The sequence below is a fragment of the Periplaneta americana genome, chromosome 13 (assembly GCF_040183065.1).
Source record: "Periplaneta americana isolate PAMFEO1 chromosome 13, P.americana_PAMFEO1_priV1, whole genome shotgun sequence".
Taxonomy (NCBI): Eukaryota; Metazoa; Arthropoda; class Insecta; order Blattodea; family Blattidae; genus Periplaneta; species Periplaneta americana.
Genome location: NC_091129.1, coordinates 160,211,827 through 160,283,915, shown reverse-complemented (window position 1 = coordinate 160,283,915; position 72,089 = coordinate 160,211,827). Strand labels below are relative to the sequence as shown.

Genomic DNA, 72,089 nt, shown 5'->3' with positions numbered 1-72,089 from the left:
TGAAATTGTGTCGCAACATCTTGGCTACCACAAAATCTGTGCACGATGGGTTCCACGGCAACTGAGTGACCAACACAAAACTCAGAGAATGGCCTCAGCATTGACATTCTTGATGCGATATCACACAGATGGAGACGCCTTTCTTGATCAAATTGTGACTGGTGATGAGACCTGGGTGTCTCACAACACCCCAGAGACCAAGCGCCAATCACGTCAGTGGCATCATCCCTCATCACCCAAGAAACCGAGAAAATTCAAACAGACTCTCTCAACACAAAACGTCATGGCTACTGTCTTTTGGGATCGCAAAGGTGTTCTTTTGCTGGATTTCATGCCAAAAGGCAGTACGATCAATGCAAATCGTTATTGTGAGACTTTACGAAAACTACGGCGAGCCATCCAAAACAAGAGGCGAGGAATGCTTTCGAGAGGAGTTGTGCTTCTTCACAACAATGCCCACCCGCACACTGCTGCTTCAACTCGAGAATTCCTGGATCAATTCGGTTGGGAAATCTTTGATCATCGCCCTATAGTCAGACCTTGCTCCTAGCGATTTTCACCTTTTCACTAAGCTGAAAGACTTTCTGGTGGTACGCGTTTTGGAAGTGATGAAGAGTTGAAGAAGACAGTGAACACCTGGCTTAATGAACTGGCGGCAGAGGAGTATAACACGGGAATTCTAAAGCTAGTGAACAGATACGACAAATGTTTAAATGTAGGTGGTGATTATATAGAGAAGTAAAGGAAGCTTCAGTTATGTAACAGACTTTGTTTTTTCAAATAAATAAATATTTTTTTTAATTATTATAACAAAACGATCGTTATTTCCTAGATCCCCCTCGTAGAATCAATAATTTCGTGGACTGCAGCGATGTGATGCTACAAGTAGTGTCGTATGCCTATATCTTGTGACATCATTGAATAATCAATGTTTTGAAAATGTTGCTTACACAAAATGTATTAAAGCTGAGGTAGCAAATTCAATCATGTCCGCATTTGAGTAATATGAAAATATAAAATTTTATCAGAAGCTAGACAAAACAACAATCAATCTTGTACATACTTCACTTATCTATGAGCATCTTGTTATCCCCTCATCCCTAAGCTTGTTCATCTGAAAAACCACGCTACAATGTAAGTCCTTCATTCGATTCTGAAAAGTTTTTATCATTACTTTTTAAAGTAATTATATCATACTGGCAGAAGTGTATTGTAGCTGGGGGTGTTCACTATAGTTGTAGTCCACGATATTATTGATTCTGTCATGTATTTTAATACTATTTTACCGGTAGGCTTGTCATGGGTAGATATTTGAGGCATTGACATGGGAAAGGTCGTAACTGCCAAAAATTCGAATTTTTAGGTTTTTCATTGAGAAAGTAGTAAATGGCCATGCCAATGGCACAGAGAAGGTAGTATGTCCGTATGTAATGAAACGAAGTTGGAAACGTAATCACTAGATGTTGTAAGTTGTATGTGCACAGCTGTTGGCACGGAGAAGGTAGTGACTCCTTTTACAACATCAGAGTGTGTCTAGACAAATATGGGCTGATAACTGTGCAGGGCAGAATAAGAATCGGGTGATTCTAGTGGTCCTGATTCACATTATTGCCAAGAAACATTTTGATTCAGTGGACTTGAAATTCCTGGTTTCAGAACATTCCTACATGCCATGTGATAGGGAATTTGGCATCATAGAGAAAAGAAAAAAAAAAGATGCAAGACCATGGTTCCAGAAGAAGTAAGGCCTAATAATGTAATAATGATGAAGGATGAGGATTTCTTCGACTTTCCTGCAGAATGTGACAAGTTTTGATACGACTCCTATCAAAATCAGCACCCTCAACTGGATTAGACTCTCAAGAGCTGATTTTCCTCTAATAAAAACAAGATAGTTATTTAATGACATTGAAATGTGGACAGAGCACAGGATTTTTAAGAAAGGACAGTCATTAACGTCAATCACTAACTTGCAGTGCTTGCAACGCCTTGAAAGAAGACCAATCGTCCCTGATGCCAAAAAGAGAGACTTGTTATCTATGTTAGACTTCCTCGATGAAAAGTATCATGCATTTTACCGAAAAATTTGTGCATAATATATAAATAACGTTAATTCTCAGTTTGGCTAAGGAGTGATTTCAATGTTGTATTTTCATAAAATAGGATTTCACAGATAAATCTGTGCCAGACTTTTCAAATTTCATATGTAACACAAACATGAGTGTATGCCTTTCATTTAAAGCAGTTTCTGTAATAATGTAAGTGAGAAAGTGTTCATAAATTTGTTTTTTGCTTCCCCTGAAAAATTTTGTTTTTGGCAGTTACTACCTTTCCCATGTCAGCGCCTCATTTGACTTCATACAGATTTTCAGTTCCTTACTTTAGTCATAAACCTTCGCAATATCCTATTTGTAATCAAGACATACCGGTAGTGGAGTAGATTTTGTATCTATCCATGACTGTGCATGTACTCTGAATAGTTGGTGTGTGGTGTAGATAATCTCCAGGGCTGGCATTAGTAGGAAGATAATTGACATTGTGGACAGTATCACTAATTGTAGAAAAGTAGTACCGGCAGATATATATTTAAATTGTCTCAAGCTAATGACACTTCATTTTGTTTTACACACACTTAATGACAGCCCTGTTTTTGAAGAGATATATATATCGTGTATGTTGAAAGATTGCTTTCTGTCTATGTAATAATGTATTATGAGGCCTTTTTTATTGTTTATAATGTTACTAATTGTAAACAATTTTTTTGATCTCTAGGATGAAAGTTCATCGAAAAGGCAGCGCAAGAGATGTCCTGGAGAGCATCAGACATGTTGACAATACGAACTCTAACAAGCAGTGTATCCTTTTCTTTCAACTGATTTTATGCTACATATTTGAATTATTATTCTATATGTGTATGCAGGACACATACAATCACAAAAGGAGTGCATAACACTTCGTAAAAATATTTGGTGGATGAAGATAGATTTAAAATGATGATAAAAACTCTTCGATGACTCATCAAAATCAATGCCAAGAAAGTTACTGTATTTATTCGAATATATTACGCCATCGAATATAATACTTACTTACAAATGGCTTTTAAGGAATCCGAAGGTTCATTGCCGCCCTCACATAAGCCCGCCATTGGTCCCTATCCTGTGCAAGATTAATAAAATCTTATTCCTTTGCTGTGATCGTGCCAGAGAATCAGTCCTATTCCGAGGCTTATTGTAGGGATTCGTAACAAGCTGTTTTTTACGTTTATGGGTTGTTAGCCCTTCGCCCACCCCTTATCAGCTGTCCACGATTGCTTATTCAATATATTCGCAGCTACCCTCCATATCTGGAGGCCGTCTCCTCTATCCGCAACCTGAGGACGCACGATGCCGTGGTGATAGGGACCCACAATACATGGTCGAATATAATACGCACTCCAATTTTTTATTCTAAAATCCAGAAAAAAAATATACTGGCAAATATAATACACGCCTGTGCTAAAAACCACTCAAGATTAAAATTATATTCTCAATAACAGGTTTTAAAGACAGCCTTACCTCTAACTATATGGGTACATCATATTCACCATCACTGGGACTTCTGTCAACAGGTCTGAGTTGATGTCAGAACATTGATTGGCAATGACTAACGTCATGCTATATTGGTAAATTCTTTTGGTTTATTTAAAGACTCTCAATTGTTGAATGTTGTATATATAAAATGTCAGAAAAAAAGGGGGAAAAAAATTCACTAAGTCATTATCTTAATTAAATATTATATTAGTATTAATAATGACTTGTTAAAAATGGACATGAAATTACAAATGAAAAGTGCGCAAAAACGGGAAAACGCAAACTCGCCATGGCTGTTCCTGTCTGTGATTTCTCAGCAAGTATTTTGTAACATAAATAAAGTATTAATTTAACTTGGTTTGAGTCTGGGTGTTTTCATTCATTCATTCATTCATTTTATTCCATAGATCTTACATGAGCAATGAAGCTTTAAGATGTGGAACAAGTCAAAATTTTACAATATTACAATTACAGTTTTTATAAATTTTTATAGTTTTACAATTTAGTAATTTTCCACAATTTTTACAATTTTGTGCAATTTTTTACATTATTTTGGCGAGATGTAGTGAGATGAGATGAGGTCCGAGAATTCGCCAAAATATTACCCGGCATTTCCTTTTGGTTGGGAAAAACCTCGGAAAAACCCAACCAGGTAATCAAATCAAAGGGGGATAATCAAATCAAAGAGGTTGATGCCAAGGACTCGCCATAGACCATCCGGCTTCAGTCCCACGTCTGTGGAAAACCTCGGAAGAAACCAAAGACCAAAGGGGGATCCAACCCAAGCCCGAACGCAGCTCTGGATCAGCGTGCGAATATAATACGCCATCGAATATAACAGGGACGTATACTGGTTAAAGGGTTTGGGCTACCGCTGACCCTATTATTACACAAAATATATCTAACAATTACTTTAATTTTAATTACTATGGTAAAACTAATAATACAAAATTATTACATTATGTTATATTATAAACTTTTTCTTTTGTAATTTCCTTGGGCTACTGCCGGTAGCCCCGGTAGCCCGCAAAATACGCCCCTGGAATATAACATGCACTCTAGTTTTCAAGACATTTTATCAAAAAAAGGTGCTTATTATAGTCACGTAAATGCGGTACTTGTGTTCATAATACGTCTTGTGACAGTATTCTATGCCAAATTTGAGCTATGAACTTAACTAAAAAAGTAATCAGAGGTGTCCCCATGCTTGGCCATGGTGGCCCACAGGATAGCGGGAGATTAAGACTCCCACCTTAGCAGGAGACATTTTGGGTTTTCATTGCCGCCCTCACATAAGCCCGCCATTGGTCCCTATCCTGAGCAAGATTAATCCAGTCTCTACCATCATATCTCACCTCCCTCAAATCCATTTTAATATCATCTTCCCATCTATGTCTCGGCCTCCCCAAAGATCTTTTTCCCTCTGGCCTCCCAACTAACACTCTATATGCATTTCTGTATTCGCCCATACGTGCTACATGCCCTGCCCATCTCAAACGTCTTGATTTTATGTTCCTAATTATGTCAGGTGAATACAATGCGTGCAGTTCTGCGTTGTGTAACTTTCTCCATTCTCCTGTAACTTCATCCCGCTTAGCCCCAAATATTTTTCTAAGAACCTTATTCTCAAAGACCCTTAATGTTTGTTCCTCTCTCAAAGTGAGAGTCCAAGTTTCACAACCATACAGAACAACCGGTAATATAACTGTTTTATAAATTCTAACTTTCAAATTTTTGGACAGCAGACTGGATGATAAGAGCTTCTCAACCGAATAATAACAGGCATTTCCATATTTATTCTGCGTTTAATTTCCTCCCGAGTGTCATTTATATTTGTTACTGTTGCTCCAAGATATTTGAATTTTTCCACCTCTTCGAAGGATAAATCTCCAATTTTTATAGTTCCATGTCGTACAATATTCCCGTCACGAGACATAATCATATACTTAGTCTTTTCGGGATTTACTTCCAACCCTATTGCTTTACTTGCTTCAACTAGAATTTCCGCGTTTTCCCTAATCTTTTGTGGATTTTCTCCTAACATATTCACGTCATCCACATAGACAAGAAGCTGATGTAACCCGTTCAATTCCAAACCCTGCCTGTTAATCCTGAACTTTCCTAATGGCTTATTCTAGAGCGAAGTTAAAAAGTAAAGGTGAAATGTTGTTATGAAGGTTAATATGAAAGAAAGTACAATTGTTTACGTTTCTGGTTAGAATATTCCTATAGTTTCTCAGAATTCGCTCTAGAACAGGTACCTAAATAAGTGGAATTTAAGGCAAGTACTCTAAGGCACTTGGTCTGTACCAGCAAGTGTACTTATACATTTTTAAGTTGGTATAAGTTGCGCATGTGCAAAGAGCTGCGATGATAGTATACAAGACTCTGGTTCGAGATCTGTCAGGTAAACATTTGTTCAACTCGTAGATTGAAAAATCACTTTTGGAAAGTATGGTTTTCTTGACAAAAACAATCAGATTTCCTAATGCTAGAAAACATTACATCGCGGTATTCACAACCTTGCATCCTTGACCTGAAGATGGGAACAAGACAACATGGAGATGATGCTTCAGCTGAAAAGAGAAACAAGCAAATGGCTAAATGTGCTGCCAGTACCTCTGGATCGCTAGGAGTCAGACTGTGCGGCATGCAGGTAAAAATAGAGTCTGTTATATTCTGTCGTTTATGTCATGTACAGTGAAACCTCTCATTTACGGACATTGAAGGGATGTAACAATCTGTCCGCATCTGGGAGGTGTCCTTTATTGGGAGGGAGGCTCCTCAATCTAACAGTAAATTTGTAATATGCATTATGTATCCGTTCATGCTTTAAATGAAATGTTCACTGTCTTTTCAATAAAAATATCGTTTTCTTCCGGCTTCTTATCAACGTGTTTCTGCTATTACCTGCACAATATTTGCATAAAGTATCAGTTACTATTTATATAATTTAATGACATGTTTCATTAAGATATATTAAATTATATTGAATCTAATTATAGAGTTTGAATTATTATGTCATACTGGTGTAGTCCAGTTCTGATTGAGGTACATCTACAGTAGCATGCAAATGAATCTGAACAACGTAATTATGCAAAAACACTCAAACGGGATAAAAAAAAGGATCTAAGACATACCTCAGTAATCTATGTGGCCTCCCTTGTTCCTAATGACAGCTCTGAGACGATTTGGCATGGATTCCACTAATTTCCCACAAATATTCTTCATTTCTTCATCGCGAAACCATACACTAATGAGGGCAGAAATCATCATCTCCTTTGTAGAACAATCAATTTTTTGCATTCTTCTTTTGCAAATTGACCACAAGTTCTCAATGGGGTTGATGTCGGGTGAGTTGCCTGGCCAGGGGAGTACCTGAATATTCTTCTTGTTGAAGAATTCTGTAGTTTTTCGAGACGTATGGCATGGTGCCAGGTCTTGTTGGAACACACCTCTGCCATCTGGAAATGATTTTTGCAGCTGGGGTACGATTCTGGTTTCCAATAAGTGAATATATTTGTCAGAATTCATCATTCCCTTGATAGATATTAATGCTCATGTGTAAAACAACCCCAAAACATTACTTTAGGGGGGTATTTGGGTGCTTGTTGGAGATGAGCTGCTGTTACTTTTTCGGATCCTTTCCGTACGTAAGAAACACGGTGGCTGTGGACCTCGAAATGAGACTCATCGGAAAAAAGTACATTCTTCCAGTCATTCACTGTCCAGTATTGATGTAATTTTGCCCACATTAAGCGTTTTTTTCACATAACAGGGGTTAGCAGTTGCTTCTTAATAGGCTTACGAGCCCTTCATCCAGCTTTCAAAAGCCTACGCCGCACTGTTGTGACGTGAATATTTGCCCCAGTGGTAGCCATTAACTCACGGGTTAAGTCGACAGCAGTTAGTCCAGGATTTAATTTACTTTTCCTGACAATTAAACGATCATCTGCAGGTGAAGTCTTCCTTTTCCGGCCACAGTTTCCTTTTTTCTGGGGTGTGATGGATCCAGTCTCCCTGTATCGTTTTATGATCGAATTAACAGTAGCCAAACCGATGTGACATTCTGCAGCAATTTGCCTCTGTATCATAGAAGAATGCTCTGCTAATGTTATAATTTTAGACCGTTTTCGTGGAGTTGTATCCCTTTGTGAAGACGACAGAATGTACACAGGATTGCAGTATTAAGTCTTCAACACAACTGAAATGCTTATAAGTACAAAACGACCGGCAAAATGTCACATATTATAAAAAAATGATAACGACAGACCTTCAACAATGGAATTACACGTACTACAGATGTCAATTAAAGCGGTATGAGCAGCTGTGAGGCCAACAATGACAGAAAATGTAAAAATATGTCGTGTTCGGATTAATTTGCATGCTACTGTATTATCAGGCAGTACATCTCACTTGGCGATATGTGTCAGAGGAAGAACAATTGTTTGTATGCATCTGAAGTCTGATTAGTGGAATATGTAACTAATCGGTGACTGTCCCAACTCAAAAATCACCATTTTTTATTTTTCCATAAATTTTAACTGCCAAAGATGTAAACTTTTATGTGGAAAACTGTCACAAATTAAACTCTCTTACTTTCTGCAAAAAATAAAATAATTACACTCTAATAATGAAAGCTTTGCCTTCAATTCACCTAAAATGATCTCCCATTTATTGGGGAAAGACCGTCATAATACAAAAGGGTCTTATAGAAGGGTTTTATTATTATCATAAATAATATTCAGGAAATCAGGCTTAATATAGTACATAGTATCTTCATTTCCCACATAAAGCCGTTTTCTACTATTTACTTTTTGTACTGAGCTATCAGGGTTTATGTAACACCTAATTTTTTTTTTATTATTTATTCATTAAAGATATCAGCTCAAATAATTTGAGTGACCACAAGGGTCCTGAATACAATAAACATGTACAATATAATGTGATTTGAAACATTAAAGAAAAAAGAAAGTTAATTGTTGAAAGCAAATATATAAGTGGATTAATTGAAATAGAGATGATGATGTAATATTTGAAGAGAATCCTTGATAATATTTATAAGAATAGACATTACATAATCAAAAGGAATGTGAAGTTCCTTAAGATAATTCCATGTGAATTTTGTGATTGAACCTCTACTGCCAAACAGCAAACCAATGACAGACCATTGTTCAAGAGGGACGTTGTACTTTTGAGAAAGATGTGGCAGACAAGGTTCATATATAGACTTCTTCTCAATATCAACTTCGGTGGCCTGATTTAGGTTTCTTTCGAACAGATAGTAGGGTCAAGAACAAGAGCCCGTTTAAGGCCGGTTGCGCACTATACTGAGAGATGTGTAATGTGAAATGTGTGCCAAGAAATGCGTGAGCGAGGCGAGACAGCATTGTCCACACACAGCGCCGAGAAATGTGTAATCGAACCAAGACCACAGAATAGGAAATAGTTGCAGGTGTCGCGCGGTAGCCATCTTAATTTAACCTATCATTGTATTTTCATGGTGTAGTCACATAATTATTTTTATAAATAAATGCTTTAAAATTTATTTTCCTACCCACATCATATATTTTAATAATTTGATGTTGCATTCCTTTTACCGGGGAGGTCTTCAATTTAGTATTATTATAGTTATCGTCTCATGTATCATTTATTTGTATGACATCAAAAAATTTCAATGGCCGATCTGACATATTAGAACAATTTTGCTAAGTTTTCTGCATTTAAAACAGCTGAAAAATGTTTTCCCGATATCTGTGTGTAATTGTAATCATTGACAGAGGTCGAATGTGTCTTGAAAAATTCGCTGGGCTAGCGATCAGAGCGAGAAATGTGTTTACCTCGCGCGAGGTGAGCGAGAAACTCGTTGTAGTGTGTGACGTTCCATTTAAAACAATGCTTTCGATCTGACGCGCACATTTCACATTACACATTTCTCGGTATAGTGTGTAACCGGCCTTAAGTGTCCATTAATAGCAATAATGTCTGTCCATCTGAAAGAACCATCTGATGATACACAATGTACGTCCTCATGAATCTCTCAATCAGTGGCGTAGCATGAAATTTTGAGCAGGGGAAGCTAACTCAAGTTGTTTTTCATGCAATATGAGAAAACGTATTACAAAAATACAGTCTTAAAATAAATAGTAGTCAATTTCAAGTCAGCAATCGAAGATTGGTTGGAACCTCGTAAGTAACACCAATAAGTCATGACCTCAAATGATACGTAGTAAAATATGATTTCACGGTTTACACATATCTCTTAACAAATAGACACGTATACGTATAACATCAGCTCACTCCCTGTCATACTTAGAGAAATCACAATATTAGTATCATTACGTAAGTATGCGTCTGTCTTTTGGTTGTGTCCTTCATTGACAGCAAGGGAGTCGGTCATTTGTTTTTTAAATCACACTTTTGTTCGTAAGTCAGTTTTGATAATACAATTGTCCTAAAAAAATTCAAGTAAATTAGTGTCAGGAACTGATATTTCGCTCATTATTTATTATATCAGCCACAATGCACACTAACATCTCAACTGAACACAACTGACGAAAAGGGATAACTCGGAAACTACTTATTTTAAATGTTAAAGCTAGCTTCTTGCGAGCCTTGCGACTAGGGTAGTTTAGTTAGAAAAGGATGGAAAATCTGCGGGGTGGATTACACAGAAGAAACCAGTCTGCTTGGAAGCTGGTGTGTGCAGGCTTCTTGTTTACTGCTGCATCACAAATCATCCTGAGCTGCCGCATCACAATATTTAACGCGTAAATATAAATTCTATTAAAATTAATAAATAATTTTGTCCATAAACTGCAGGTTTATTATGAAATTATTATTAACTGGGGAAGCTAAGCTTTTTAGCTTACATTGACGCTACGCCACTGCTCTCAATTTAAAGTTTTTAAAGATGTCGCCAAAGCATGTCGTACATGATGATGTCTAGCATTGATCAGCAGCTCGCCTTTAGGGCATTGTCCATACTTCTGAAAATTAACACATTTTTAAATATAACAGTTTTCGTCCAAGGCGACGATATGTATGTAGTTAGTTAATTCACACAGCCCCATCTGACATGCAATAGACAACAAATTTATATATGTTCATCCCATGTTGCAGGTTTACCAAGCTGATACTGACCATTATGTGAAGAAAGACAAATATTGGGGACGTGAACTTAATGAGGAAGGTTTCAAGGGTGCACTCTACCGCTTCTTTCATAATGGTTTCCAGTTACGGAACCAGGTTATTCGTAAAGTAATAACACGCTTAGAGGAATTGCGAAGAGCTATTGAGCGCCAAAGTAGCTACAGGTTTTATTCATGGTGAGTAAATCAAATTGTTTCATTTCCTGTTGGAACATTACCTCCTCATTTTCTACAATAATCTCTCACATCAGTCCAACCTCATTGACTTTTTACTTCATTTAAATATCTTCCAGGAACAAGAGATAGAGTCGACCTGGTTGGCGAGTTGGTATAGTGCTGGCCTTCTATGCCCAAGGTTGTGGGTTCGATCCCGGGCCAGGTCGATAGCATTTAAGTGTGCTTAAATGCGACAGGCCGATGTCAGTAGATTTACTGGCATGTAAAAGAACTCCTGCGGGACAAAATTCCGGCACATCCGGCGACGCTGATATAACCTCTGCAGTTGCGAGTGTCGTTAAATAAAACATAACATTTATATCATTTTTATTTTTAACAAGAGATAGAATGCATATGTGCATTTCGTGTATTTCATATTCTATAGATCTTACCTCAGCATAGTAACTTTGAGATGTAGAGAATAAATAAAGGCAAAAGTTATACAAAAATACAGTGTGTGGCTTACACCTAAGTGGTCATAACACATGTGCTTAATGGGGAGATCTGACCATTGTCTCGCATGGTGGTGTATGGCAGTGATTTAGGTCTATAGTCCTGTACAAGTAATGCAATGGTAAGAGGCACTGTTAATAAAAAAATGTTATGTTCAGGGCTGGGCAAAATACTAACATCCAAGTATTTCAAACACAAATACAAAATACTTCAAATAATTGTATTTGAAATACAAGTCAAAATACTTTTAAAAAATCAACCAAAATACATTTGTATTTCAAATACTCGATCAAATATATAGCCCTAAAGAAATAAGAATATTACTGAAAATCTAAAATATTATATTAACACTAAAAGTATTTTTACCTCGAAGTTTTATATAAACACTGTAAATGAACTTCTTCCTTTTCCCAGTCAGCAATGAAATTATGCTTACTTACTTACTTACATCCTGTGCAAGATTAATCCAGTCTCTATCATCACACCCCACCTCCCTCAAATCCATTTTAATATTATCCTCCCATCTACATCTCGGCCTCCCTAAAGGTCTTTTTCCCTCCGGTCTCCCAACTAACACACTATATGCATTTCTGGATTCGCCCATATGTGCTACATGCCCTGCCCATCTCAAACGTCTGGATTTAATGTTCCTAATTATGTCAGGTGAAGAATACAATGCGTGCAGTTCTGTGTTGTGTAACTTTCTCCATTCTCCTGTAACTTCAACCCGCTTAGCCCCAAATATTTTCCTAAGCACCTTATTCTCAAACACCCTTAACCTATGTTCCTCTCTCAGAGTGAGAGTCCAAGTTTCACAACCATACAGAAGAACCGGTAATATAACTGTTTTATAAATTCTAACTTTCAGATTTTTGGACAGCAGACTGGATGATAAGAGCTTCTCAACCGAATAATAACACGCATTTCCCATATTTATTCTGTGTTTAATTTCCTCCCGAGTGTCATTTATATTTGTACTGTTGCTCCAAGATATTTGAATTTTTCCACCTCTTCGAAGGATAAATCTCCAATTTTTATATTTCCATTTCGTACAATATTCTGGTCACGAGACATAATCATATACTTTGTCTTTTCGGGATTTACTTCCAAACCGATCGCTTTACTTGCTTCAAGTAAAATTTCCGTGTTTTCCCTAATGAAATTATGCTACATATGAATAATTACTGCTCCCTTTAAAAACAACCAGTTCCTCAAATGTTCATAAGATAAAGATCCCCTTGCTTGTGAATGAATAAATCCTGCAAAACAGAACAGTCTTTCTATAGGCGTAGAGGAACACAAACTTGTATTATATTTATAAAGCTTGTTTCACTGTTGGGTGCACAGGGTTGCCATTGAAGAATTGTATGAGCTCATACTCCACAGCAGACAAGTTCTTTTCTTTTTGCTTTTCAAAGTCTGTTTTACTTGAGTTGAAAACATAAAAATTGTTTTCATCATCTTAATCATCTGAACTGACCAAAGATGTAGCAGACAACTGCTCAGCTGATTTCACAACACATATTCTGTGTCCTCTTCTTATCACTTAGTGAGGAAATGTCAAGTAGCCATCTCATCTTCAATGATGGGTGGAGCAAGCTGTCAAAATAGCTCAATTTTCTTCTGAGGTCAGATCAAACATCACTTTAAATCTTGATGAAAGTGAACTTATTAGGATTGGAGTTACTTGAAATAGATGGTGTAGATTACTATGTAACAGAATATGTAATCTGTTTTTAAGGGAAATTAATGTGGACAAAAGTTGGCTGTAATAGCACGTCTTCTCATTTGCATTAAATCAAGGGCTACGGCAATGGGTTTCAGAACTGCACAGTATTCTTCAAGGTACTGAAACTCAACTTCTTTGAAGGTTGGCAATCCCAGTTTTTCACATATACTGTTTATATCATGTTTGGATTGCAATATTTGAGAGATTGAGTCATAAAGAGAATTCCATCGAGTTGGGCAAGGAAACTTTAATGAATATTTCAAGACATCTGATATAATTTCAGAGTATTTGAGTCTCCTAGACGCATTCCATAATGCTAAACATTTAGTAAGTGTTGGGTGATTGATCCTTGATGCTGTTGGAGATTTCTTCATGGCATTAAGAAAATCAGTTGTGACAAGAAAACTAAGCGTATGGCTAGCACAACTGAAATGGGTAGGCAAATAAGACAAAAGTTCATTCTTCAAATCCAAATCCAAAACTTGAATTACAAGAAGATATGATATGATATGATATGATGTGATATGATATGATATGATATATGATATATGATATATGATATGATATGATATGATATGATATGATATGATATGATATATGATATGATATATGATATGATATATGATATGATATGATATGATATGATATATGACATGATATGATATGATATGATATGATATGATATATGATATGATATGATATGATGATATGATATGATGATATGATATGATATGATATATGATATGATATATGATATGATATGATATTATATGATATGAAATATGATATGATATGATATGAAATGAAATATGATATGATATGATATGATATGATATGATATGAAATATGATATGATATGATATGATATGATATGATATGATATGATATGATATGATATGAAATATGATATGATATAATATGATATGACAGCACTTCTTTACATGTAATGGTGTACCTCACATTTCTGTATCTGGTGCCACCATTAACATATTATTACAATAACACATTATTTGCAGTACACGTCTACACCAATACTCCCAATTACACTATGCACCTTTTTTCTTATTTGGTCAAACTCCCCTTCAGTATTTCTCCTACATTTCATTTGCTATTCTCTATTTATTCATTAATCCTAATGTATCTAATATTCTATACTTCTTTCACACCCCCTTTATCCCCCCCAACTACTATTCACTAAAATCTCCAATTCAAACTATCTCTATAAATTATCATATTGCTCAGCACCCATACATTTAATTATTTGTCCTATTTGTTCTTTGACCTTTTCTCCTATCTTTCTCTTACATTCATTTACTGTTCCAATGTTCAAATGTTAGTACTAATTTTATGCTGTCACTTATTCACTTCTCTTAACCCTTTCTCACCATTTTCTCTCATTCCTATTTGCGCTCACTTTCACTTTCTCACTATTCTGCTTACACTTAATCCATTGTCACTATTCTCACTTCCATGTAAATACTTATATTTTATTCTACACATCTGCTTATACACTTTCTCTCTCCCTTATACTTCTCGATCTTTTCCAGTTTCACTTTATTTGCACTTTTTGATCACATCCACATTTTTTTTAACGTATCAAATATCTCTGCTATATCCTTTATTTCTTCTTCTATTCCTCTTTTATTTTTTCCTCCCACGCTTTCACTTTCACATACTAGATTTCCACTTACACTCGCACCGTTATTCTTTTCACTACTTTCTGCCCTATCATTTCCTGACTCTTGGTTTCTCTTTTTATCACCATTCGCCTTTTTTCTAGCACCCGTGTTTCTTGTTCCGTTATTGTCCTCATTCCTTCCGGAGTGCACTAACCTTACCGCCATCGTTTGTAGACTAGGAATCCGCTTACGCTGCATGCTGTTACTGTTTTCTCCTCCTTTTCGTGTCATCATCTTTACACTTCCTCGTACGTCAGTATCTGGGTTCCTGAACTCATTACTGTTCACTTCTGTTACCATGTGTTGATCTGCGACAATCACTTGTTCCGTCCTTGAAATTACAAGAAGAAGAAAAAAGTATTTTGAGTATTTGAAATACATAATACATCAATTTTATGTATTTAAATACAAAATACTTTCGAAAATCCTTACAAATTACAAAATACAAATGTATTTCAAATATCGCCCCGCCCTGGTTATGTTAATCTTTCCTTTCATCAAAACATATGTTGAAAACTTGGTGATTATACCCACATCTGTTATTGAGTCCACATAATTAATGCTAATGTTTTATTTTCGTGCAGCTCACTTCTTATCGTGTACGAGGGTTACGAATGGGAAGTAGACGACTTTCCCTCATCTCAACGCTGCAGCTCTTCACCATCTGATGTGGATAACTGCTTTTGTCATCAAGACATGAATCAGCTAACAGAGGAGGTTGATGACTTCGGTATTAGTGACGAAGGAACGAGGGAGTCTGAAGAATGCTCCCGTGGGAGCCTGGGCTTCCCGTACTACGATGGTGATACCAGCAACTCATCGGATTATCCACCTCTGTCGTTATCCCAAGAGGAGGTGAGTCAGGCGTCTCATCAGCGTGGCTTTGGTGAAGCAGCTGCCAGAGGGGCGAAGGCAGGGTCAAGATTTTACCCGATTTCAGAAGAGACAGTATTCATGGATCCACCATCATCATCACACGCGTCAGATTCTAATGTAGAGAACTGGGTGTTCTACAACAGCGACTGTTCGTTCCTGCAACTCACTGAGAGTTCTGAAGAAGCGTCCTCCGATTTCTATCTGCCGCCTAGTACGTCAAAGAGGATTCGTCAGCATTCTCAATGTGATGAAGATGGAGAAGAGGACGATGAGGATGACGAGGAAGAAGATTCTGAATTTTCCTCTTCTAACAAACGTGTGAAGAGCACAAAATTTCCGTTAGAATTACGTGGCAAGAACAAGGCTGCTCTGCAAGCTGCAGCTAAACACAGAATGAGACTGAGGGACTTGCCAAGACACCCGGGCTCCACACAAGTTGACATTCGCATGATTGACTTTGCAAACGTAACATTTAGCAATAGAGCTACTGGCAGCAGTGCAGGCAATGTTACAGTTCATCACGGTCCAGATTGTGGATTTCTTACCGGACTTGATAGTCTGAAACGACTTTTAACAGAAATTTTAGCTGAAGGTTAGGTAGAAGTTTTATTTTCCAAAATATTTTCGTCATTGAAAATGCTAAGAACAAATCTAATAAATGCATTTTATCGAAGACTTAACATTATTCTCTATTCTGTTTACTTGGATTTCCTTCTCTTCTCTTCTGATACATCTTTACGTGAACTTTATTTTAGTCGAGATAGTAGATTCGATCATGAAAGCAATTACTGTAATGCTTCTGTCCAGAATGTGGAGCAGCTTTTGTTCGTAGTGGTGGAGTGTCAAGTTCATAAGTCTACAGTTGGAGGCAGCTCGATTTGAAATGATCTGTCAAGATTCATATTGAAATCCGGAAACAAAATGATCTCACAGAATATAAAAATTGAGTAGCATGTGACAGTGTTATGAGAAAATACATTTAAGTGCGAAGTTCGTGCGGACCTTTGAAAGTATGTGCAGTGAACATTATCCTTCTTGAAACACTTCGAATGAGTGAGTATATGCAGGCAGATAGAAATGAGATATACACGTATGTATGTTTTATCCATCTCTACTTCTGTTTCCACTTAAAAGTTATTCAGAATATTTTTTCTGCACAATAACTGTCACACTTCAATCATTATATGAAAGATTTTTGACATATTTGGTGCGAGATGTTCCTGGCATTAGGTTCACATTGTTGGAACATGTCATCGATCAGTTTCATTTCCTAGACAGTATTCAGGAGTGATTTTTATTCATCGACGTGTATTAATTTAACTACCGGTACATCGCTACGGAATATAATTTCGGAATTGCGATTAGTACAGAGTACTAATGCTTGTAGTTACAGAATATCTTATTTAGAGAAATTACTGTTACTTTCTGCACGAGAAAGACGTGAGCATCAGTACGCGTGCATACTGACACAATAATTATGTTGTGTTCAATTAAATAGAATTGCAGAATATTGCATGTTCCATTAATAAAAGACAGAACACGTAATAGTGCTGAATAAACGCGTAAATAGAAGTTTTCTGTCAATTGAAAATGTAGTGGCACAAGTGTAAAATATTTCCATCTTCCTGTGAAGTCCTAATATATTGAAACTATATGTTTAATTGGTTCCTTGTGTTGTCCATCTCTATGAATAGACATCTTGTTAACTAACCTTTGGAAGAAGAAAGTACAATGTGTAGTTGTAACATTTATGGACCATACATTCAAAAAGAAGTATGGAACAAGCGAACTTGAGGCTGTTATGTAGTATACAAAGTTTAGGAAATAATTTTTATCTATTTACATGAAGGCCAGTTGAACAGAGGTACAATCTCATTTGAGGCAAGCATGGGAAGATTAAATTTGTCTATTAGGGATTGGAATGAAAACGTCTCTGAAGTCAGAGTTAACTTGCCAGACCTTAGCCACAGGTTCACAGAAACATTCCAAGCTCTGAAGGTTTTAATGCTGGATGTAAAGTGATAATTAATTGATGAACTAGTTAACTTACTTGTGTTAAATATGAAATATCTGTCCGGCTTACAGCTGTTTCAGTGCTTCACGCACCATCATCAGAGCCTACTAGATCGCGGCGTCATCTCGAACTTCTCTGCCTGTTAGGAGGGTGTGTTTTATTGTTGGAAGGTGTTGAATTGTGGAGTCGAATAGTGTGTGTGTACTGAAATTGATCTGTGTGTTGAGGATTTGATCGGGGTGTGTTTTAGTGTGTTTGTATATTTCATATTGTTCCATTGTGTTGAGTTTTTGGTTCTTGGGTTGTGTGTGTAGGATTTCCATATCCGTATTTATGTTATTGTATGTATGGTTAGTATTGGTTATGTGATCGGCGTATGTAGATGTATTGTGTCCTCTGGTTATAGCTTTAATGTGTTCTTTGTAGCGTGTTTGGAATGATCTGCCTGTCTGTCGTATGTAGAACTTGTCGCAACTATTACATTTGAGTTTGTATACACCTGTGTGTAATAGTTGCGACAAGTTCTACATAGGACAGACAGGCAGATCATTCCAAACACGCTACAAAGAACACATTAAAGCTATAACCAGAGGACACAATACATCTATATACGTCGATCACATAACCAATGCTAACCATACATACAATAACATAGATACGGACATGGAAATCCTACACACACAACCCAAGAAGCAAAAACTCAACACACTGGAACAATATGAAATATACAAACACACTAAAACACACCCCGATCAAATCCTCAACACACAGATCAATTTCAGTACACACACACTATTCGACTCCACAATTCAACACCTCCAACAATAAAACACGCCCTCCTAACAGGCAGAGAAGTTCGAGATGACGCCGCGATCTAGTAGACTCTGATGATGGTGCGTGAAGCACTGAAACAGCTGTAAGCTGGACAGATATTTCATATTTAACACGAGTAAGTCCACTAGATCATCAATTAATTATATTCAAGTGTTAAAAGTGGTGTACGCAAGATTCAAAATGGAGTAAAGTGATAGTCACTTACATACAGCAAACTATTTTGAGATTTTTTAAACATAAAATATTACACTGAAGCTACTGAATTCTAGAGAAAATTAATGTTAAAAATTCAAAATCAGTTGAAATTTTTTTCACAGAGTCCTTATCATGATTTCCCGTTCTTGCACTGAAGGATTATACTTCTGTAATGTTACTTAAAAAAGAAGGAATATTGAAATAAATAAAGATTCAATTTTGACACTGTTAATAACATGATATCACATACATAATGTCTAACTGAAATACAGACTGTGAACTAATATTGTAAGTGATAAACGTGATTCCTGATTTCTTTTATGAATAGATTAATTGATTGGAGTACGAATGTAATTGGGCAAGAAGTTCTCACTGCACATTTTTTGTCTAAATTCTTTTAAAATAGTTCATCTAAATATGCAGTGTTGTGTTTCTGCGCAACTAGACTCGTATTATTGTTGATAAACTTGCAAATAATGTTCGTTTATAACTATAATACTGGGAACTACTTAAAAATAGTAATGCTGGTTTCATTACAACATTCTATGCTCATAAATGTGAACAAAGTTGATCAAATTGATACCTTTCCCAAAGTGTCATTATTGTAAGGAAAGAGCGTATATAGTGAACAGTATCTTTGTTCCAATTTGATGTTTGTAAATCAGTACTCCAGTGGGTTAGTTTAACATTACTGCGCAAAATTCTTTAACTAATATGTCAACTGTATGTTGTTTTAAATTCATTGTTACAGTATGAAGTTTATTTAATCTTCCAACGTCCTCTTTTTGAATGGGTTATGACTGAACTTCAAGAAAAATATGTTTTTATGAAGAGTGAAAATTTAGAAGTTAAAAATTGTATGAAAGTGAGTCAGCCTTGAAAATTGTATTAATTTATTGTACCATTATTAATCATCTGTTGCCAACAGACTTGGAGGAGACATGTCATATTGACGCGTTCTTCCTCGGTTTAATTATTTATTCAGTGTAATGCCAGATATCCAGAAATTATCTTAACTCTGGGTACAATTCAAATAATGGCATTTGGGATATATTGAGGTGTGATGTAGTCAGGTAGCAGATTTATGGCTGGATATCTTTCGATAGCAATATTTGTTTGATAAGTGTTTCTGAAACGTCAGATAGCAGCTATTGATTATATAAACCTTCCTGCTGTTTATGAAAGTGTAAGAACATTGTCAAAGCATGTAGCCATATTTCCAACGTGAATATGACTTTGAAAGTCTATTTTTTGATCTGTTACCTTTCATTATCTTAGGAACTTTTGTGATGTTCCATAAAAATATCCTGTTTTGAAATTCATATTAATTTATTCCATACCTTTAAATCTTTCTAGAAATAGTGAAATAAATTGTATGCAGTTTAGATTTTATACACGTTTCCCTTTCAATTGCGCTATATTACTATTAAAACATACTTATGAGAAAAATACTTCAGCAGTGACATCTTGATTGGTGAAGGCATTCAGATATTTATAGGTTTTAACAACATGTTTAATCATATGCTGAAAAATTTCATCACATTAATTCGATAAACATTCTGGACCATACATGTAATTCTGATAAGATGTTATTAATTAGAAAATTCATTATTAAATTGTAATTTTAAGTGTGTTTCAACACACTACTTGAAGTTTATATAACCTAAAATCTGATACTCTTTTCTTTGTAAATATTACCAAATTTCGGAATGGCATACGTTAAAAATACGTTATGTCTCGTTGGTTGAGAAGGAAACTTTAGTGTAAAGACCAAAATTATGAAAATTTTTGTTAGATTATTATAAAATTGTAATAAAAGAGTTCGATTTTGTAAATATTGACATTGTAAATCAATTAGTCCCGATGAGATAATAGCTGTACTCTTTTTATCCAGTAATTATTTGTAAAGAGAAACTGAAAGATGTGTTAATATGTCATACATATATGTACAGTGTGTACTGTTATTGCAAGTTATCTTGAACCTTACATCCCCTAAGTCTGTCTTTGGAACTGCTCGGTACGGCATGCACTCATCAACGTAACAACACGGCAAGGATGCCCCTCCCTCGGGTAACGTGACTCTCTTCAGAAAACGTTGGTTCTTTTATCTTACAGGTCTCTACTGTAAAAGAACTTGGTTCAATACAGACATAATCTTCTCTCGATATTCCGTTTTTGAGAGGAGAACATAGTTTCGTAGCAAGCTTTAATTAACCTGTAATGAGTAAGTATTTAAATATAATAGTGTGTACACTCCTCTCTCATCCGGGCTGGGGACCGGCAATGGCGGAGTTACTATAGCTATTTCTATATATTATATAGGCCTGCATGACTTACACCTTCAGCTGATATGTACATATTCTTATAACAATATTTTACAGGCTTATTATTTGAATTTACATTAATTTACAATTATACATAACCCATATCCCTATCATTGCTGCCATCATCGCTTGGTCCAAAATTAATTATTTCGTCAATGGCATCATCCATTCGGAATTATCTTCTTAATCGTAGGTACTACTTTCTGAACACGATAGAATTCTTCGATTGTATCCCGAAGAACATGTTGATCGAAGTCGTCCACTTCAACTTTACACAAGTCTAATTCTGGAATGAAATAATATGTTTAGTAGAACTATAAGAAAATAATAACTTGCAACAGTAATTCATTATGTCGCTCTCAATACACACACTATTGTACATAACTATTATAGCAATAATTTCTAAACATTACATACCTATTCTTTCCCGGAGTAGTGTGAGGTTCATTCGGTTGTAATTCAATATTATTTTTAATTCTCTTCACGGAACTAATACTTTTGCCAGAGTATTTAGCCGCTCTCTCATATTCCTTAGCAAGAGGTTCCAGCAAATATTTGTTTAATTTTTCCTCCTCGCAACGCTTAATTTTATTATATTTGCGATAATTTCTCTTTCTCGGCTATGGATAACAGCGTTACTTTTTCTCCGCGGTGGTGTGATTTCACCATAATTACTACCCTGTGGTTGCTGCTCCATGGTAACACTACTGGTACGCAGTGAAGGAAATAGTTCTATGTTTCTTGACAAGAGATTATGCTGCGGAGCATGCGCAAACAACTCAGTTGGCCCCACCCGCGTTACGCGCTTCCTTCCCTCTGCCCCTTCATCACCGCTCAGAAGGTTCAAGATAACTTGCAATAACAGTAACAAAATAGTATGCCAAAACTTTAGGGAAACATTCCTCACATCTAGAGAATGAAATTATATGAAGTTGGTCCAGAAATGCTTCATTTCTGTATCTACAACTCTGCTTACATTGTATGATGCATAAGCTAGTTACTGTGGAATGCCATCACAGCTATTCTGTAGCAACAACCTCACACCAGAAACGGTCTGATTACATGTAGATGCTCTTATTCATCTCGGGTTAGAATATAACTATAAATTAGAGTGGGGTACTGTACATTCTATTGCTGTGTTTCCACAGTTTTGGTGTTCGTTGTTCTGATATGGGGTGTAATGTACATGGTAGGCGATAGCTGTGATAACATTCCACACATAGAAGAGTTGCACTTCATATAATGTAAGCAGAGTTCAGAAAAAAAGAGATCAATAGTCCCGTCGCTCTTATTTCCGGCAGCCAATCATGTTGCAGGTCGGCTACATTTAAACGTGTGCGTCTTGTCATTCGCTGGTGATGATGTAATTCACTTCCTAAGGCTCGATAAATATTTAATATAATCGCCCGCCATTTTGGCTCTTTCGTCCGCTTTCGTAGAAAACACACGAGGACGTTATTTGCTGCTCAATTATAGTGCGTTTGATTTTTTTATCATAGGAGCTACGACATGATAATGTTTAACAGTGCGGCAAATAGATTCCTCATATGGTAGCTCGGCAACGAAAGAACAAAAATGGCGAACGATATTACCTACTAAGACTTTATAGAGCCTTCACTTCCTAAGACGTAAGCAAAGAGGAGGAGTCATGCCGGAAATAACAGCGACACGACTATAACATGGAAATATAGAGTTTCCAGATCCATATAAAAGTTAACTCTAAACTTTCGACATATCCTTTTGTTAAAACCTGTATGTACGTGTGTATACATATACATATTGTAGGCTGTATACATTTACACTACTTGCAGTCTTTGATTGTGCACAATACAGTTGTGTTATTTTGAAGAGGGACATGTTATGGCACTGTATAGAAATTTTACAAATGGAATGCAAGAAATAACATTTCATAATTTGAGATATTTACTGATAATAATAGAAAACAGTTTTGTTGCCATTTCAGGCTACGTGTTGTTGACGTGTTCAGATTAAAATGACTTTAGTGCACTGTGTTTAAAAGAGATACACTCCAACCTTCCAACATATAATTTGAAAAGGGCTTCCCACAGGTCCAAACTTACAGTGAAAGTTTGTGGTTGTTAATATTCCCACTGAATAAAATTTGTTTTATTCATGTACAGGGTGTTTCAGAAATACTTTGACAAACCTTGGAGGCATATTCCTCACACCAAAACACGAAAAAAAGTTCATATAAACGTATGTCCGAAAATTTTTAGTTTTTTAGTTATTAATGAAAGAACATAATGAAACATCTGTTAGATATTGCCAGCTTGGTAGCAAGTGTTGCAACCTTAATCAATTCAGAAACTCATAACAAATGTTCTCCTGTAGTAAACAAGTCTCCTTGGCAACATACAGCCATCTAGGATACAATCAGCATACTTTTATTGATAACATCATTCGATTATCTAACAAAATGAATATTGTTATCGGTTACAAACTTAAGTTAAGTTGTTGGATTGTACCTCGAAATGCATTGAACGTAAACTTTCATTGTTATGAGTTTCTGAATTGATTAAAGTTGCAACACTTGCTGCCAAGCTGACGATATCTAACAGATGTTTCATTATGTTCTTTCATTAATAACAAAAAAACTAATGATTTTCGAATATATGTTTACATGAACATTTTTCATTGTTTTGTTGTGAGGAACATGCCCCCAAGGTTTGTTAAAGTATTTCTGAAACACCCTGTATATGCTCACAAACAAGGTGAGTTACACATTTGTCATTTACTCTCAATTAGTCTTGTCTACATGGAAACAGACTATTATCGTTCTTTTAAAATCTTGTCATTTTTAATCACAATATATTTAAATGCCCCTCTATGAATATCTTTTTTCAAATTATTAATGTAAAATGAATAGTCTTTTCAAGTTTTATATTTACTATGTACAAACATTCACTCATTTGGCAGTAAATATTATAATTGTAGTTATATTGGTGAAATAACATAAAAATATATTTTGATTTGTTTTAATAGTACAATATTAATAATACATATGGCATATGATTATGTACATGTTTAAATTAAATTTTAGGAGTGATTAAGGTTACATAATAATATTATTTTTGTCCTTTATGGTCATAGACCAAAAATCTTAATTTGTAACCATCAGTACAAAGAAACGTGAATATAGAAACTTTTTACCTGCATTTTTCAGATTAATTTTTCATATTTGTCCTATCTTTAAATACATATGCCTTTAAATATCTTTTTTTCTGTGTTTCATAACAACAGACTTTCACTGTTTTCATTCATTTAAAACAAAAACTTCAAAGATCGAACTATATGTTGTATGCCCAATTAACTATGATATCCCATTTCGTTTTAGTGTTAGCACAAAAAAAAATTGAATGAAAGAATTTTTAAATTAAAATGGGACCATAAACATTTAGTCTTAAAGCATGCCTCATATTGAGGAATGTCGAATATAAATTTCACTTTTATATTAAGTATAAAATTTAATTGTGAAGCCTCCTTACCTAAGATACCGATAGAAATTTAAAGGCTGCAATGAGAATTAATGATATGCTATTATATTTAATGTATTTGTGCATATTGTAGCTTTGTGTAAAGAACTACCTATCTTCCCCTGGTTTTGAACAATTTGTATATTTAAAAATAACTGCAAAGATAGTACTGAGTGGGGGAGCTTCACTCTGACATTATAACTTTACAATAAAGACATTTACTGGCATGTAAAAGAACTCCTGCGGGACAAAATTCCAGCACACGGCGATGCTGATATAACCTCAGCGGTTGCGAGCGTCATTAAATAAAACATGATTTAAAAAAAAGAATCACTTGTCTTTAATTTACTGATGATTTATCATCTCAGTACATTAAAATATAAAACCAATTACCTATTACTTATGAATTTTATGATTATCCATTCAGCATGGCTACTGCTCTTTGCCAAGTGTTATTTTTCTAGGTATAACATTTGTCTCTATTTGATCTCATAAGTTCTTAAAATTATACAGCTTGAAGGATATATTTTAACAAACGTTTTCTTATAAATACTAATGATCATTGTAAGTAATCATGACAAAGATTGATCAAGTAGCAAATTGATTCATATTTGATGAATATTATATAAATATTTTGAGTACCGCATAAAGACATCCAGATATTATGAATATACAGGCTATTCCTGATTCATTTTGTCAGAGAAAAGGAATTTGTTTTCTATACAGCAGAAAATGGTTAAATATACACTTCTTATGCACTGTTGGAATTTAATAGGCGTAAAATGCATATTCATATATAGTAAATATTTGAACAGTACCAGTATTGAACTTAACTTCATAAATTAATATATCCAGGAACTAGTTTTTCTGATATTAAAAAAATGTACTGGCATAAAACATTGACTGCTGTTACAATAACTCGAATAAATATATTTATAGGTAATGCTGCTCGGCTATCAACATCTAGTAGTCAGAATGTATTAACTATTCCAATAAATGATTTTTTTGCCTGACTTACGAATGAAAATGATGAATTTGGATTTGATATCACCACATGTGCTTGGCTTGTAACCTAATTTCTAAATTTGAAATATTTTATGCAGCTGAGATAAATTTGAATTTATAAACAAAAACAAAACGTTTATATTTATATCAGTAAAAATATGTTGATAAGGTGCTAACGTCCTGCTATTTCAACTATTCAGTGTGTGTCTGATGGACTCAATGAATGCAGATCGGAATAACAGATTGGCCTTCTTGATACTACCACAGTCTACTATATACAGTCACGAAGCTCAATATGTAGTAAAAATGCAAACATGGGTAGTTGCCCACCACTAGGATCGCTACTATCGCCTCATCATCGCAGATCTCTCTCCTAGTAGACGACAAAATATGTTACACTTTCGTTGTGTTCTTTTGGAAAAATTAACACCTTCCTTCCATTATTGAAATATTAAATGCATAAAGTTAATTTATTATTTTAATGAAGTATATTAAATTCCACCATAAACTCGAAGATATCTGCAAGAAATAGGTTAATATTATATTTGTTTGTGCAAAACGAACTGAAATTTACTATAATCGCTTCACTCATTCAAGATTATAGCGATAATTAACTATGAAACCAATAAATATTAATTTGCATTTCCCTTTACAACAATAATAATGGAAATATGAATTAATGGAGTAACTTACGTGTACTGGTACTTGTAGTGTAGGCTTACATAGTTGAGGTTAAGCAATAATAATCACACTAGAATTGGAAATAAAATGTGATTAATAAATTTTACGTCTCTAGTAAAGTAACAAATAAAAATAACAACAAAATTAACAGCTATAATTAAAAACATATCCTTTGAAAAAAAAGTAGGCCTAAGCAATAATAATCCCACCAGAATTGAAAATAAAACGTGATCAATAAATTTCATTAAAACAAACTTAATTTTTCTACGTCTCTAGTAAAATATTATTATTCCAATTATTGTATTTTAGCCATTAACATTTTCATTACAACCAATAACGAACATTTCACAAGCATCAATGTGAAATACGCAACGAGCTAGCACTCGATGGAAATACAACACAGTCCAAAGTCGACCGTGGACAGCCTATTGTTTCTAGTTGCTAACCGCTTGGAGCGCTTTATCACGAGATTTGCAAAAAATCACCTCAAGCTTCGCGACTGTATGTAGTAGACTGTGATACTACCGTATTCTGCTTGGCAGTATTCAAGTAAAGAACTTCAAAAGATTTATTCCTTTCAATACTACTCCAATTATATATCTTAGCATCATATAAAAAGAATGACTCTGATGTAATTAATAACACAACAATTGGTTTTTGTATAACAAATTTATTTCAATGCTAAAAAGTTTTTATGCTCGACCATGCCGAAATGTAGTAATTATACACCTGGTAGCAGTCATTTAATGCATGTCATTAAAGTACACCTATTCATTAAAGTTCAGGCGCATATAGAAGCTAACCGCCTTCCGAAATGACGTCTAGTCTAGCAACCCATTAGGCGTCCATTTTATATTGCTTTAAAGTACCATATGAAGCCTTGGATAAATAGGATATATACTACTGATGACAACTTTGTACCAAACACAAACATACAAAATAAATGACCTCAAATGACAATCCTGCCGATTTGTTTCTCTTTTGATATCTTATCTCATATCGTCGGTTTCTTGGTAAAAGTGACCAAGTCACATTCCAAGGCTTCCAAGCATTATGAAAATTTAAGACATAATTTTATATTAAAAATTAATAATATAGCACATTTACCTTCAAAATAACTTATTACTAACATCTAAAAAAGTACAGTTATCTTTGGATGGATCATTAAACCTTTAAATGGCCCTTTTCCAACAATTTTGCATTTTGGACTTGGTCACTTTTACCAAGAAAAATACGAATATTTAAAATAGTTATCATGTAATTCTTCTTCTTCTTCTTCATCTTCTTCTTCATCATCTTCTTCTTCTTCTTCCTGACAAGTATTAGGCTGAGCGGCCTGTTACTGTCTTGTTTTCTGTCCATCTGTTTGAGGTCTGCCAATGAACCTTTTTTACTTAAAATTATGTATTTCTTTTTTTTACAAATAATGGTAATAAAATATTTACAAGAAAATTAAACCTTGAGAAACAATGTAAATGTGAAAGTATTTTGTAATGTACCAGTACTTGTAAATGAAAAATTCTGCACAAAGTGAATAGTTGGTTAGTTGGTTGGCTTTTTTTTGAATGCCTAGCACCTCAAAACGAAATTATTGACTTTCTCGACTGTTCAGCTTAATTGATATCCATTTTCAATTTGTGTACCTCGTAAAAGTCAATATTGACATCATTACATATAGAAGAATGTGGACAAATGACAATTGCAATGTGAATATTTAACCATTACAACTGATTGTATGAATTTTCATTTCTATATAGTGTAAATTAATGCTTCTCCTATCGAAAGTATATTGCTGGAAATTTTTCACGTAATAGGAATTACCTGTATTTCACAATTTTATTAAGAATTAGAATAAAATAACTTAGAATGGTTCCAGAAGTGAGTACTGCACATTCACGTTTTGTATCAAAATTGCTGGTATTACAGAGAGGTCTGATGTAAAACATAATGCCATTTCATGGTGTACATATATTTTGTGACATTATATTGTACAAATGGAGAAACGTACTGGTATTATTATACAAATAAGTGTAAACCCATGGTATCCATAGAATCAAAATAAAATAATGAAATAATAATAATAATAATAATAATAATAATAATAATAATAATAATAATAATAATAATAAAATTCATTCTGTAGGGCTTGTTTCCAGCATTTTGTTTCTAACATTTATTTTGTGATCCTAGCAAACACAGTGTTTCTCCCACTGTTATCCTGAAATCTTATTACCGTTAGCTTTAATCATGTAATTTATTTGTTTTTAAACTGAGGAGGTATTTAACTTTATATGCTCTCCAAATTGTTTGCTTTGTAATTACATGCAGATAGTGTGACATTAAAATGTTACACTTTATAGATTTTTTAAGGTTCCGTCACTTGTGATATTTATAAATGCTTGTTATTGAAGATTCGAGTGTTCAGTTTTTCATGTTTTCTGCATATCTGAAGTAATCTTAAGAAAATTCGAAAGCAAAGTGTTCAAATATGCATGTACCATAAACCTCTCATGAACTAAGTACATGAGATTTGTATGCAGCAATAAAATATCAGATTGCATTAATGCATTGAAATATATTTGTGTATAATCCATTGCGTATGTTATGAATTTGAATGTAAAAGTAGCATATATTGCGTGGGAATAAACAAGCAATAATCCACATAATTGTAAAGTTAAATGGATATCATGGGATTATGCCTTCACCTCGTTAATATTCAACAATAATAATATAAATGAATAATTAAGGTAACTTGACAGTATTCTTGTACAAACATAGGCCAATAGAAATATTTTTATGTTGTGTAGTTAATGTATGTATTTTGTTCGCACATATGAGTGCAAATATGTGCAGTAGTTGATTAATACTATTTTCGAATAAAATATTTTATGTGTGTATTTCTACGGAGAATTTTGTGTTTTATTTCATGTGTTTATATAATATGAGTAGGCAGTGAAGTTGTTACCCTTAAACTTGTATACTCCTGGCAACTTTGCCCATATGGAGAAAGAATTAATCAGTCAAAGGACATTATGGAGCTTGTCGATTTCAAAGAATGCCGTTCTGTCTTTTGCTAGTTCCTCCCAGTTGGTATATGGAGAAAGAATAGACTTAGAAATAGAAGAAGAGACCGGGTCAATCCATTGGTTTTAGAAAGACAAGGACTATTTCACACTTCATCTGGTGATTTGCACTAGGAATACTGGGTGTTCATTTCAAATTGTGTCATGACGTCACTGTTGATGAGTCAGCGATTTGAAGCGAGTTTCAGCTTTTGTGTCAGAGAAGTTGCCTATTAATCTAGGCGTTCAATCTGAACTTGAGAACGTGTACGGTATAACGTGAACGTCGTAGCAACAGATGGCGGTCTGTACGGTCTGTGTGCTACCATAACCTCTTTCGAACTGTGTTTTGCGCGGCCAAGTCGTACGCAGGGTATTTGTTATCATCGGTTGCATACGGCAACATTTCACAATACAAATCAAATGCTCCGTGTCCATGTTGACCATCGAAGTTAATGTCAACAAATACGTAAGCAATCGTCTTAACCCTTTCCCCATATCCCAACAGTAAGAAAAAACTCACCTCAGTACATGTTTCGAAACAGTTCACATTCCTGCCACTACCGGCATTACCGTACATATCGGTAAGTACTCTTCAGAATGAACGCCGTACGTGCTAGGCAACTTCTCTGGCAGATACGTAATACACCTCTGTGGATGTGTAGGAAGATTGATTCTCTAGGCTCATTGACTAGCCACGTGACGGCATACAGCAAGTCATGACACACTTTGAACTGAACACCTAGTATAATTCCCTCGCATTTTCGCATGTTTAAGAAATCACTTCAAGAGCTTCTAGCAATGAAATTGGAAAAAAACAAAAGACACTGACACAATAGGCTGTATACTGCCGTGATGGTGTAAGGAATTGGTGATCCAACAGTCGACTGTTAGCAGCATCACAGACACACCACTAAAATAGTGGTGGCACCATGTGAAACCGACAGTTTAATTGTTGTTATTGCGACAAGAAGCACCACTTCTAGTGACCGCCACGAATGGTGAAGCCAACCATTCAGAGCGTCTGCAGCGCCACTATTCTGTGGCTGTGAAGACCTCCATTTAAATCCATTATTCAGAAAGTGGCCTCGTCTGAAAGAGCTCCAAGTATCCATGGTGATATTCAATTACATACTCGTGTGTCATCTATACTAATAATAAATCTGTAGCCGAAATTTTTCTGGTAATTTTCGATTTTCCAAAAATAATTGGTCCTAACATATATAATTAACCACCCTGAAACCGAAAATCGCTTTTTTGAAATGTTTGTTTGTATGTCTGTCTGACTGTCTGTCTGTCTATATGTTTGTTACCTTTTCACGCGATAATGGATGAACGGATTTCGATGAAAATTGGAATATAAATTATGTTCGTTGTAACTTAGATTTTAGGCTATATGGCATTCAAAATACATTATTTAAAGGGGGGGGGGTCATAAGGGGGCCTGAATTAAACAAATCGAAATATCTCGCTTATTATTGATTTTTGTGAAAAATGTTACATAAAAAAGTTCCTTTAAAAATAATTTGCGATAAGGTTTATTCCCTGAAAAATTTTGATAGGACTGATATTTAATGAGATAAATGAATTTTAAAATTAAAATAACTGCCATCTAAGGCCATGTAATGAATTAAAAAACAAATGACTTCGTCTATAAGGGGCCTTGGACAGCAACAATCGAAAGCTATGAAAGATAGCCTACAGAGAATGTTTCTGTGTTTGTATGAAGTAATATCGGAAGCTAAATTAACCGATTTGTATAATTAATTATTATTTCACCATTGGAAAGTGTAGTTTCTCTAGATGGACATAATGCTATAATGTTATTAGCCTACTAACTTCTGATATGATATAATATAATATAATATAATGTAATATAATATGTAATATTATATAATATAATTTAAGTTATTTGAAGGGTTCACAACCATAGTGGGCCAAGCGCCATTTACTGAATACGTAGAAAAGAAAGGTTAAAATAAAGTTATTACCATAATTCAATGGAAACCTATAACAAGTAAAATAAAATATACACATTAAATCTAAATGATGTCAATCTTCATTAAGCTATGGTTGCATGTAATACAAATTAAGAAACAGGTTAAAGGAATTGTCATTGCACTAAATGAGTGTCTCTGGACCAAAGTGATCGCATTTTAATTATTTGGATGCAATTTAAATTAAGTAACATATTAAACGATTTATCCTTCTATCAAACACGAATGTTCCCTGGATCAAATGTCCTATTTTAATTATGTTATTACTTTATATTTATTTCTAACTGGTGCAGCAGAGCACACGGGTACGGCTAGTTAATAAATATTTCTTTGACAATTGCATTTTTCCTTTCACATAAAATCAATTTACTTAAACAAAAACAAATCCATCTTTCTTTAATATGAGCAAAGGTGTCAGTTTTTTACTTTAAATTGATTTATTTTATGACACTTCATCAACTGCGATGGTTATCTAGCACCTGAGTGAAATGAAGGTGATAATGTCAGTGAAATGAGTCCAGGATCGAGCATCGAAAGTTACCCAGCATTTACTCTTAATGGGTTGAGGATAAATCCCAGAAGAAATCTCAACCAGGATTTGAACCTGGCCCCACTCATTATACGGTCAGACATGTTAACCATTACTCCACAGCTTGGGACAAACTTGTTCAATAATCTTCTGATTGAAATCTGGAAACTTCAGAATAAAGTTCTTTTCTAAAGAAGACGTTGCTAATTCACAGAGTCTTTCTGTTTGCCTCAGAAAATCTTTATTTTCTTTGGCTTAGGGAAACGAAGTTCAGCACCTAAAGACATCATAGACATTGCAATGTGCACTGTCACACCTTCACTTAGATTGCAGATTACTGTAGATTGTTCTCTTTTGTAAATTCGACTGAACTTATTGTCGCAACCATTGAATGGAATTGTTTTGTACTGTAAATTACAGACTGGTACACTTTACATGTTCCTTTCAGTTTTGTCTTAGGAAATTTAAATTCACACTCCAGAAAATATTCTGGTTGAAATAATGCTGCAGCAACAAGAGTGTAACTTTTAATATTTAATTGATGAACTAGTGGACTTACTCGTGTTAAATATGTAATATTTATCCGGCTTACAGCTGTTTCAGTGCTTCACGCACCCATCATCAGAGCCTACTAGATCGCAGTGTCATCTCGAACTTCTCTGCCTGTTAAGAGGGTGTGTTTTATTGTTGGAAGGTGTTGAAGTGTGGAGTCAAATAGTGTGTGTGTACTGAAATTGATCTGTGTGTTGAGGATTTGATCGGGGTGTGTTTTAGTGTGTTTGTATATTTCGTATTGTTCTAGTGTGTTGAGTTTTTGGTTCTTGGGTTGTGTGTGTAGGATTTCCATGTCCGTATTTATGTTGTTGTATGTGTGGTTAGTATTGGTTATGTGATCGGCGTATGTAGATGTATTGTGTCCTCTGGTTATAGCTTTAATGTGTTCTTTATAGTGTGTTTGGAATGATCTGCCTGTCTGTCCTATGTAGAACTTGTCGCAACTATTGCATGTGAGTTTGTATACGCCTGTGTGGTTGTATTTATTTGTTTGTGTGTTGAGATGTCTTTGTAGTGTGTTTTCTGTTCTGTATGCTATGTTGTATTTCTGTTTTCTGAATGAAGATGCGATGTTATGCGTGCTCTTGTTTTCATATGTTAGTGTGATGTATTTCTTGTGTTCTTGTGTTTGTGTTGTGTTTTTGTGTATTTTTGTGTTTGTTAAGTTTTTGTTTTGTCTTCCTTATGATGTTGTCTATTATGTTTGGATTGTATCCGTTTTCTTGTGCTATGTATTTGATTGTGTTCACTTCTTCATTGTAGTGTTGTTGGCTCATGGGTATGTTGAGTAATCTGTGTACCATTGTCCTGAATACAGCATGTTTGTGTCGACTCCACACTTCAACACCTTCCAACAATAAAACACACCCTCTTAGTTAGGCAGAGAAGTTCGAGATGACGCCGCGATCTAGTAGGCTCTGATGATGGTGTGTGAAGCACTGAAACAGCTGTAAGCCGGACAAATATTACATATTTAACACGAGTAAGTCCACTAGTTCATCAATTAATTATATTCAAGTGTTAAAAGTGGTGTACGCAAGATTCAAAATGGATTTTAATCTTTATTTTATTTGACAAACAGTAATATCGCAAACTACTACAGCCGCTCTCTTTAATTCTGAATCATTGATCCTATTTTTTTTACCCCTTGATGTTGAATGTTTCATCTAATTCAACATTATTTCTGATTCTGAGCACTTTTTCCTCTAAACTCTGATCAGTATCCATATTTAAGTTGACAGGAGTATTTTTACGTGTGAAAATATCCTATGAAGAAATACCAAGCAAAATGTGAAGTCCCTACTACTAACAGTTGTTATTTCAAGTCCACAAGCTACATAAATAGTGTTAGTGTTCGTAATTTTATTTCCATCTAAAATCACCCTCACACACCCGATAATTTGTTTTGTGTATTCAAAAAATTATTTTCATACAGAGGAAACGTCTAATGTCTGATTAGCGTAATATCACAGTCCAGTACATAGTCACGAAGCTCAATACGTAGTAAATATGCATCCATAGATAGTTGCTAACCACTAGGATCGCTACTATCACCTCATTACAGACAATGCGAAATAGTACCTGCACAGTCTATTGTTTCTAGTACCCTCACAACTAGAGCTTCGTGTCTGTATATACTAGATTGTGGTAATATGTTACCCCCAGATCACATGTAACAGATTGCTCAGCCTTATAGGCTTTGATGGCAACAACTTTTATCAATTTCAGTATGCTACCATCTACTGCATAAGAAGTTACCTTACAACTCTCAACATACTTCCATCTAGCGGTTATTCCCAGTCAATGGTGGCAATTCTGATGGTTGTTCTCTTCTACATATTACCATTTTTAACATGGGGTTGGCCAATCTGTTATACAGGGTGCGTCAGAAAGAACGGATGGATTTCACATGGCAAGAAAATTCTAAAGATTCATCAACTCAAAAATTTATTGTTATCAACATATTCACCAATACATGCAGTTTATTTATGGAAAACAACATTATCCATATGATGTCCTTGGCTTTCAATACAGGCATCGAGGCGTTTTCTGATGTTCGCCATCACTTTCACAGTCATAGCTGGTGCAATTGCCACGATTTCTTCACGAATCGCTGTCTTCAGTTCGTCCAGTGTATGTGATCGATGTTTACAAACTTACGCCTTCAAATGGTCCCAAAGAAAGAAGTCGCAGGGCGCGAGATCTTACCGTAGCCTCGGACAATCTCAGTGCAATAGAATTTCGTCCAGGTGATTTCTTCTTTAATGTTGAACCTGTGATACGAAATGAAGCCTCCCACCGCAAAATTGTATTCCGAGTTGGAATCCTAGCGTGACGTCCGACGTCGAAATGAGTCCTGAGTGGCGATCACAGACTCTTCATTTTTCAAAAATGTCTCTACGATGAAAGCACGTTGTACACCAGACCAACACCATATTCTCAACTGAAACTGCATTCTATGGCTGACCCAACAGTCGTGGTCCCCCTCACTATATCTCTCTCCTCGTTGCGTATCGATAGTTTGAAATCCATCTGTTCTTTCTGACGCACCCTTTATATGTTTGATCAGAGATGTTACTAGTCAGCGATGTATGCAATGGAGGGGGGAAGAAACTGGGCACCCTATTCCATTATCTCCTGATTAAGTTGCCTTATGAGTGATGTCTTATTGGTGTAACTTATGAGGACCAAATCTGTCTTCAGACAGTTGACTAAACACAGTGGCAGAGTAAGGAAATCATCACTTCACCAAGTATGGATGCAGGCCAAGGAAATCACTTGTGTATCACTTCACCAAGTATGGATGCAGGCCAAGGAAATCACTTGTGTATCACTTCACCAAGTATGGATGCAGGGCAAGGAAATCACTTGTGTATCATTTTACCAAGTATGGATGCAGGCCAAGGAAATCACTTGTGTATCACTTTACCAAGTATGGATGCAGGCCAAGGAAATCACTTGTGTATCACTTCACCAAGTATGGATGCAGGCCAAGGAAATCACTTGTGTATCGCTTCACCAAGTATGGATGCAGGGCAATGAAATCACTTGTGTATCACTTCACCAAGTATGGATGCAGGCCAAGGAAATCACTTGTGTATCACTTCACCAAGTATGGATGCAGGCCAAGGAAATCACTTGTGTATCATTTCACCAAGTATGGATGCAGGGCAAGGAAATCACTTGTGTATCACTTCACCAAGTATGGATGCAGGCCAAGGAAATCACTTGTGTATTACTTCACCAAGTATGGATGCAGGCCAAGGAAATCACTTGTGTATCACTTCACCAAGTATGGATACAGGGCAAGGAAATCACTTGTGTATCACTTCACCAAGTATGGATGCAGGCCAAGGAATTCACTTGTGTATCACTTCACCAAGTATGGATGCAGGACAAGGAAATCACTTGTGTATCACTTCACCAAGTATGGATGCAGGCCAAGGAAATCACTTGTGTATCACTTCACCAAGTATGGATGCAGGACAAGGAAATCACTTGTGTATCACTTCACCAAGTATGGATGTTCATTCTGGCCTAGTAGAAGAAAAGGTACAGATACCATACACATACATTCCTGTTGTATCATGCGGCCTTCAATATCCATCAATTTTAATCGATGGGCATGCCAGTGCTCATATTCAGCATGAGGATAACTATCTTTTAGACATGTCTCTGTTAATAACATTATATCCTCTTGCAGAAAATGTTCCATCAGTAGCACAACAACGTAATTTGTTTGTGAAGGGATAAAAATTTTGTTGTGTGCAATTTTCATGACAACAAGTCTGACCAAAATTGTGATGGAGAGATTTACTATGCTATACTATCCACTAACTTGAAATTGATTTCATTCGCCATAATGACAATTAGTCCAAAAGCCCATAGGCTAACAGATTAAAACTTCGAACAGATGCTGACTAATGAGCAAATTTGAATTATTGTTGGTACATATAATGAAGTTGTTTTGAAATAAATATTTTTAAACATTATGTTGAATATTAAATTTTATCAAATTTATTGTAAATAATTAGAAAAAACTATTTAAAATATGAAAACACACCCCAACGAAATTCTGAACACGCAACTCAATTTCAGAACACACAGATTCTTTGACTCTACATTATACCATACGAATACACCCTCACAGGAAACAAAACAAGAGGCGCCAAGACCAACAACGATCAGTTCTGAGGATGACCCATGAAAGGTCGAAACATGTAAACAAGGTACGTTAGAATTTAACACAAGAAAGTCTTATCATACATATTCCGAAGTGATACAATGTTAAAAGTTGTGTAATCATGATGTATAAAATATTATGTTAAATTTTTTATTTTTCCTTTTCTCATACTTTTGATAATAGCTTAAGTAATAATTGTCTTACTTACTTAGTTACAAATGGCTTTTAAGGAACCCGAAGGTTCATTGCCACCCTCACATAAGCCCGCCATCAGTCCCTATCCTGTGCAAGATTAATCCAGTCTCTATCATCATATCCCACCTCCCTCAAATCCATTTTAATATTATCTTCCCATCTACGTCTCGGCCTCCCTAAAGATCTTTTTCCCTCCAGTCTCCCAACTAACACTCTATATGCATTTCTGGATTCGCCCATACGTGCTACATGCCCTGCCCATCTCAAACATCTGGATTTAATGTTCCTAATTATGTCAGGTGAAGAATACAATGCGTGCAGTTCTGCGTTGTGTAACTTTCTCCATTCTCCTGTAACTTCATCCCGCTTAGCCCCAAATATTTTCCTAAGCACCTTATTCTCAAACACCCTTAACCTGTGTTCCTCTCTCAGAATGAGAGTCCAAGTTTCACAACCATACAGAAGAACCAGTAATATAACTGTTTTATAAATTCTAACTTTCAGATTTTTGGACAGCAGACTGGATGATAAGAGCTTCTCAACCGAATAATAATACGCATTTCCCATATTTATTCTGCGTTTAATTTCCTCCCGAGTGTCATTTATATTTGTTACTGTTGCTCCAAGATATTTGAATTTTTCCACTTCTTCGAAGGATAAATCTCCAATTTTTATATTTCCATTTCGTACAATATTCTGGTCACGAGACATAATCATATACTTTGTCTTTTCGGGATTTACTTCCAAACCGATCGCTTTACTTGCTTCAAGTAAAATTTCCGTGTTTTCCCTAATCGTTTGTGTATTTTCTCCTAACATATTCAGGTCATCCACATAGACAAGAAGCTGATGTAACCCGTTCAATTCCAAACCCTGCCTGTTATCCTGAACTTTCCTAATGGCATATTCTAAAGCGAAGTTAAAAAGTAAAGGTGATAGTGCATCTCCCTGCTTTAGCCCGCAGTGAATTGGAAAAGCATCAGATAGAAACTGACCTATACGGACTCTGTTGTATGTTTCACTGAGACACATACAGTTGCAAAAAGTCCACTTCTGATGAGAAGAATGTGAAGAATATGTATAGATTTACGTTTGTCTTTTTCTTTGTCTTAGACTTTGGCTTCATGGTCTAAGGCCCACTTCCACTTAGTGGAATCTAATCAAACTGAATTTCTCTTCACAATGTATTTAAATGGAACAGAAAGCTGCATGTCAAATCAAACTAATCAACTAGAATTTAAGAGCTAGAATATTTATTCCACTGCCAGGACAGAATTTCTTGTTTTAAGTAAGATCGTATGTTCTCGTGAAGTCTTTGTAAAAAAACAAATGAGTCATATTCATTTTTGGTAGTGTAATTCCTTTATTGAAAGTTACTGCTGAAATGGTATGTATACAAAAAATTACAATTCAATAATATGAACGAAGAAAAATTAATACATTTTGTTCAAAATTGTCCGCTATTGTATGACAAAACAAAAGTACTGCCATAATAATTATTCCCGTGATAATACTTGAACCGAAATAAGTAAATTAACGGAAACTCAGGGAAAAATTAAAATCCAAAGCAGCACAGTTTTACTCCTGGTTGAGTGTTAGAAAAAGCCGTATGGCCTTAACTCTGTCAAGTTAAATAAATTATTATTATTATTATTATTATTATTATTGTTACTATTATTATGGTCTCGCACTGTGGCGTCGTGCTCTAAGGCATCTTGCCTAGGACTCGCGTTACGGAATGCGCGCTGGTTCGCATCCTCGTGAGGGAAGAAAGTTTCTCATGAAATTTCGGCCAGTGTATGGGACCGGTGCCTACCCAGCATCATGGTGCACTTGGGGAGCTATGATAGGTAGCGAAATCCGGTTGCGAACGCCAGCTATAACAGCTGGGGGAATCATTGTGCTAACCACACGATACCTCCATTCTGGTTGGATGATCGTCCACCTCTGCTTCGGCATGTGGGCGTGAGACCAGCATCCGGCTGGTCGGTCTAGGCCCTCCACGGGCTGTAGTGCCACGGATTATTATTACTATTATTATGTCTTTTTTTCGAAAATGTGTAATATTGGATTAGTGATGGGCCTCTTCATTGTATCGGTAATAGCTTAACAATAATGCTTTGATCGATAAATTAAAAAAACAAAACAATGTTGAAACTGCTCTTTGTTTCATTATTCTGGTGTTTTGTACCACAGACAAAAAGAGGATTCGTTTCGTGTGATTTCGCAATGGTTCGAATTTTGTTATGTTATTATGGTAAAGTGACTTTTTTATATTCTAAGCCCTCTTGCTTTGTATGGCGGAGGGACCCGAAGGTTTATAATGCAGTCAAGTTTTTCCATTCCATTAAGATACATTTTATTATAGACTTGAAATTTTGACCACAAAGAAGGGTAGAGTAAAAACTATATTATGTACCTCTAATGTTTTATGAGGATAAAGACTATAATATTTAACTCCAGGAATTTTTAGGACAAAAGTCCCCCCCCCCCTGCACCCCATTTTAACTTTCAACGTATTTATAGGGTTGGTAACATTTCTTTCTGCAGGCGTTGGATAGCCTGTATCGTGGTTACTTCAGAGCCATCTTTCGATAGTTGTATAAAGTCATTGAACTTCCTCACTTCCTGTTCCTTTACGTTTTATTAGCGTAAGTATTAAGTGTGAATGTTATTTGTGTTATCAAGAAACATCAATTAAATATAGACATTTTAGTGCAGCAGACGGTACCGTAGATGTTACAGATTATTTCAAAATTTAAAGTTGACCGTCATATTAACCTTACTGTAATGCTTTATATTAAATATCTGTGATGATCGCCGCTGTAGAAACACATGGTGTAGAATCTTTGTTTTAAAAACTAACCATTAAAATTATTGTTAATATTGCTTTATTTCTTAAGCAGTGTACTTTTATTTCAGATTCAAAATGGGGAAGATTATGAAAGCAGGGAAGGTAGTACTGGTCCTAAGTGGCCGGTATGCTGGCAAAAAGGCAATTGTGATGAGAAATTTTGACGATGGTACATCCGATAAGCAGTATGGCCATGCACTTGTGGCAGGTATTGACCGTTATCCTAGGAAGGTTCACAAGAGGATGGGAAAAGCAAAGATACACAAGAGATCAAAAATTAAACCATTTGTAAAGGTAAGTTTAGGCCATGTAGGCCTAATTATTTACTTAAGCCGACGACTCGAAAAAATTGATTTAGAACTTCGATATGTCTTATGCAATACGTAGAAACTACTAAAATTGTGCGGAAAACACTTCTTGAAGTTACAAAGAACCACTCACTTATATATAGGCCTATTACGCAGAGAGTACAATTGAAGATCTCCCCGGACTATGAATGTAATCAACAAATCTATATTTCATGTCTCAGAAGAAAGGAAGACTACTTCCGGAGCATATTTCATTAAGATAAACTAGCGCATAGGTAGTTCTAGTGTTTTTGAAAGTGAAAATTGTGGAATTTGTAAGGGATTTTGGATACTTTTTTTAAAAAGAGAATTCTTCGAAATGGGTTAAACGAGTTCTGAGGTAGTTCCCTTTCCACTTGGCGTAATTACCTTTAAGTGGTCTTACCTCTCATACCAACATTACTTTGATGACATTACGAAAGTTTCACCCTAGTATATTAGTATACACTCACACTATGCCTTGCACATATATATGACAGGTTAGGTTCCCGTTAGGGATAAAGTTCAGAACACGGATTCCTTCCTTTCCCTCTTACTTCAAAATTCCAACTTTGTGCACACAAAATAAATTATTGGCACTGTTCCAGACTGGGAGTATTGCTTGCTCGTTAATAAGTCTAGCTGTAGCTAGTTGGAATTTTCACTTTTAGTACATAAATGACGGTTTCTAATAATAAGAAAGGATGTGCGAAAATTTTTTTAAATTTTTATTCGTAAATATATTGATTCTGCTAGGCAAGCAGAGCCTTGAAATGTCAAAATGACCTTATTTGGAGGCTACAGACTAATTAAAATATAAATTATATTTAAATTTCAGGTGTTGAATTACAATCATTTGATGCCAACACGATACACAGTTGATTTGACCTTAGAGAAGACAACAGTTAAGGACCTGAAAGATCCCATGAAGAGGAAAAAGGCTAGATTTCAGGCCAAGGTCAAATTTGAGGAACGGTAAGTCTGAGAAAGTTGTTGTTTTCTAATGCCAGGCGTTTGACACTAAAGTCATTTGACCTCTTGGGAACAACTGGATAATACGCACAGCAGACCAATATCGATAGTCGACTCTACTCGCTGGCCACTAGTCACCGGGCCGTACCGAGCCGTATCAAACAAAATATAATCGAAATGGTGGTAGTCAAATTCGCGACTATATTCTTAAGTAATTCACTCCATTAGTCAAGTTCAAGGTTTTATGTAGTACAACGGCGGTTTTTTGAATGCATTAAATGAAAATGAAGATGTAATAAGATAATAAACTAGGTTATCATAAGGAAATTAACAGGAAAAAAGATGTGTTTCACGGAATACAATTAAAATGACGGAAAGTAAATTTCCGGTTAATGTTCGCCAAAGCGTAAAGTACGTAATTATGACGGCGTTGCTGTTTTATTTCTGGCCTATAGAAAAATACCTAGCCTTTTACGAAAAAAAAATTTAAGGACCATGAAATTATTCACCGCTTTCATTATAGGCCTATTATTTTTTAACAATATTATGAATCAAAAACTGTCATATTATACAATTTTAACTACTACATGGACGAACCAAATCAAGCTAACCTAACCAAAGCTAACCTAACCTAACCTAACCAAAGCTAACCTAACCAAAACTAATCTAACCTAACCAAAGCTAATTTAACCTAACCTAAGCTAACCTAACCAAAGCTAACCTAACCTAACCAAAGCTAAGCTAACCTAACCAAAACTAATCTAACCTAACCAAAGCTAATTTAACCTAAGCTAACCTAACCTAATCTAAGCTAAGCTAACATAACATAACATAACCTTCGTAAATGCAAGGCCTGTAACCGGAGCAAGAAGGGATCTCAATCATTTAATCTGCAAGTACACGCAAAAATAAATTCAAGTAAGGATCACGCTCCCACTGCATGAGAGGTCCGCGCATGCGCTACAGCAAAACTGTTTCTGTCCCGAGCCTCTCATCTAAGGCACTCGTCATAATTTACTCGCAATATTTACGCAAATACACATTGTCGCTAACAGTGGTGCTATCTCTCAATAATGTTCAGAACGAAGGAGGTAGACAGAGAGAGAAAAAATTTCTCCCGCCAACTATGCCACACACCAACGTCACGTTCTTATGTTGGTGACATTGTGTATTTACTTAAATTTGGTGCTAAACGTAACGGCACGGTTCAAAGTGACCGCGCTAATTCTCCAGTATAGCGACCTCTTGCACTCCAATATTTTTCAAAGATATTATCATGACTAGCCACTGAAGCACAGATTTTGAGGTGTTCCGAATCCATTTCTTGGTTTGAGTTGCACAATGGGCAGTTAGGGGACTGATATATTCCAATTCTATGCAGGTGTTTGGCCAAGCAATCATGGCCTGTTGCCAATCTAAATGCAGCTACAGACGATTTTCGTGGTAAATCGGGAATTAACTGTGGATTTTGATGCAGAAAGTAATTTGAGAAAGTAATTTTGTGTGATAATTCTCTTTTCGGAATGTGTACCCTGTGTAGTTTACAGTAATCAGCAGGCATGTGTTGATGTACATCAACCTTGGTTAAAACGTAACAACTATGGGTTACGAAGCCATGGTTAATGTGTAATTTATGTGTACCATTCATAATCACTGGTTATAGCGCGGCAAGAAACATTTCATAGTGCGCAGAAACCTAATGATCCTACTGGTCAGACTGGAGTGGGGATTAGGCATTGAACTCTATGCTATAGTCCCGTTGCTCTAATTTCCGGCAGCCAATCACGTTACAGGTCGGCTACATTTAAACGTGTGCGTCTTGTGAGTCGCTGAAGAAGAAGTTATGCATTTCCTAGGGCTCCATAAATACTTAATATAATCGCCCGCCATTTTGGCTCTTTCTTTGGCGTTCGCAGAAAGCACACAAGGACGTTATTTGCTGCTCAATTATTTGCTGAATTACAGTGCGTTTGATTTATTATCATAGGAGCTACGACATGATAATGTTTAACGGTGTGGCAAATAGATCCCTCGTCTGGTAGTTTGGCAACGAAAGAGCAAAAATGGTGAATGATACTACTTATCTAGACTTTATAGAGCCTTGACTTCCTAAAACCTAAGCAAAGAGGAGTCACGCCAGGAATAACAGCATCGCGACTATAGAACAATGACGTCATGCACGAGTCGACAATGGACGTGCTATGTTTTGAAAGTTGCCTGGCTGTAGAAGCCATACCACAGTGGTTGAAGCATGACCTTAGATGCACTGTGGACGAAAATGCGTTTACTCCATGCTGCAGCCCACGTAACCTGCACGGGATGACTAGGCCATGGTTCAGCTATAGTGTACCTGTAGGTTGTTAGCTGACACCTCATTTAAGTAAAGTTTGTGATGGTACACTTTCTACAAAGCGACAAAAGGGAAGTCTCAGCAAAGGTGATGTCAACGTCGACAGATGGTCTGGGTGGCATTTGTGAATCTGACGCCTACAGGTGGCCACCCTCCTCAGCCTGTTAGAGCCAGGTTCCATTTTGCAGACGAATAGCATGATGAGCTTCAGGATCCTGGAGCTCCATCGTTGGTTAACAAGTGTGCCATCCTGCCTCAGCCCCTAATAGAGCCTGATAAGCCCCAGAGGTCCAGAGTCCCAAGCGCTTCCTATATCGGCATCAGAAATCTGTATTATCCCAGCCTATTTTTACTATTGCAGATGATAGATGAAATTAAGGGGAGGTGGAGTGTGTTAGTGGAATGAGAGGGAAATGGGAGTACCTCGAACATCTTTGTCCACAACAAATTCCGTCACGACCTAGCCGAGGATCGAACCTGGGCCGTCTGGATGGAAGATCAGAGTACTAGCACTTGAGACAGAGATGTGGCTATGAAACTCCCTTAGAATACGTTAGTGGTTCCCAAACTTTTCGAAGGTTTGACCCTCTTTTGGAGCAGTAGCGACCGGTGATCGAAATCCTCGGTGAGGCCAGATGCAACTACATAGTTTAAGTGCTTCCGATAGGAAATGTTTGTTTATGATATTAATTATTATTGTTATTATATTATTAATATCATTATTACTGTATTATTATTATTATTACTATTACTATTATTAGTCTATTCTTATTACTATCAATGAAAAATAATAATTTCACTCACCAAATAAGCTGTTATGCTGTGAGTTCCAGTGATTGTTTCAGTGTGATGAAGCAACCCTTATTATGTGTTGAAATTCCCCTTTCTTTCTTTTCTTTTTATTTTTTTCCTTTGACAGCAACAAACAAGGCCAAGAGAAGTTTATTTTGCCTCACATTACCACATAACCATTTATGTTGCCCATACCAGGATGCAATAGAAACTCGCGTTTTAAGATTGTGTCAGAAAAATTATCAGCAATGTCGTAGGTATCTCGGTAGTCTCTCTCTTTATTTAAAACTTCCTTTCTTTCAGTATTATTTCTTCTCGAAAGAGGACACTCTAACAGTGAATTAACTACACCAGCATTATTTCTCTCATTTGTTTCTGTTTATATTTTCCCAAAATACATAACAACATTGGCCCAGATTCACTACTGTACTACCAAGTACAATAGTAGAACACCCTCGCTTATGTCATAAACTGAGACATAAGGGGAGAGAATCGAGTGGGTCTCTGCCTGCCAAAGAGCTGGAATTTTGTTATTTATGGCCTAGTTAGGAAGACAAGTCACCACTGCTATTCCCACCCCACGCTACCCTTGAGGCCAGCCCATGGATGGTACGAGTGAAACCTGACCAGGCCAGACGAATTGTGCCTCAGCTACAACGTTTTAAGCGCAAACTCAAAGCCCGCTAAAGGACATGAAATGCATTAAGCCAGACCCGGCACGAACGATTCTGGCCTCAGGAACAAATTTTACTGCAAAACAGGTCTACATACATCACAAGCCAGACCCGGCACGAGCGATCCCGGCCTCAGGAACAAATTTTACTGCAAAACAGGTCTATATACATCACAAGCCAGACCTGGCACGAGCGATCCCGGCCTCAGGAACAAATTTTACTGCAAAACAGGTCTATATACATCACAAGCCAGACACGGCATGAGCGATCCCGGCGTCAGGAACAAATTTTACTGCAAAACAGGTCTACATACATCACAAGCCAGACCCGGCACGAGCGATCCCGGCCTCAGGAACAAATTTTACTGCAAAACAGGTCTATATACATCACAAGCCAGACCCGGCACGAGCGATCCCGGCCTCAGGAACAAATTTTACTGCAAACAGTTCTATATACATCAAAGTTTTCAAATGCTTCTACAGCGATATATGCTTCATTCAAATAACTAATACATTATATAAAACACAAAATTTGATTTCAGTTAAGCCAAGTGACTGAGGCCCAGCCTCACTTGCCTCAGTCAATCAGCCGCCACTGTTTTGGAGACTTCGGTATGTGACCCTCTCTACCGAACTGGTAGAGTTTTTAACCCCATTCGAAAAATAGTAATCCTTGTAAAATTGAAAACAATAATAATTTTACTCAAAAATTGGTGGTTACCACCCAAATGACGACCAAAATAGAAGAATATAATGCAACACTGGCCAGCCTCATGGGCTAGTGGTCAGAGTTCTGACTACTGTTCATGAGGTCCTGGGTTTGATTCACGGTTAGAACACACATTTTTTCATACCAGGAATGTTCCTGTGTTCGTCCATGGTCTGGAAATTAGTTTAAGACATCTCCTGGCGCCATCATCATTGGGGCTGTGTAACTCCGCCTTCCAGGCGCCCCACCCTCAGAAGTGGGTTACAAATAAGCCATTGCCAGGAGAGACCAGAAATTTTTAACGACAACCTAGTGGCATTTAATAAAGAAAAATAATGCAACACTGACACGAAATATTACATGAACATCATTTCTAGTAGTCTACTTTTCTGATATTTTCGAACACTGAATCACTTTGAATAGTAGTTTGCAAGGCCAAGATGTTAACAGCCAGGGAAAAAATCAAAGAATTTATAAAGAAACTTCATTTCTGGTCGACATCACTTGACTAAAAGAAATGTGATGCATTCTAGTACATTAAAGAGCTCGTGGAAAATTTAATTAGGTGTGATGCATCAAATAAATCCCGAAAAGACAAAGTATATGATTATGTCTCGTGACCAGAATATTGTACGAAATGGAAATATAAAAATTGGAGATTTATCCTTCGAAGAGGTGGAAAAATTCAAATATCTTGGAGCAACAGTAACAAATATAAATGACACTCGGGAGGAAATTAAACACAGAATAAATATGGGAAATGCCTGTTATTATTCGGTTGAAAAGCTCTTATCATCCAGTCTGCTGTCCAAAAATCTGAAAGTTAGAATTTATAAAACAGTTATATTACCGGTTCTTCTGTATGGTTGTGAAACTTGGACTCTCACTTTGAGAGAGGAACATAGGTTAAGGGTGTTTGAGAATAAGATGCTTAGGAAAATATTTGGGGCTAAGCGGGATGAAGTTACAGAAGAATGGAGAAAGTTACACAACACAGAACTGCACGCATTGTATTCTTCACCTGACATTATTAGGAACTTAAAATCCAGACATTTGAGATGAGCAGGGCATGTAGCATGTATGGGCGAATCCATAAATGCATATAGAGTGTTAGTTGGGAGACCGGAGGGAAAAAGACCTTTAGGGAGGCCGAGACGTAGATGGGAAGATATTAAAATGGATTTGAGGGAGGTAGGATATGATGGTAGAGACTGGATTAATCTTGCTCAGGATAGGGACCAATGGCGGGCTTATGTGAGGGCGGCAATGAACCTCCGGGTTCCTTAAAAGCCAGTAAGTAAGTGATGCATCAAATAGTCAGTGGCGAAGCTACATTCATGTAACTGGGTATTCTAAAGTTCATACCTTATATTTTTTGTAGATAAATTCCAGTCGGCGTGTTTTTCGCTCTGCAAAGATGTCAATGATGCGTTCTTTGAAAATGTCGTCCCTGGAAAGACTGTTCAACAAACCCTTCTCAATAGCCAGAATACTCAAATTGCTCAGTCTAGAATCTGACATGGAGTTCCTTAAAAATGTCTTAACTCTCTTCAGTGCACTCGTACTTTGTTCACTCGACGCAGCAGATACAGGAAAGGTGAGAATCAGTCTTATGAGCCGCACTGTTTCTTGATAGATTTGTTCTAGGCCATTGTTAAAAAAATATTTCAGAAAGAAACCTGCAGGCAAATGCTTTGTTTGGTCAGAATAAACGTTCGTTAGTTCATTTCGAAGCTGTTCACTGTCAAAGTATGGATACTTTTTACCAATGCACTCAACTTAAGTGACGGAAACACTGATCTATAAGCAGGGAACTGTTTTTCATTGAGTAATTCAACAAAATTAAAGTTTTTAAGATCTTCAAATCTCGATTCCATTCGTATCACTATGGTATCAATTATTTCAAAAGCTAGGACTTGTAGTGTCATAAATTATCCTGATCCTGCCTGAGTGCCTTGGCATCTTTGATGCACTCCTCAACAGTTTCCTGATTTCTAAGAGATTATACATTTGTTACATACAGCAAGTTTTACTTCATGATTGCAATGCTGATATTTGATGTACACTTTATTTGCAACATTATGTATAAGTGGTGAATGTAAACAATATTTTCCGCAGTTGCGAGCGTCGTTAAATAAACCATAATTTAATTTTCTACGGGGAAGATAACTATATACATAGAAGTCACAATGATAAGATGATAGATAGGGTGGAGATCATAGTAATAACAAATTACAATGAAAGCAGTAGTGATGGTGTAGTGGCAAAATTTTCTAACAATAACAATAAACGCACAGTCTGTAACGTTTTATTAGATTTGGTTTTCTTAACTTATCGGCATTATAGGTCTATTTACACGAGTTCTGAGTGTACTTCTACTGTCATGGCGTTTAGCAGCATGATATCTGTAGAGGGCTGCAGCTGGTTGGGAGATATACAAGTTGGATAGTGACTCGCTTCTTTGCTTAACATTTAACATTTCAGGGGCCAGAAAGATCTGCGATACTTTTTTTTAATACCATAATTTCTCACACACTGACAGATTGCAGCATTGCCAACCGTGGCCAAATTGGGCTATACGTAGCTTTTAGCAGAATGGTCGTAGTCGAATGGCAAAGTGTAGCCGAATGAGATTCGATCTAATGACCACTTGTGAATACTCAATTTTATGTGCAAACACGTTCTTCTATCAAATGTTATTTTCTCACACTCTAATACCCATAAGAAGTTTCTCGCTTCCTCAAAAAAATTACGAAAACATAATAGAAAATTTAAGGTAGAACTGAATTCCGGACACTGCGACTATTATTTATGGCAAGGAAAGCTTTGGTATTTTCAGTTTTCTTTTCCTGTTATGTGAATAGTGCCCATTGTTTAACGGTCAATTCCTGGATTCGTGAATTCGCCGACACCTGACAGTGTCTTTATTGAGAGTCGACTATGCAACAAAAATGAATTGGCCCTAAATTAATGAATGACATATCCAACACATCCGCTTTCCAACAATGTAACTATAGCATAGGTCATGGATTCTGTTTCTGAATGTGTGTGGCTTCATTTTGGTATTTGTAGTTAAATTTCGGGACGTTTGTAGCAGACTCGCTAGTATTGAGGTTGGTAACGCTGAATGACAATTTTTTTTTTTTCGTGACCCTTTCTATTACCTTTTTATGTTTTTCAGCTTTCTTAAACTAGTACGTACTCAACACCCATGCCCAAGGCGGGACTCGAATCCACAACCTTTCGGACCAAGCGATAGAGACATGCAGTGCCTCTCCCGCTTGAGCCTTCCAGGTCGGCAAAATGTTCAGAGTCTAGGCTCTTCACAGAGCTGTCTAGCATTAGTGACGTATGCAACACTCCGGTTGGCGCATGCGCATATGCTTTCTCTATCTGCTGCAGAGAGCCTGATTTGAAACAGTTTCATTCACTCACAGTGAGTAGCCACAATGTCGTTATGCGCCTGTTCCGCGCCGAGGAGCTGGCGTCAATCCTTCCGTAACTAGAGAGCGTAATACTAGAGAGATTTCATTTACCTATACCAATGAAAACAGGAAAATGTAAATGTGCTTATTTCTTGAAAATCCAATGGGTATTCTAAGGCTCACAGATTCCCCTTCAGCTTCGCCCCTGCAAATAGTGAGTTTGTTTTTGCGAACATGCAGTGAAGTTTGCACAATTCCAAACAACAGCTTTTTGAGTATTTTCTGGAAAACACTCGAAACAATACAAGTCACATTGGATACTAAATATATTTTTAGGCAGTCACGTTCAATTGACTGAAAAAAAAAATGGTATATGAAGGAAAATTTTATTTAAATCGTACCCACTGATGAAATGTTGAAACTAAGCTTTTTTGCAGAGTGTAGATAAGTTGCCAGTTATGGATTAACGGAATGCATGAATATCTTGAACTTTCAAAATAAGCTCGTAATTTTTTTAGAACATTTGCGACCTCATATTTATGTACAATAAGCTTGTTGTCTATGATTGCAATCAAAACAAAGATGAGAAATCTCATGGAACTTGAAAGTGATGTCCCTAAGTGTGTATTGAACACAGAATCCAGATTTGAGAAAACAGGCACAATAAATTCTAAACAACAGCTTTTTTCTTTTTTTTTGTAATATTTCCCGGAAGACACTGTTTGGGAACCCCTCAAATAATCAATGAATGCACTTATCTGTCCTTAAACCTAAATAGTCGATCTGGTTGGCGAGTTGATATAGCGCTGGCCTTCTATGCCCAAGGTTGTGGGTTCGATCCTGGGCCAGGTCGGTGGCATTTAAGTGAGCTGAAATGCGACAGGCTCACGTCAGTAGATTTACTGGCGGGACAAAATTCCGGCACATCCGGCGACGCTGATATAACCTCTTCAGTTGCGAGCGTCGTTAAATAAAAACTTAACATTTAAACCTAAATACATACCTGTACAAAAAAAATTGGGTAGAGAGTAAGTGTAACGTTGTGAATGAGAGATATGTATAAAATTATTGGAGACACTCAAGTTTCGCAGCTCGCAAAAATTTGAAAACATTGCAACATGATGGAAAACTTGTTTTTAGGTAATTTGTAACATATTTACATGTATTTCGACACATCAAGTACCCACGAATTTTAAAAAATTTGACTCTATCAGCGAATTTCTACTTTTACTCGATAAATTTAATAGCATCAAGTGAAAAATCGTAAATTAAAGCTGTTATTATCCCGCGCTTCCCCCTCTCCCCATATTGAGCAATTTATTAACAAAGTACCAAAACAAAATGTTCGTGCTATAAACAAAGTATCACGCTATTATGGATAAAATGCCATGCTGACCCAAGAAAATTAGCACTGAGTGTTCCCATGGTGATACAGTATTCAGTATTTATTTATTTAACCTGGTAGTGATGTAACAACAATATCCGTGAACACCCGAATGTTGTTGTTGTTTTCTAATGCCAGGCGTTTGACAATAAAGTCATTTGACCTCTTGCACTCCAATATTTTTCAAAGATATTATCATGACCAGCCACTGGAGCACAGATTTTGAGGTGTTCCGAATCCATTTCTTGGTTTGAGTTGCACAATGGACAGTTAGGGGACTGATATATTCCAATTCTATGCAGGTGTTTGGCCAAACAATCATGGCCTGTTGCCAATCTAAATGCAGCTATAGACGATTTTCGTTGTAAATCGGGAATTAACTGTGGATTTTGATGCAGAGAGTTCCATTTTTTCCCTTGGGATTGTGTTATCAAATTTTGTTTGTTAAAGTCTAAGTATGTAGATTTAATAAATCTTTTCACAGAGTAATACGTAGATTTAGTAACAGGTCTGTAAGTAGCAGTGCTGCCCTTCTTTGCTAAACCATCCGCATTCTCGTTTCCCAGGATTCCACAATGGGATGGTATCCATTGGAATACAATTCTTTTATTGAGTGATATTAATTGAGAGAGCATTTTAATTATTTCTGCTGTTTGAGATGGAGGTGTGTGTTTAGAGACTATTGATAGAATAGCTGCTTTGGAGTCTGACAATATAACTGCATTTTTAAATTTACTGATGTGGCATAGAAGATTCCTGAGACTTTCACTTATTGCAATGATTTCTCCATCAAAACTTGTTGTTCCATACCCAAGAGATCTATAAAGTGAGAAGAGACAGCACGTAACACCTGCACCGGCACCTTGTTCTCTGGAGATCAAGGATCCGTCGGTGTATAAATGAAGTCAGTTTTGTGGAGGGTACCTAATATTAATTGTCTCTAAAGACAAATGTTTTAGTATTTCAGTGTTTACTTCTGATTTCAGTATTTCTTCTGTTAAATTTAGATTATATTCTATATTTAATAGATTTGAAGGGTTTGGTTTAATTTGTAGGTTTTCTTTTAAATTCGGGATATTGATTTTCTGTTTTAATTCTTGAACAATGGATATGAAACTTTTTTGAGTTTTCACTCCACACCCGAATGTGGGCACTATTTTCATGATGGTGCAACGAAAATATACGAGAATACCCGAATGCTCAAAGCTATATCTCGCCTCGCGTGCCCAATATCTCCATATCTCCATGCACTCCAGCTTCGTTCCAGCAGTATAAGGAGAAGATTGACATATGTCCATTTGAGAAACAATCATTATGCTGCCGAAACTCAGTTTAGATGAATAGATCAAACAATTCTCCCAAGATGGAATGAAGAGGTCTGGAGATGATATAATGCTGGGCATTTCTGCAAGAAGCAAGTTGCAATGGAAGCTATTTCTTTTTTCCCCCTCGAATACTAATAAAGCTGTAAACAGTACCTGTTTCCATTCTGAGGTGTTTTAATAGATGGTCACAGAACCCAAGAATTTTCCGTTTTCACCCAAGATCTTAATTATTTTACTCGAGAATTGTTACCGTTGTCACTCAAGAAATTAGGCGATTTTATTCAAGAAATTTGAGGATCCCTAAAAATTATATATGTGTGGTATGTTGTTGTAATACATACTCAGATGACTTTTGATAAGATTTCAACAACTGTGAAAAATTAGGTAGATAGATTCCTACTTCCTAAATAAAGCCATTGCATCATTTCATATGTAATTTTTGTTTCTATTGCAGGTACAAGTCTGGGAAAAACAAATGGTTCTTCCAGAAGCTGAGATTCTAAAGAAGGAAGATGTTCTCTTATACTGTATTATAAAAAAAAAATCCTCCAAATTTTGTTCAATAAAACATTCGAACAGTGAATTTTTGGGTATTTACTGACAATTTCCTGGTATGTTTGAAAATACAGTAGAGCATTGATTATTTATCGTTAATTCGTTGCGCAAAACTGCAGCGATTATCGAAATAACAATCAAGTCATTTAATAAATCTGTGTCATAGTGACAATTCATTCCAGAAATCGGTTGCGGTTTCATAGTACAATTTGTATAACTTATATCTATGATGAAAGAGTGATGGAATGGAGAAAAATTCTCTCCGGCGCCGGGATTTGAACCCGGGTTTTCAGCTCTACGTGCTGATGCTTTATCCACTAAGCCACGCCGGATACAATCCCGACGCCGTTTAGAATCGTCTCAGATTAAACTCCATCTCTTGGGTTCCCTCTAGTGGCCGCCCTCTGCGCTACGTCATAGATGTCTATGAACGCAGGACCGAAGTCCATACATGTGTTGAGGTGCACTCAGATGAGTGACTGATTGGCCGGGATCCGACGGTATGGGCGCCGTCTTAAATCACAAAGTGATTTATTACGCATATCATATATATTTTGATGTACCAAAGTACATATGATATTTCCATGCAGATATTCTGCGTCATCACATGATGAAAGAGTGATGGAACGGAGAAAAATTCTCTCCGGCGCCGGGATTTGAACCCGGATTTTCAGCTCTACGTGGTGATGCTTTATCCACTAAGCCACGCCGGATACAATCCCGACGCCGTTTAGAATCGTCTCAGATTAAGCTCCATCTCTTAGGTTCCCTCTAGTGGCCGCCCTCTGCACTACGTCATAGATGCCTATGAACGCAGGACTGAAGTCCATACATGTGTTGAGGTGCACTCAGATGAGTGACTGATTGGCCGGGATCCGACGGTATGGGCGCCGTCTTAAATCACAAAGTGATTTATTACGCATATCATATATATTTTGATGTACCGAAGTACATATGATATTTCCATGCAGATATTCTGCGTCATCACATGATGAAAGAGTGATGGAACGGAGAAAAATTCTCTCCGGCGCCGGGATTTGAACCCGGGTTTTCAGCTCTACGTGCTGATGCTTTATCCACTAAGCCACGCCGGATACACTAGAGGGAACCCAAGAGATGGAGCTTAATCTGAGACGATTCTAAACGGCGTCGGGATTGTATCCGGCGTGGCTTAGTGGATAAAGCATCAGCACGTAGAGCTGAAAACCCGGGTTCAAATCCCGGCGCCGGAGAGAATTTTTCTCCATTCCATCACTCTTTCATCATGTGATGACGCAGAATATCTGCATGGAAATATCATATGTACTTCGGTACATCAAAATATATATTATATCTATGAATTTTATATTCTGAAAATTACCTTCAAACCATTCAACACTATATGACATAGATTTAACCCCAACAGAAAGAAATAAGTAACTAAATATTAGAAAGGGGTTTCTTTTTACAATAAAATTGAGAATAAAACGTAGCTATGTACAGAATCAGCTGTTACTAGGTTGTGCACTGATGCCACCACCATTTGCAGTACAAAGCTTAATGGCTTTGTGAAACTGCTAAGCTAGATGTGCAGGTACGTTAAACCAAAGGTCCCGGGTTCGATACCCGGCCCCAGAACGATTTTTCCCTCGACATTATTCAGATCAACTTTACAGGGAGTTATACCTGAAAGCTTGATTTGCATAATACACGTCACTGTTCGTTGACAGAAAACCACAATTTAAGTCACACAGAGATAGTGTGCACTCAATGTTGGTTGCTTGACGGTCGTCAGCCCACTTTGAGGTCTGTGGATATAGAGGGAAAAATTGGATCTGTGTCTGGTAGAGTTCCCGGGTAGCTCAGTTGGTAGAGCTTTGGTACGTTAAACCAAAGGTCCCGGGTTCGATACCCGGCCCCGGAACAATTTTTCCCTCGAAATTATTCAGATCAGTGACGTATGCAACGGAAGGAAAAAGGAACTGGCCAGCCTACCCCCATTATTTGTTGGTTTAGTTGCTTTATGAGTGAAGCCTTATTGGCCTTCGGACACTTGACTAAATGACAACTGTACTGCAATAAGGCAACCTCAAAGCAACCAGATTTACAAGATTATGTTGTCATGTCTAATGTGAATGTGATAGCACAATTATTCAAATTACAGACCACTGTATTAATATACGTATAAATATATTGCTGAATAATTATTTTACAGCAAAAGCAAGCATTTATGTTGAGAAATCTTCACATATTATACTAGTGTTATAGACACCAATAAAGCTTTTCCAGAAAATATCAGGAATGCTTAATGTATCAGTTCAAATTAAGAACCAGTTATATAATATAACCATTTCTGTCTAATTTTGATGTTCTCCTATGCCCTGTCATTCCATAGCTACGTTATGATACCACATAGGAATTATAGGTTATGTTTACTGTATTTACCTTATATTCCTGTATTCGTAGCTATACATTATAATTAAGCATAATGTGACGTATACCCCCGCACTTTCAATTTGTATTTTAATTAACTTATTTATTACGATACTGAGTTTTATTGAATTGTATTTATCGACTATCTAAAAGGGCAAGTAATATAACCTATGTAGGGTACATTTCATAGGAGAGACTGGTGAATTTTCTACCTACAAGTAAGGATGGTAACCGTGTTCTGAAGTCTATCCTAAATATATTATTTATTAAATCTCAAAATTGCTCTCGTTTTCAACTTAAAATGTTGATGCAAACAGGTTATGTTAACATGGTGAATTCTCTTCACATTAAAATTAACACAGTTTTATAATTATTCCTGCAACATATTATGCAACAAGTAAATGGAACTTATGCATACATTACACCAAATAAAATTGTAATTGTATTATTTTATTTGTTTCTTACTATACTGGGTTGTATCGAATTATATTTATTTACTACCTACTAGAGGATGTAACATACAATCGTACGTACACTAATTTCGTAAAAGGGACTGTGGTGAATTTTTTACCTACAATTAAAGAAGATAAATGTGCTAAATTAAAATGAACTCTCACTTTGAGGAACAGAGGCTAAGGGTGTTTGAGAATAAGGTACTTAGGAAAATATTTGGGATTAAGAGGGATGAAGTTACAGGAGAATGGAGAAGTTACAGAACTGCATGCATTGTATTCTTCATCTGACATAATTAGGAACATTAAATCCAGACATTTGAGATGGGCAGGGCATGTAGCACGTATGAGCGAATCCAGAAATGGATGTAGAGTGTTAGCTGGGAGACCGGAGAGAAAAAGACCTTTAGGGGGGCCGAGACGGAGAAGTGGGATATGATGATAGAGACTGGATTAATCTTGCATAGGATAGGGACCGATGGTGGACTTACATGAGGACGGCAATGAACCCGCGGGTTCCTTAAAAGTCATTTGTATTATTTGAGGTTAGAAGGCTAAGTTCCTGTTTTGATTTTTATTTCTTTTCGGCTGAAATGCCATCAATTTAAAGTTAATCAACTATAGTCAATATGATAAATTAATCAAAGGAAGTATTATTCGGTGCTTTTTAAAGAATATTAACAAAAATAGTAAAGTAAACTGATGGACAAAACTTTTTTTAATGTGTGAGGCTATGAAACTGATATGGTACCTCAGAACGGAGATTATTCATACGTCAAGAAAGCAACTTTGATAACTACAAATTCAAGTTCACAGTATCATTATATGAATGTATTATGTAGCTAGTGGGTCTACTGCCGACATAATTGCCACTTAATATGACTTGATGAAAAATTCACTATTTTTTTTTTCAAGTTTTACATTTGATCTAATCATAAATTAGTGTAGTTTTATATTTAATTTGTAGGTTAAAGTTGACAGTGTCAGAAGAACTGGCATTGGAGGAGAAAAGCCAGCAAAAATTACTGCAGTTGATGAATTGGTATTAGATTATTAGGAAAAAATTCTGCAAGTGTTGCTGGTCTAGGATAGAAAGATCTGATGGCATTGGAAAAATAATCAACATCACAATTTGTAGAGCAACTTGCAGTTTCTCCGAGAGTACTAATAACGTAGCGCCATCCGTTGCAAGCAGAAAGCACTAGCGGTGTGTGACGTCACCATGGAGGGAAGCTGGCTGATAGCGGCACTGTATTCAAATACGCTATACGATTTATTTCATATTTACGTCAATTTAAATACTTATATATCGCAATTTACTCACACTGACAGGTTGTTTTGTTTTATTAATATATAAACATACAAATATAACACTCACAACACCTTTTATTATTGTGTAGGCTGTAACGTTTGTAACATATTTTAAATGTTGAACAATTATGTAATAGTTCAATGTTGTCGCGTTTTAAGGTAAACTCTTGTGGGGAACAAATAAATTGCAAACTAGTATATATTTAAAAATATTAAACACGGGCTTTCTACAATATGAGCCTAAGAGCTTGGTTTTGATCGTGATTCCACAATAAAATAATCGCTTCAATTTCGATCTTGAATTTAATAAGTGCAATAATGTAACCTTATCTTAGCTGTCTCTACTTAAGCCCTATTTATCATAGACAAATATATAGCTATTTATGGCTTAAAACAAAATTATAGCGCCAGTGTAATCAGTTCTACACATTAGCAAATATTGGGCCTTTGAAGTTCATGTTGCTAGAATACGTCACGCAACAATCGTAATACGGATATTGTTTATTTGGGTATGAAGAAAATTCGCCATATTCTTTATTGTATAAATGGAAAAATTTCAATCATGTCTATAAATATCTTCAATTACACCGTAAACGATAATTCATCTAATTCCCATATTTGGTTCGTCTTACTCTGCTCAATCCTATTCCTTTCGATATTAAAAAAAAATTGCGAAAATTATAGCAAAAGAGTTGGAATTAACAATTAATAACACGTAAATAATACTTATATTAAAATAATATGTAATAATGCATTAACCCATTAGTGCATAAATTTGGATTATGTATATAAAAGAATTTTTTTCGTAAAAATTTGTTGTTTAGAGCATCAGTTGAACATGTATTAAGCAATGAAACTTTTTATTTTTTTCTTGTTTGAGAAATACAGGCCGTCCGAAAAATCGGACGTTATGCACACTGATCAGTAGACATCGGATTTTTAGGCACTAAAAATTGCAGTTTTAGGCGCCTAAAATAAGCTCGAAATTTGTAAAATTAGGCTCTATTTTAATGAAAATAGGCATTTTAGGCACATCAAGGTATCATACTTATTTCTTTCACTGAAATTTTTAGTTATACACTAAAATACGCACAAAAAAGTATGTTTAAACATTAAAAAAGAATACTATACTTATTATATTTATAAACTGAGCTGCACAAATTTAATATATTGAAACTAATGAAATAATGATTATTGATATCAAGATTACTCATTTTAAGTTATTGAAATTCAGTTCCATGCTCAGACTTTATTATAATTATCTGCACAGTACACCACCAGAATTTTTTCTAAATTCTCCACAGTTAACCTTTGCCTTTTGTCACTGAGAATCATTTTGAAAGCAGAAAAACTTCTTTCAACCGAAACTGATGTGAGAGGCGCAAATTTTAAATTAGGTACAATAGAAACATCAATACTTACTGGAACATTTACACTTTCCCCCGATATCACTCTTGATACTTTTTCCAACAATGAAAATCCTACATTCTTATTTAATACGTTGTCCCACTTATTTTTAACTTTTTTCCCAGTTTCGCCCAAAGCAGAATGTATGTTCACTTGAGCTTCCTTTACTATTGCTATTTGGCTACAAAGAGATTGTTTTTCACGTTCTAATTGTTCAATGCTTGCAGGTATGAAAGAAAAGTTTGATGTTATGTAGGCAATATCGTTTTTCACTCGTGAGTCATTCAGACAATCTTTCACTGCTTTCACACACGCTGCACTATCAGTTTCAGGTAATTTATCAATAACTGTGACCACTTCTTTAAAATACTTAGAATAATACACCACTGACTGAATCCAGGTTCCCCATCGTGTAACAACCGGCTGAGGTGGGAGTGGGATATCTGGAAAGTTCTCTCTGAATATTGAAATCCTGGATGGGGCTTTACAAAAACAATTTTTTGTGTTAGAAATAAACGAATTGACAAGAGGAAATTCATTCCGGATTGTTTCAGAAACCCTGTGCTAGACAGGTTACATGCGTGAGGTTAGGATAAAATGTTTTAAGAAGTGGAGCTGCAGCAACCTTGTATGAGGCAGCATCAGTACAAAACACCAGAACTTTAGAATCGTCTATATTACCTGAGTATAAAGACTGTAGGCCTTTATTTACAAAATAAGCAATGGCTTGGGTATTCACTTTCGAAAGTTCCTTAACACATACGAGGTGTGGAATCGAAGTTCCATCAGGACTAAGTTTTCCAACTACCATATTTGCTATATACCTATTCATAGGATCTGAGGTTTCATCCACAGAGACCCATAGGTAAGAATCATCTATATCCTCCCGAATGGAAGCTAAAGTTTCATTGTATATTCTGTCAGTAAAGCAAACGTCAATACTGAAGGAACATGAGAACAGTTCGGTTCTAGTATTACGATGCCTGAGGGGGAGAAAATTCGTTCGGCGAAGTTTAAGAGACTTATTTCCGAATATGGTGATATTTTTTTGTTGCAGCGAAGGTAAACTATTCTGCAAATTGTGTAAAATATCAGTTTCAGTAAATAGAGTATGTAATATTCTAAGACATGTAAATAGGGATGTACACAAACGTGACCTCATGAAGTTGAAAAAAAAGGCGAAAAATGTGAGCAGGGTCATAGTTCTTCATCCGTGTTCCATGAAGAAATGTGTGATGCGTTTTGTTAAGCATTCAAGAAGATATGTCCTGGTGTATCTCTTCCTCCTTCTCCTATACTTACTCGATGGGGTTCCTGATTGAAGGCCTGCATTTATTACTGTAAATATTTCGACCAGGTCCAGAATGTTATTCAATCATTTGATGTGAAAGATGCATTGGTTGATTCAAGCATAAAACAACAATTGGAATACATTGAATCGAATTACGGGTTTATTCGTGATTGCATAACAGCTTTAGAAAAGTCTGGTACAAAACTGGTTGATCAGTTTTTCCTATTGCGAACTATCTGGAAGAAAGTGACTCAAGTAGACGATAAAATGGCTAAAATAATATCTGCGAAAATAACAAATATGTCGAAAAAAATGGTGGATATTATAAACTTTGCAAGATTAGTGACAGTATTTCTGGAGATAAGGATTTCTTTGAAGAACTAACAGAAGTTGAAAAAAAAATTTTGCACAGGATTTTACGTATGCCCCAGTTGTTTCAACAGGCGTAGAAAGAAGCTTCTCCACATATAAGGCCATGCTATCAGATAGACGACAATCGTTTTCTGTTAATAACTTACAAATGTCATTTGTAACAATATTTGGAAGAAAAGTGTTAACGTACATGTGCATTAATAACTCACACTCATTGTAAGGAAAAGAAAAAGACAAAAAACAATAGTTCAAGTTCTTTTGCGAATAGACTATCATGAACCCATTACAAATAAACAGTGATTTTGTTTGCGTTCTGTATGAAATCATACATGTAAAGTATATATTATTTGTTTAGGATGAAATGGTTAATTAGTTTTGCAATTTTGATATCTTATTCAAGTATCTGTAGAAAATTAATTGCAGAAACGTTAGGGAACTGTGTCATTTCTATTGTGTCGTCTGTACGTCAACACATCGTGTACATGACCGTCGCTTGTACACAGGGAACACGCCGAGTAACGTCGGAACCCTTGCTATGATGCCATTCTGTCTGTCATGTGCTCCGTCTGCACCGCTCTAGTAATTACTAATAAAGGCAGCGCAAGCCAAGGGGATGAGAGTGGAGTGTGTTCCCGTGGTGACGTCACAGATTTACAGCGCCTTCACTTTCTCTTTAAAGGCTGTTATGAAGGGACCTGTGAGAGGGATAGCGACGGACCGTCCACGGACCTTGCCTCTGTCCCTATTGCTTAGGGTACGGCCACACGAGCTACATTTGTCGCAGGTTTTCTGCTACAAATGAAGCTGCCGTAATTGTCGCAAAATGGGTGGCCACACGGGCGCTACAAATACTGCCAGTTTCTGCGTTAAATGTCGCTACGTGTGGCCACATGACATGCCACACGTAGCGACATTTGTAGGAACTTTCTGCGACAAATGTAGCTGGAATTATAGACCGCATTGAGTTAAATGGAAGCGGCCACACGGAGCAGTAAGTGTAGCAAGTTTGGCGCCGTCTGACATGTTAGGTCTATTCGTGACCAATAATTTCCCACCTTAAACGAATTAACATTGTTGTTAGTTACTGGGAATTTCTTATTATAAAATCTTTAAACTTTAAATTTATATTAATATTTATTTCCGCTTTACTAATTCCCAGAGGAGAGTCAGCGAGTCGAAGAATATACATGTCAAAAGACTTTTATCTACTAGCTGACAATAAATAAAGAATAAATATCATGCAAAAGAAAACAAACAAAAAAATTGTAATAAAAGTAAAAACAACCGTGTAAAATGAATGGTTATGCTTTATTTTTTAGGAATGAGATAGAAAGCGAAAATCAAATGTCATGTAAAGGACACACAGATTAAGACTTTAAAAAGAGTGAAATAACAAATCAAAGTTATTCATTTTACAGTAGAGAATTACAATAATTTAGCGCAATGTAAATTTACAAATGCGTATGGATACACGCGTAAGCTAATTTTAAATACTATTTTCTTAATCTTATTTCTGTTTTTTTGTTACTTCACCAGAAGTTACAGATTAGACATGCTCTTCCCTTTCCAATACATGAATTTCTGAAGCATCTCCAAGTAAAAAGGAGTTTTAAACATGACCCAAAACACAACTCAAAGAGGTAATCTGTTTGTAACATATTTGAGAGATGTCTTGTAAAAGAATTGTGTCTTTTTTTTTACCAAATGAAGTCGCTGTGAAGGGTTTACTGGTACGCTATTGTATAGATTCTATTATCGAAGGAAACCTTTGGTCGAAAATGAAAGAAAAAAAATGTGTACTCTCAAAGAACGGTATTTTGAAAAGAGTCTAAGTAAATACATCTATCATAAAAGTTCTCTTTTTCTTGGTTTTGCAGAATTCTTATTGGACGTTGCGGCAATTTAAACTTGACCCTTATATCCCAAAATACAAGTCAAAGTGGAAATGTCTTTATAACACAATAATATTTATAAACAATACTGATTTGTGATGTCTGTCCTGCAAAAGAATTGTACGTTTTTTTTTACCAAACGAATTGCTGTGAACGGCTTGCTAGAACGCTTTTGTATACATTTTAGTATTGAAGAATTCTTTAGGTCGAAATTGAAAGAAGAAAAATGTATGTACTTTTTAAAGAAAGGTATTTTGAAGAGAGTTAAAAAATAGGGAACTTAGCCTGGACTATACATAAGCGAAGCAATATTTATTGGCACCGTATTGTTAGTAACAAAATATGTCATATAGGTCTATATTGGCATCGTATTGTTATAAATCTATCATGATAATAATTTCCCATCTAAAAGTCAATCTCCCTCTCTACTTCACTCCCTGATAAACACAAGTTAATTCTGTTGTTATGATTACATATACATACTGAGAATTTCAACCATTAAAAAAACGGATTTTCCTTCAAATTTGAGAATGCCTTTCTCCCATTGTAGGCCTACATCTTATCCTATAGAAAACAGAGTTTACGTCCTCTTAAACATGATAGATCACTTTTTTCAGATTATTAAATTTCGGGGGAGGGGGAAACTGAAATGTGAATCTTAGGGTATGTTACAGTTTCATGTCTCATAAAGTTTTTTTACCAACAAAAGAAAATTTTAACGCTAAAAGATAAGCTGGGTGGTACAAATTGCGATATCTTATAGCTAATTCGAGAGACAAATTTCACTGCACTCATCAATGTCACTTGTTTTATTTTTAAATACATTAAGCCTGAATAAAATGCCAAGGTGTTGTATGCCTGGCTGCAAATTCAATTACCAGAAAAGGAAAACATCACCTGAGAACGAAGACTGTTATTAACAATAGTACCATAGAACAGGTGAAACATTTCTGTTATCTAGGTTGGGATATTTCATGTAATTATGAAGACGATACAAATAAAACATTGAATACATTCCAGATGATGTGTGGAACGATAAGCAGTATAAAACTCAAAGAGAGACACAAATTAAATTTTATAAGGACATCGCAGTCCCGAGTTTAATGTACGGATGTGAAAACCGGGTGACGAGTACGACTGATACAAAAGGACTGAGTCCGCAGAGATGGAATACCTAACATCAGTGGCAGGCTCTATGAGGACAGACCAAAAAAGAAACTCACAAATAAGGAAAGAATTGAATAGATTTAATTTAACAGAAAGAATAGTAAACCAAAAAAAGGACTGGTTTGAACATTTCTATATATAATTTGAACTGGTAATGGAAATTACGGGAAAACGGGTGAATTCATTTTAATGAATGACCCGTCATTTTGAAGCTTGACATCCAAGGATTTTCAGAAAAATAGTAACTTTCACTGAAGCGTTAGTTTTCCTACATAATTTTCCTATTCTCCAAAATCCATCTGTCGTCAGTTTTGAGAACTAATGGCTTTTCAGAATAAAACAAAGCACACACATTACAATAAACAATATTACACGAAGGCCATGACCTGCATGATTGCTGACATATTTAGAGCTCAGATTATCTGACACCATAATTCCAATAGCTATGTCGATCTTCATTTGTGTAACTTTTTAGAACATCTCAAGACTTACTAAACATAATTTACAGGTCTGATTCTCTGGTGCGTAATTTTCTGAGTGCAGCTGTGTATTGGATTTTAGAAACTACAAAACTTAAGAAGGTTTGATGACATTATTACATTAAAATTTGAATATTATCACAGTTTATGCCATGATATATTTGTCACTAATGATATACATTAATGCTATTGATATTTCGATGATACTTATGAAAGTGAATCCTATTGGGGTTATACTGTATAAGTAGGCGTAGAGAATATCTTAAATTAGTTCTTAATATCTATAATTTACAGAGTAACGGCTATAGTATATATATATATATATATATATATATATATATATAGAGTTACTGAAAACTACAAAACTTACGTAACATAACAATATTGCTATTAAAAATGAAATATTTTTACAATTATTACTGAAGTGTTGTGGATCTTTTTGTTATATTTAATGGCTGGGCGGTGCAGATACTTCTATGTGTGATTCTCTAATTTTCCTAGGATGTAGTGCAGTAATATGGAAGACGCATTAGTAAATTGAGTTGTGCTTTCTATTTTAGCTGCATCTTATCAAAATTAATTTCATATTCCTTTGGTTTAATCGATTAGATCTGAGATCGCTGCCAAGCATTTTGTTGTAGGGAGAACTCAAAGAACTGAAGATAGATGTGTTCAAGAAAAACTATTTATCATAAAAAACATTGAAGAGGAAGCTTTTTAAAAGAAATATTTTTGACAGGATTCCTGAGTAATTACGTTGCTTTAAATGTTACATCTTCATCATTATGGAAGCAAATACATTACCAAATGTCTGGTAATCTTTCTGGAAATAAATATGAAAACTTTTATTTGAACTTATAATTAACTGAATTTGCAGCATTTGTTGCACAAGCCACTAGTACATATAAACAGGATGGTTGACGACACAATCCCAGAAAACTATTGCATTCAAGACTTAATGGAACAAAAGAGTTTATTATAATCCTTAATGACGGAACAGACCAAGTGGCCTATACGTTGTGGCTCATAACGAAAGTACTGAACTATAGGCCTATTTGGAGAGTTTTGCGGGTTGCATACAAACGCCACAGAAAGCTTAGTTCTGGCATCCTGTCCGTTTCAAATATCAGCTAACAATTTGTGTAATCTACTTCTGCTATGATTTTATTTCTGATTGAAGCAGCTATATGTAAAGTACTGGGCTATGTTTCGGGAGTTTAATTAAAATACATGTTTTCAGGATCACTGATAGACAATTGCGTGAAAGATATGAAAATATTCTCAACTTCTGCTTTCCTTTAATTTTCAATGAACGAAGTGTACAAAGAAGTAGTCCTACTGCACAAAGGTTCACTGACTGCATATGAAGAGCACAGGAAAAGAACGTGCTTTGTCCACTTTATCAAATTTTTCAGGAGAGCAATTTCAAAGTTTGAAACCGAATTCCATGGATACTAACGGAGATATTAATGAACACTGAAGTGAGTATGAAAGAACAGGTTATCTGAATGAATTTGAATTTAAGTTTGCATCCTTATTTTTGAAAATTGTAGTTTTATTGGCATTTACGTAAAGTAATGTCATAAGTTACAGGGAAAAAACGTGCTTCTTATGTACGGAGGAATTAATTTTAGATTAAATATTACAAGTAAAGCTGTTTTCTTCCGGAAACGTGTTTGTATGTCTGTTTGTGCGTATTGTGTGTATAGAAATTTTGAATTAACATTCAGAATTTCAAAATCACGGGATTGACAAACCTTTAAATGATAACATAACGTTAAACATTTTCTCTTTCCTTTTTTAACTTTTTCTGTAATGAAGTGGAGTGGGGCATAATAATAATAATAATAATAATAATAATAATAATAATAATAATAAAGATCACTTTTGTCACAAAATGCGCAGGGCCTCATAAGAATAAAACAAGATCAATTCTGTCCCAAAACACACAAGGTATAATAATAATAATAAAAATCACTTTTGTCCCAAAATGCACAAAGCCTAATAATAATAATAATAATAATAATAATAATAATAATAATAATAATAATAATAATAATAATAAAGATCACTTTTGTCACAAAATGCGCAGGGCCTCATAAGAATAAAACAAGATCAATTCTGTCCCAAAACACACAAGGTATAATAATAATAATAAAAATCACTTTTGTCCCAAAATGCACAAAGCCTAATAATAATAATAATAATAATAATAATAATAATAAAGATCACTTTTGTGCAATTTTGTCCCAAAATGCACAGGACATAATAATAATAATAATAATAATAATAATAATAATAATAATAATAATAATAATAATAATAATAAAGATCACTTTTGTCACAAAATGCGCAGGGCCTCATAAGAATAAAACAAGATCAATTCTGTCCCAAAACACACAAGGTATAATAATAATAATAAAAATCACTTTTGTCCCAAAATGCACAAAGCCTAATAATAATAATAATAATAATAATAATAATAATAATAATAAAGATCACTTTTGTCACAAAATGCGCAGGGCCTCATAAGAATAAAACAAGATCAATTCTGTCCCAAAACACACAAGGTATAATAATAATAATAAAAATCACTTTTGTCCCAAAATGCACAAAGCCTAATAATAATAATAATAATAATAATAATAATAATAATAATAATAATAATAATAATAATAATAATAATAAAGATCACTTTTGTGCAATTTTGTCCCAAAATGCACAGGACATAATAATAATAATAATAATAATAATAATAATAATAATAATAATAAAGATCACTTTTGTCACAAAATGCGCAGGGCCTCATAAGAATAAAACAAGATCAATTCTGTCCCAAAACACACAAGGTATAATAATAATAATAAAAATCACTTTTGTTCCAAAATGCACAAAGCCTAATAATAATAATAATAATAATAATAATAATAATAATAATAAAGATCACTTTTGTGCAATTTTGTCCCAAAATGCACAGGACATAATAATAATAATAATAATAATAATAATAATAATAATAAAGATCACTTTTGTGCAATTTTGTCCCAAAATGCACAGGACATAATAATAATAATAATAATAATAATAATAATAATAATAATAAAGATCACTTTTGTCACAAAATGCGCAGGGCCTCATAAGAATAAAACAAGATCAATTCTGTCCCAAAACACACAAGGTATAATAATAATAATAATAAAAATCACTTTTGTTCCAAAATGCACAAAGCCTAATAATAATAATAATAATAATAATAATAATAATAATAATAATAAAGATCACTTTTGTGCAATTTTGTCCCAAAATGCACAGGACATAATAATAATAATAATAATAATAATAATAATAATAATAATAATAATAATAATAATAATAAAGATCACTTTTGTGCAATTTTGTCCCAAAATGCACAGGACATAATAATAATAATAATAATAATAATAATAATAATAATAATAATAATAATAATAATAATAAAGATCACTTTTGTCACAAAATGCGCAGGGCCTCATAAGAATAAAACAAGATCAATTCTGTCCCAAAACACACAAGGTATAATAATAATAATAAAAATCACTTTTGTCCCAAAATGCACAAAGCCTAATAATAATAGTAATAATAATAATAATAATAATAATAATAATAATAAAGATCACTTTTGTGCAATTTTGTCCCAAAATGCACAGGACATAATAATAATAATAATAATAATAATAATAATAATAATAATAATAATAATAATAATAAAGATCACTTTTGTGCAATTTTGTCCCAAAATGCACAGGACATAATAATAATAATAATAATAATAATAATAATAATAATAATAATAATAATAATAAAGATCACTTTTGTGCAATTTTGTCCCAAAATGCACAGGACATAATAATAATAATAATAATAATAATAATAATAATAATAATAATAATAATAATAATAAAGATCACTTTTGTCACAAAATGCGCAGGGCCTCATAAGAATAAAACAAGATCAATTCTGTCCCAAAACACACAAGGTATAATAATAATAATAAAAATCACTTTTGTCCCAAAATGCACAAAGCCTAATAATAATAATAATAATAATAATAATAATAATAATAATAATAATAATAAAGATCACTTTTGTGCAATTTTGTCCCAAAATGCACAGGACATAATAATAATAATAATAATAATAAAAATAATAATAATAAAAATAATAATAATAATTTATTTATTTATTTTTATTTATTTATAATATTAATGTGCGAAACAACAGCACAAGGCCAATACTTGCTCACTTTTGACTCAAAATGCACAGAGCCTAATAATAATAATAATAATAATAATAATAATAATAATAATAATAACAATGATCACTTTTGTTCCAAACTGCACAGGACCTAATAACAATAAAAATCACTTTTGACCCAAAATGCACAGCCCAGTCTAGTGTGGAAGGTTTGTGTAAAACACTCTATCTTCGTGTCCACGAAATTCCTTCAAAATCTGGAGGTCCTAATACTTTTCCTTCGATATTAGCAGAGAAGTTTCTTTGTTAGAAATAATGTTACCGATATTTAAATTATTAGCGGATATAAAATAAATTATTCAAAATAATTTGTGTTTTGCCTCTGTAAGGAGGACACGGGTATTCTTCAGATTGCTGCTCTTGAAATCGCAGTGAAGCTCTCACCACTGATGAAATCCTAGTTCCATTACACATATCACGATGTTGAATGAGGTGAGGGTGTTCTTTTGTGATGATTACCCCTCTGATGGGCCTTGTAAGAAATGAATATTTCCTCAAATATTTCTTTTGCAGAAATGACTCCCAACTTCCCATCATATCTTGATTGAACACCACAACATCAAAAGGCGTAGGTTTACTTCGAGCTTGTACCATGATCCGCACCCAACCCATTGGAAGTTCTGCTACTGCTTTTGTATTAGTTAGTCCTATATTTTATTACATTTTATAAAACGAATATTTTTTATTCTGTTCATAAGTTTCATTTCGTTCACAAGATAATTAAGAAACTTCAGAACAATATAATTCTTGCTCTGGCCTGAACATGAATCACAAAAATTTTCAAGATATCCGCTTTGTTGTCCATTATTCCTGTCACAAAGTGATTTAAAAAGGATACGACTTCATTGGCTCCTTTTCTACCATTATCTTCAGTACAACTAAAAACACTGAAGTTTCATCTGAAATTTGATGAATATTGAAAGACATCATTGATACTAATGTACGGTAAGCATACATTTTTTCGTAGTCCATGAAAATTGCTTCTGTTTCTTCAAACTTCCGACTTCTTAAACGAGCATTTCTCTTTCTGGTATAAAATATTTCAACTTTGAGTTTATGGACCTTGTTGTTACTGGTGATCTTATTAATTTATTCCAAAACTTGTTTCTTCATGTTGCCATCTAAATTATTTTCAGTCAGTCTTGCATTCGGCACTTCCATCTCAGCTGTGTACTTATCACATGCTTGTATCACTCCTTGGATATCCAAATGCTATATTGAATTTGGTGTTGAACATTATTCTGTATGTTTCATATGAAATTATTAAATTTTGGTATTTTTTCTTGAACATTTCATACATCTTTTTCACTGATAGTTCTTCTGGGAGATACAATTTATTGGTCCTTCCATTGCTGTAATGACTGATCGCTTTCGATAAACTGGAATTATTGTAATGAGCCCAGTTATATGTAATGATTGTTGATTCCAGTCTTCTAAATCATTAAATTGCCTTATAATACTCGATCTTTCTTCAGCACTTATTTCCTCGAAACACTTTAACTAACAGTTGCAGTCTTCTCCTACTTCATGTGATCGAACCCCTAAATTTCTTCATGACTGCAGTCATTCTCCCTCGTACTTTCTTTTCCTTAACACTGTTAGAAGTCGAAGGTCTCTGAGTTCCATCCTCACATGAAGTACTCAACATTCAATAATATAATAATATTAATAATAATATTAAAATTTAAGTGACAAATTTACAATACTTATACTTCTGAACTGAATTTCTCAAACTAAAAACATTTATACTTGTACATAAAGTTTATGCAGCAAGAACGAATTTTCTCATTATAACAATAATGAAAAACAATGGAATATTATTTTTACTCCAATTCCCTTCTTCCTGCTATAACATGCATGCCAATCCGTTTAAACTATCACTGACTACATTGTTACTTTTTTCTTTAGACATCATCCTGATTGTGCTGTATTTTAATTGTCTCATAATAATCTCTTTCTATTATCTAATATTATTTGAAATATATTAACATTCTATGTATTTTAGCTTAATTCTGCTACACAGTTTATTTCAGTGTTTAATTAATAGTTCATAGTATTTTGTTGTTTAATTTGTAAATAACTTTTGTATACATGTAACTCTCATCTAAATCAAATTGTTGGATTCTTTGTAAGTTCATGCATATGTATATACACTTTTTGCTGGTTGAGTGGAAGAGAAGGCCTTACGGCCTTAACTCTGCCAGCTAAAATAAATCATTATTATTATTATTATTATTATTATTATAATCCGTAAGGAAACTAAAAATTAAATCACAGAAACAGTGGACAGAGCACATTATTTGCCTGTAGTGAGAGGACTTAGCACGTTCTTTCCCTGTACGCCAAATCTAAAATCTCTTGTAGCACTTCGGCTATTCACATTATCACATTGGTCGATTAATAACTTTAAACTACATGGAATCCTGCATCTCATAGCATGCATAACTCATTTTTGAAAAAAAGTGGACAAAGCACGTTCTTTTCCTGTGCTCTTCATATAAGAACGAAATGTGTAAAAATGTACTATATATTTATTATTTACCTCATCAATTGAAAATGCCCCCATTATAAACAAATTAAACTAATAAAAACATTAATGTATTACATAAAATTGGCAGTAATATGTTGTAGATGCATTTATCCAGTACAGTTTATATTCAAAAAGAAAAAATTATTGAAACCATCGGCGGAGTTATATTTTGTCCCACTGCAAGCACTGACTTAACTTTTAAGGTCACTTCAGCTTAAGTGTTTGGAATATTTTGTGTAAAACGTAAGGCATTAAGTGTATTCGTTATTTTCAGTTATTTTTAGGTAATGAACATCCGTGTCTTACTAATAACTAAATCTGAGATATTATACCAAAATTATCCTGTCCTCGGCGTAAGAATTGCTTATCTTACGACACATTAATATTTACTATTCAAACAAGAAGATGCCTCTAACCTAATATATCACCGTATGAAGTCATAACGAGTAAACAACTGGCCTTGAATTATAATTTATGTATAAGAAGGCTGATTGATTTCTAATAGAAATTTTAATTCCTATGTATTTGTATGTCGGTATTCAATACTCCTCTAGCTATAAAACAGCAATCGCATTTTTTAACTATTCGCATAAAAGAAGGAAATAACAATATCGCAAGGATAGAAGATGTGTACACGTTCGCATCTTTTATTGTATCGGTATTTGAACGCACTCGAAGCTTGGTTATTGTCGTGGCGACGTCATCAACAATGCTCCACACACAGGACGTGGGGATCGTTTCCCTGGAAACACTTGGGATTGTGATTTCGAAGTTTCGAAATGTCGAAAATATTCCGATCCCTCAAGCTTCAATCGCTCAAGAATGCGTTCTGGGGAGGACCTGCGGTTGTGCAAGCACCATCGCGGATTTCGTGGGGTATGCCAGATTTGGTAAGAACCGTGGGTATCGTTGGGACTGTGGGGTTGGGGGGCTATTACTTATGGAACCGTCTACCGGAGAGAAGTGATGCCTCCACGTCCCCTGATCGTGTTCCTCCGCCGTCTCCGCCTTCACAGTCACCACACGCACACTCCCGTTATTGCACACATTTTCCATACTTTTACGCACCCCCCTGCACACCAACACGCCCACCACCAGTGACACTACAGTCACCCCCCTCATCCCCAACTCCATCTTCATCCGAACCACCGCCACCCCCGCCGCCCCGCCCTATTCTCAAAAAGGGTACACCAGAAGAACAGGGGGCCGACCGTCCGCGCAAGAGGGTGACGCTTGTGCTTGTTCCCGAGGTTCGTGAGATACCTCGGGAGGAAGACAAGCCGTCACCCTCTATGCGGGCGGGAATGGCAGACAGACCGTCCACCCCACAACGTACAGACAGAATTCCTCCCTGGTCAAGTCGTCAAAGGCAGCAGGAAGCGAGGCGCTCCTCCCCGAGGGAGAGCGCCCCGCAGCCTGCTAGAAAGCCCAGTACGGGCAGAGTCGCCAGCCAGCAGACTCCGGGGGGCTCTGCCTCGCAGCCTGCTGGCGCGTCCAGTACGGGCAGACGCGACTTCAACCAAGGCATGACAGAGGAGCAACACGAGGCTTTGTACAGAAGATATTTGGCATCTAATCCTACCAAGGAACAATTGGAATTCTATGAAAAGGTCCTTAGAAATTACGGGACGGAGCGTAGACACAGGGACGGAGGGGATTAGGGCAAAACTTGCACGGCCGCGGTCCTCGTAGGGCTCGTCGCCAAGACAATTAAGGTAAGTCGAGAATCTGCTTCATTACTATTATCATTATTCTTAGTGTTCTAGTGTGTAGGATAGGTATAGGTTATTGTAGTTATAGTTTTTGATATTTATAGTATACAATCAGTGTCTTATTTCATTCTTAATATTTATACAGCAAAAATTAAATTTCTGTGCTAACCAAATTTTAGGAACTGTTATAGGTATAGGTTATTGTAGTTATAGTTTTTGATATTTATAGTATACAATCAGTGTCTTATTTCATTCTTAATATTTATACAGCAAAAATTAAATTTCTGTGCTAACCAAATTTTAGGAACTGTCTTTCGCCATTTTATACAAAATTTCTAGTAATTTCTGGTTCACTTTCTGGCATTATCTTACCACCTTCATCTCATTCAGACGCTAAATAAACATCGGAGTTGATAAAGAGCCATAACAAACCAATTAGATTTTTAAAGTATCTGCATATAGGCCTATGGAAATTTACCATCTGCATTTAGGTGTTACGATGCAGAAAAGTGATGCAGTCTCATAACACGAGTAGGAATATAAAATAAATACTTCCTCAGTAAATCGACGAAAGAATAATCACAAGGAAAGTACTTGTGTCAAATTTCTGACAGTGCTGCACATACTTTGAGGTCACAGACTCATCGTGGAAATTGCAGATAGCA

General features: G+C 35.4%; 2 protein-coding genes across 5 annotated transcripts in view; both read left to right on the top strand.

The window, feature by feature from the left end:
- The window catches only part of Ip6k (Inositol hexakisphosphate kinase), a 170,646-nt gene extending 152,754 nt beyond the window's left edge, over positions 1-17,892 (top strand). For all 3 annotated transcript variants that reach the window (XM_069844529.1, XM_069844530.1, XM_069844531.1), the window contains 4 exons: positions 2,773-2,855; positions 6,050-6,225; positions 10,692-10,897; positions 15,382-17,892. In XM_069844529.1, coding sequence (XP_069700630.1) covers positions 2,773-2,855; positions 6,050-6,225; positions 10,692-10,897; positions 15,382-16,270 — 1,354 coding nt within the window. In that variant the 3' untranslated portion in view covers positions 16,271-17,892. The remainder of the gene's footprint in view (positions 1-2,772; positions 2,856-6,049; positions 6,226-10,691; positions 10,898-15,381) is intronic.
- Positions 17,893-39,277: 21,385 nt separating this feature from the next.
- On the top strand, positions 39,278-52,134 carry LOC138712579 (large ribosomal subunit protein eL27-like). 2 transcript variants are annotated; one of them, XM_069844526.1, is made up of 4 exons: positions 39,278-39,392; positions 39,664-39,889; positions 40,760-40,896; positions 52,006-52,134. In XM_069844526.1, exons 2-4 carry the CDS (start codon positions 39,671-39,673, stop codon positions 52,052-52,054), a joined length of 405 nt encoding a protein of 134 aa, XP_069700627.1. In that variant the 5' UTR covers positions 39,278-39,392; positions 39,664-39,670; the 3' UTR covers positions 52,055-52,134. The 2 variants fall into 2 exon arrangements, with proteins under 2 accessions (XP_069700627.1, XP_069700629.1); XM_069844528.1 differs by having other exon boundaries at positions 39,372-39,468.
- Positions 52,135-72,089: the final 19,955 nt, after the last annotated feature.

Bases quoted from the DNA above. Each gene is read 5' to 3' on its own strand.
- LOC138712579 (XM_069844526.1), top strand. From the start codon at position 39,671: ATGGGGAAGATTATGAAAGCAGGGAAGGTAGTACTGGTCCTAAGTGGC. The intron at 39,890-40,759 runs GTAAGTTTAGGC...TTTAAATTTCAG, and splicing joins AAATTAAACCATTTGTAAAG to GTGTTGAATTACAATCATTT. The intron at 40,897-52,005 runs GTAAGTCTGAGA...TTTCTATTGCAG, and splicing joins AAGGTCAAATTTGAGGAACG to GTACAAGTCTGGGAAAAACA.